This window comes from Haliotis asinina, chromosome 4 (assembly GCF_037392515.1).
Source record: "Haliotis asinina isolate JCU_RB_2024 chromosome 4, JCU_Hal_asi_v2, whole genome shotgun sequence".
NCBI lineage: Eukaryota > Metazoa > Mollusca > Gastropoda > Lepetellida > Haliotidae > Haliotis > Haliotis asinina.
Genome location: NC_090283.1, coordinates 59,864,771 through 59,936,859, shown reverse-complemented (window position 1 = coordinate 59,936,859; position 72,089 = coordinate 59,864,771). Strand labels below are relative to the sequence as shown.

General features: G+C 40.1%; 2 protein-coding genes across 4 annotated transcripts in view; one reads left to right on the top strand and one right to left on the bottom strand.

Moving 5' to 3' along the window:
• The first annotated feature begins 28,155 nt into the window (after window positions 1-28,155).
• On the top strand, window positions 28,156-50,338 carry LOC137281741 (uncharacterized). The gene is made up of 14 exons (XM_067813327.1): window positions 28,156-28,532; window positions 30,136-30,144; window positions 32,396-32,428; window positions 35,739-35,816; window positions 37,172-37,285; window positions 38,004-38,042; window positions 38,806-38,844; window positions 40,339-40,362; window positions 41,052-41,159; window positions 42,008-42,031; window positions 43,342-43,407; window positions 48,293-48,397; window positions 49,321-49,422; window positions 50,219-50,338. The coding sequence occupies exons 1-14, from the start codon at window positions 28,175-28,177 to the stop codon at window positions 50,224-50,226; spliced, it is 1,107 nt and encodes a 368-aa protein (XP_067669428.1). The 5' UTR covers window positions 28,156-28,174; the 3' UTR covers window positions 50,227-50,338.
• A 10,879-nt stretch (window positions 50,339-61,217) lies between these two features.
• The window catches only part of LOC137282629 (polyamine-modulated factor 1-binding protein 1-like), a 13,129-nt gene continuing 2,257 nt past the window's right edge, over window positions 61,218-72,089 (bottom strand). Inside the window, exons 3-13 of one of the 3 annotated variants that reach the window (XM_067814412.1) lie at window positions 70,712-70,809; window positions 69,512-69,641; window positions 69,154-69,224; window positions 67,615-67,714; window positions 66,347-67,438; window positions 66,154-66,227; window positions 64,569-64,629; window positions 63,754-63,881; window positions 63,132-63,189; window positions 62,945-63,001; window positions 61,218-62,368 (exon numbers count right to left, since the gene is read on the bottom strand). In XM_067814412.1, the coding sequence (XP_067670513.1) occupies window positions 61,662-62,368; window positions 62,945-63,001; window positions 63,132-63,189; window positions 63,754-63,881; window positions 64,569-64,629; window positions 66,154-66,227; window positions 66,347-67,438; window positions 67,615-67,714; window positions 69,154-69,224; window positions 69,512-69,641; window positions 70,712-70,809 (2,576 nt within the window). In that variant the 3' untranslated portion in view covers window positions 61,218-61,661. The remainder of the gene's footprint in view (window positions 62,369-62,944; window positions 63,002-63,131; window positions 63,190-63,753; window positions 63,882-64,568; window positions 64,630-66,153; window positions 66,228-66,346; window positions 67,439-67,614; window positions 67,715-69,153; window positions 69,225-69,511; window positions 69,642-70,711; window positions 70,810-72,089) is intronic. The other 2 variants (XM_067814413.1, XM_067814414.1) reach the window with 2 other exon arrangements.

Genomic DNA, 72,089 nt, shown 5'->3' with positions numbered 1-72,089 from the left:
CTTTGTTAAACGCCTTTTTTATATTAAGGAAAAATAATCTGCAAAACCCTCACAGAGGTGGTGTGAAAATAATTTATATACTACACATTTCCGATGCCTCAATAATACAGACTGACTTCATGTTATGATCAGAAATAACAATCTATCCTACTGTTCAATTCTGACCTGGGTGCGAGGCCCATTGCATAATTAAAGTCTGCTTCTTATTATTAAGAAACCGGTAGTTTTCCGACTTTCCCATTTGTAAAGGATGGTGCTCGATCGTTGATTTCATTAAAGCTTGAAATCTCAACTAGGTAGTTGTTACCTTAGTTGATATTTTATATCCTTTATAAACACAAGACAATACTCATTTTTGTAGCCTTGTTTACAGTGCCTTAGAAGGGAAAGCAGATTAGTTAGGGGCTTCGGTGACATGCAGGTTGGTTCCAAGCTTTGGCGCCTTGTTTTAGGAGGGAAAGCAGATTGGTTGTGTGCTTAAAGGACCTCCTGGTCATCATACGTCACCGCTAGTCAACCGTCGTGCCCAATGGCTGGCACTGGAAACTGGAAATAACTCCGTTTAAAGGTTTCATCATTTTTTTATTGTCTGCCTAAAGTTAAAGGTCAAACAGCTTATCGCATATCCTCCAATGATTCGTGAATGGACGCACCGTGAGACAGTGACAATTAGCACTTCTGCCAAAGGTGAAATGATTGTACCGGTGATTGGAAGAGCTTCAAAGATATTTTTCTGATTCAATGCATCCATGACACCGGGGCAAATGAATATGGGTAAACTTCTTGTGAAAGATTATTTCAATCATTTAGCTATCCGTATGCTTGAGTGCATGTGTGGGATTATTTGAACGAATGGAGACTTATGACTGTTTCTGTTACCTACGAGGGCGAAAATATCGGGATTCATATTATTCATAAGAAGCCCAAAGGCTAAATATCACTTTGTCATGGTGACGTGACGTCATGAATGGATGCTTTGAAAGCACGTTTCTTACATAACGTTGCGTTCTACATCCAGCGAGGGCGGCTAGTCAGCTCATGTTAGAAAGCAGATTTGGGTTTATTGTCCTCAGTTTAAACACTCCGATAATAAACGGAATATATCATACTACGTTGACAACACTCGTGTATAAATATCGGTATATGGATATCCCAAAGTGAGCTGAATTCGACGTTCTAGTGATTTCGATGAATGCATTGTTGGCGTTATATCGGGGAAGTACGTGCTCGATTGGAGTGCACATACTGATTCATCGTAGGGCGGATGTCCAGTTCCTGTCGTGAGGCGTTTTATTGACAGTTGACATCAGGAAGTTACGTTATGTAAAGAGCAAATAGACATCAATATTATTTACCCGAGATCGTTAATGCCACTTCACATGCAAAATAAATCGATTGCCTGTATAACTAAACATAGCGATCGAAATTCAACAGTATCATGAGTCTGCTAGTGAGAGTTTATGTATAAAAATAGGGGCCAACTGTTCAAAGCACTCTCTCGCAGTGCGGGGGGGGAAAGTATGGCTCATCGTCGAAAACACATACAAAATACCCGGATGTAGCAAGCGGCTACAGTTTCGCCGATACGATGTCATCACTGTATTTTTCTAGGAAACACATGGTATTTTTGTGTGACATAGATGAATATATTTTTAACACCCAGGAATAGCAAAATCAAAATTTTAGATTATATTAACGATAAAATTTACGTTTTTGTCTTACATCATCGAAAACCCCTAACACGGAGATATGATATCCTCTATTAGTATGGATGCTGGTGTAGAGAAATAAAATACTACTGTTGAACATTTGTACCACTCTCAGACACAGTACATGTCTGAGTTGCGCAGACGCACACCTTTAGAAAACGTGGTTACTGCGTTGCCAGGTAAGCCATTGGAATGCTACTACAGTGTGCGAAGCTCATTTCTCGTGTATTGTGCTTGAATAATGCTTACAGTAGCGTAAAACCTTACTCTCTCTACTGTAAAACCACTTTTTACTTACGCTCGTAGCCACAGAATTCTGTCAATTCTAAAGAAATATATCTTTACGACAAGATATAGATTTTAACGAAGATGGTTTAGTGGTCTGTGTCCCCCTCCACAAAGTGTCCGTAACGTTACGGTCTGTCGTAACTCTATAGAGGTAGATCATTGGAATGGTGCTCTTCATTAAATAATAGGAAGTGTATTTTTTGTAATGTTCGTCCCAGTGATGATGCTCTTTCTTTCCGCTTTGTTACTACCTTTTTGCCTTTCACATAACAGAGCTCTGAGTAGAGAGGTCACAGAGGACCACCGAAAATTGATACATGAGGAGTTGCACAAGCTTGGACGGTTCACTGACGGTTCGCATGATTGCGAGTTCAAATTGGTGTATTGTTGTTCATAATTATGTTTATTAAGTATGAAGTTATTTCATAATTGTTAAATTGTTGTAGTTGTGCAAACAGTATGCAATACTGAAATCTATACCTCAAACATAAGCCTTTTGTGAGTTATTATCAAGTCACACCAACATTTTACTTCTGGTTTCAACAATTTATATTGATATCGTTATCAAGCTGATTATAATTTTAAAAAAATAACACAAGATGACAAGTATTTTGTAACAAATCGTGTTGTTTATATTTTCTAGACAAATGAGTTTCCTTTGTATTAAAAGTTCCAAATGAACACGTGTTCGATAAATGTCTCCATAATGAGTAGAAGAAATGCTGGTACATTAGATATTCTCAACATGACCAAGCTGCAATTAACATGTATTTATTTCTACAAATAATGAACAGTGTATACTACAAAATATGTTAAGTACTAATTTCATAGTCATTGCTATACAAGTCACTTACACACCAGGATCTTTATACATTAGATATTCTCGACATGCCGAAGATGTAATTAACATGTATTTATTTCTACAAAAATTGAAAAACATAATGTATTCTACACAATATGTTTATGTATTCAACCATTGCAATACAAGTCACTTACACGCCACAACCACAAGTTCAAGCACCGATCACTTCATCTCATACTCTACCAGAGATATTTGGAAGCACCTTGTAAGCGCGCTTGGCTGAGCAGGGCACTCCTCCTGTCACCATCAAGCTTTCATGTATCGCAAAGAAGACTACAGGACAAAGGACGAATACTCTTCGGTGCATAGAGTGGAAACAGAGCATCCCTACATCCAACTTCGGTGCTGTGTTGGGTTGTCTGAGTGACTGAGTGAGTTTAGTTTTACGCTGCACTCAGCAATATTCCAGCTATATGGCGGCGGTCTGGACCAGACAATCCAATGATCAACAACATGAGCATAGATCTGCGCAATTGGGAACCGATGACATGTGTCAACCAAGTCAGCGAGCCTGACCACTCGATCCCATTAGTCGTCTCTCATGACAAGCATAGTCGCCTTTTGTGGCAGGCATGGGTTGCTGAAGGCCTATTCTACCCCGGGACCTTCACGGGCCGTGTGTTGGGTTGTGATTACACAATGTCATTTAGAAATGTAATATATGTCATATTTGGGATTACACTTTCTTAGTAAAGTACAAATTCTAGCACTTTTTTTTGATTGAGTCCCATACGGGATTCGGACCTGTGCCCTCAGCCAGGCACCTAATCGCCAGCACACAAAGTCAGCCCCCTAACCCGCTCAGCCACCGCAACTTCAAGAGAAACAGGTTAAACGTACAACTTTGATAGTAGACGTGAGAGGTTCCTTTACTACTGTGAGTAAAGCAGACTGTTCTAGCCTGTTAGGTCTCCCCAGTTTCAACGTTGTATGTTTACTCGCTCATAAGCTTAGGTCATTGTATATTGTTAGACGAACAATTACTCTCTGAAATGATCATAAGTTACTGAAAAAAAAGTTCAAAGTAAAAGAATAAAAAGATAAAGAAATGGAGAACTGAGACTTAATTTTCCAGACTTGCTAGATTTACTACGCTTGCTTTCTTCGTTACATTTGCTTCAGGGTCTGTACGATGGACGAGCACATTGTCTAATGTTCTTTATTTGTGTGTTCAATATTTTCAAGGTATCCACCATCAGTTATGAAGTGGTTGTTCTCAGCATACATTCTGGAAGCAGTCAACAGTGTGAAAGTTGGGGGATGTGGGGTAAATCACGAGGCAGTTGCACTCAGGGCCTATGAAGATATATTATCAAAGTAAATAATGAGTTGTAAAAGCATCATAAAGTGAGAAAATGCACAAAATTTTTACAATACTAAACACAGCTGAAGAAAATGAATTATTTTGTTTCGTTTCCGCAGTAAGCACGCTCCAGATACTACAACCTTTTCAAGGAAGGATCCTCCAACTGGAAAAGCTTGTCCTCATTGTGAGGAAAGAGGCTAGGATCCTCCAACTGGAAAAGCCTGCCCTCACTGTGAGGAAAGAGGCTAGGATCCTCCAACTGGAAAAGCTTGTCCTCACTGTGAGGAAAGAGGCTAGGATCCTCCAACTGGAAAAGCCTGCCCTCATTGTGAGGAAAGAGGCTAGGATCCTCCAACTGGAAAAGCTTGTCCTCATTGTGAGGAAAGAGGCTAGGATCCTCCAACTGGAAAAGCTTGTCCTCATTGTGAGGAAAGAGGCTAGGATCCTCCAACTGGAAAAGCCTGCCCTCATTGTGAGGAAAGAGGCTACCTAGGATTCTCCAACTGGAAATGCTTGCCCTCATTGTGAGGAAAGAGGCTAGGATCCTCCAACTGTAAAAGCTTGCCCTCATTGTGAGGAAAGAGGCTAGGACCCTCCAACTGGAAAAGCTTGTCCTCATTGTGAGGAAAGAGGCTAGGATCCTCCAACTGGAAAAGCCTGCCCTCATTGTGAGGAAAGAGGCTACCTCGGATTTTCCAACTGGAAAAGCTTGCCCTCATTGTGAGGAAAGAGGCTACCTAGGATCCTCCAACTGTAAAAGCCTGCCCTCATTGTGAGGAAAGAGGCTAGGATCCTCCAACTGGAAAAGCCTGCCCTCATTGTGAGGAAAGAGGCTACCTAGGATTCTCCAACTGGAAATGCTTGCCCTCATTGTGAGGAAAGAGGCTAGGATCCTCCAACTGGAAAAGCTTGTCCTCACTGTGAGGAAAGAGGCTATGATCCTCGAACTGGAAAAGCTTGTCCTCACTGTGAGGAAAGAGGCTAGGATCCTCCAACTGGAAAAACATGCCCTCATTGTGAGGAAAGAGCCTAGGATCCTCCAACTAGGAAAGTTTGTCCTCATTGTGAGGAAAGAGGCTAGGAAGCTCCAACTGGAAAAGCCTGCCCTCATTGTGAGGAAAGAGGCTAGCTAGGATTCTCCAACTGAAAAAGCTTGTCCTCATTGTGAGGAAAGAGGCTAGGATCCTCCAACTGGGAAAGCCTGCCCTGACTGTGAGGAAAGATGCTAGGATCCTCCAACTGGGAAAGCTTGCCCTCATTGTGAGGAAAGAGGCTAGGATCCTCCAACTGGGAAAGCTTGCCCTCATTGTGAGGTAAGAGGCTAGGATCCTCCAACTGGAAAAGCTTGTCCTCACTGTGAGGAAAGAGGCTAGGATCCTCCAACTGTAAAAGCCTGCCCTCATTGTGAGGAAAGAGGCTACCTAGGATTCTCCAACTGGAAAAGCTTGCCCTCATTGTGAGGAAAGAGGCTAGGACCCTCCAACTGGAAAAGCTTGTCCTCATTGTGAGGAAAGAGGCTAGGATCCTCCAACTAGAAAAGCTTGCCCTCGTTGTGAGGAAAGAGGCTAGGATCCTCCAACTGGAAATGCTTGTCCTCACTGTGAAGAAAGATGCTAGGATCCTCCAACTGTAAAAGCTTGCCCTCATTGTGAGGAAAGAGGCTAGGACCCTCCAACTGGAAAAGCTTGTCCTCATTGTGAGGAAAGAGGCTAGGATCCTCCAACTAGAAAAGCTTGCCCTCATTGTGAGGAAAGAGGCTAGGATCCTCCAACTGGAAATGCTTGTCCTCACTGTGAAGAAAGATGCTAGGATCCTCCAACTGTAAAAGCTTGCCCTCATTGTGAGGAAAGAGGCTAAAGTTGCTACGTTTCTTACCTTTCTGAAAATTTTCAGATGAGGGACGCCTGCCATGACTTGACTTTAGGCTTTACTGCTAGTGTTGAAGTTTATTTAAAAACACCAACGAATGACAAGAGATACCATTATATCCATATTCACGCACACTCACACAAACACACACACACACACACACACACACACACACACATCGCTTATTTAAGCAGTGCGTAATCTAGTAAACTTAACCATAAGATGTAGTGTTTAGACTTACTAACATACCTGTATTGTGAGAGGGAGTTTACTTTGTGCACTGAGAACAGGGGCTAGGTAATGATGGAAGTAGTTTAAACACATATCATAAACGGCACTTACGGTACTCTTGTTACTATATTTTGATTTAATTAACTATATATTGATAAACGTCCCCGTATACGTCTCTTTTCATTGGGAAACCGATTAAAATTACATGATTCATGACCACTTTGGTGCAGCCAAACACGAAACATATAACGATGTTTGCTAAACCTCAAACGGATGTCAAATCGAGAGACTAAGATGTCGTCTATAGTATCATTTGAGTCGCACAGCTAGCTGCGCATTGAGGTACAGTAACTGGATTAGGCTACCGGAAGTACCGCAGAACGAGACTTAAGGGGACTTTTATTCAAAATTAATAAAAATATGTTACCAGTTGGTAACTAAATTATCTCCAATTAAAACAGCATACCTAAACAGCATACCCAAAATATGAAGTATGATTAACAACCAGATAAAGGGAAATAACTGTTTACCTCCTACTGTCACATCCCGTCGCATGCGGTATGCGCACAAACCACGGTATCCAACCTCTTTTACATCAGTTGAGGCAAGCAGCAGTCAGCAAACATTCCAGATATAGCTCAGCGCTCTGTAAATAGTGGAGACTGGGCCACACAATCCAGCGATCAACTCTATGAGTACTGACCGACGTAATTGCGATGCGGTTTTATGAGTAAACCAGGTCTGACCACCCGATCTCGTTCGTCGCTTCCTGTGGGGCAGGACCCTTTCGTTTGTTAGTCTTCCTCTACAATCTTGGTGCGGACATGACAAGCATGGGTTGCTGACGACCAGTTCTGCGCGAGTCATGTGCATTACCGTTCAAACCGTCGTTAACTGGGTCACGTTTACTCACTTTACGAATAATTATTCAGGAAGAGATTCTGGAACATTTTCTGCCGTTCAGAAATGAGCACGATGTCCTCATCGTCTTGCAGGTGTAGGTTTTTCGTCCTTCGCTTTGCGTTTCTTGAGAAGAAAGCTACTACTTACACCCATTGTTATACACACATGGTATGCACAATCACTATTCTAAGCATATTCGCTAAAGTATTTACATATACAGTCTTCAGAAAAAGTAGGGGAACTGTGCTTTCAATATACGATTGTGGAAATTGGGAGATACTGGTATATGGGATTGAAGCAATGTTGATACAATAATAAAGGATGTTTTGACAATGCATCACCACATGGATTTCATTCAAAGCAACGCTGATCGTTCAGTTATCTCCCTTTTTAGGTGACTGGAATATTACATGAAAATTTCAGGTTTACAATTTTCAGTCAGCAGTGTGTGATTTGACCCTGAAAACCCTGACCATGCACAGATGCAAGAAAAGTATCGGTAAAATGGTCTAGAGTGATTTATCGACATGCCTGAAAAACGTCAAGATTCACAATGACACCCCATGCACGTGCAGGAGGCTCCCACGTTGTGTACGTGCTTCCCATGCATTGTGTTTGAGAGTGTTGATAATGATGCTGCATACACAAGATGAATGTCATTGTAACGTTCCTCAATGGATTTTCTTTCTACCAGACTTCAAAGTTTATGTCCCCCTACTTTTTGTATATAATATAAACAAGAGATAAGTTTCTGGGCAGATACTCTACATACAATTAGTGAAGAGCAAGAGATTCAGAGACGGATATTCTGCACGTCGACCATATTTTCACTTTAAAGGCTATGATACAAAAATACTTAAATAGTTTTCGTTGTTGACGTTGTCAAGGCGACCCGTGAAGGTCCCGGGGTAGAATAGGCCTTCAGCAACCCATGCGTGTCATTAAAGACGACTATGCTTGTCGTAAGAAGTGACTAACGGGTTCGGGTGGTCAGGCTCGCTGACTTGGTTGACACGTGTCATCGGTTCCCAGTTGCGCAGATCGATGATCATGCTGTTGGACACTGGATTGTCTGGTTCATACTCGATTATTTTATTTACAGACCCCCGCCATATAGCCGGAATATTGCTGATCGCGGTAAAACTAAACTCACTCACTCACTCACTTTGCTAAAGTTTTACTATCCGTTTGGGAGGTTAGATGAGGTTGCGTGCTGAGTTCCTTTTTGTTCTAAATCTTCATAAATGAAATGACCACCCAAATTAGGGAGAACTGCACCCATGGTATACAACATCACCCAGACGTACATGAGATATTTCTGTTATTTGCAGATGATAGTATCCTATTATCGTCGGCTGTAAAGGGTCTGCAAAACACAAGTCAGCGAACTAGAAACGTATTCTAATGAATGGGAATTGACAGTGAACAGATCAACGTCAAACGTCATGGTGTTTAAAATGGGGACCACTATCAAAAGCAGAAAAAATGCTATTATAAAGAGGAGCTTTTGGAGACAACTTCATTTTATAAATATTTAGGAGTATATTTCAGTAGAAATCTTCCATGTCACAAATTTAAACATTCAATTCAGACAGCAACGCAAGCTAAAAAGGTGTTCGTAGGTATTTGTAAACAGACGCATTCATTAGCCGACCTCTCGCTCCAGACCTTCTTTAAAATATTTGATATCAAATTTACTGTTGTACGGCTCTAAGTGAGTGAGTGAGTGAGTTTGGTTTTACGCCGCTTTTAGCAATATTCCAGCGATATGGGCCTCACACATTGTACCCATGTGGGGAATCGAACCCGGGTCTTCGGCGTGACGAGCGAACGTTTTACCCACTAGGCTACCCCACCGCCCCTGTACGGCTCTGAAGTATGGGGACTACAAAATACGGACTTAATAGAGACAATACACTAGTATGCATGTAAGAAATTTCTTGGAGTAGAATTAAATACACACATTATTATGGTTTATAGCCGGGGGTTTCCGTTGTCTATTTACTCTTCCATAAATGGTGTCAAATACTGGTTAAAACTTCTAGATATGCCTTCATATAGACTACCGAAAAAATGTTATAATATGATGATCATGCAAATATGACAGTAATGGAAAGCAAAACTGGGTTACGGGGTGAGGCTGTTGCTCTCTAAAATCGGATTTGGTAATGTACGGTATACAAATAATCAAAACGTTTACTCACGATGCAACTTCATCATGTCACTGACACAAAGATTGACAGATGTCCGTAGCGAATCGTTGAGCGAATCCATATCATCATCAAGCAAGTTCTATTATGATAAAATGTTCAAAAATTCATTTCACTACAGAAGACTATAAAACTAACATATCTGTTGAAAATTTAGGATTGCGATGTCTCGTACCCGTCGCTCATTCCATGATCTCGTTTTGGACACTTGCCGTTATACAAGCATCAACCGATATAAAAGAATTTGCAAACAATGTAGCGTAGGACTGATTGCGGATGAATACCACTTTTCACTTGTTTTGTCCGTTATACTTATCACTGAGGGAAATATATATACCATCATGTTCTTATAACTACCCAAACTCCATTACATTTTCACTTTTGTTTACAAACCCAAATGTATGAATACTGAAGGATTTTTCAATGTTTGTATATTATGCCTTTTCTTACAAGAAAAACTGGATAAATGAAAAGAAAATAGCAGCAACTACACATGGTATGGCTAAATGTAAGAATGTGTATGTCCCATGAAGTTTTACTTTGTATTGATATTAGGTGTACCATATGGCTATGGCCTTGCGTGTACTGAAATAAAGAAATATTTTACGCTGTGACACATAAAATATTGTTATGAATCAGATAGATTGCATTCGTGAGAATGATACAATCGGAGGTATGCTTTCCTTGAAGATCAGTTTGAGAGACATTTATGGAACTAAAATGTGTGATAAGAAACATCGACAGCAAACATATGTGTTTTCCTAGGACTAAATAAGAAGCAACCTGAAAGCATTCACATCCGCTCGTCACGCAGACGAGGGGGTTTGAAACACATGCACCCCACCCCTTTGAAAATGACTAAAGACCACATTTAACATAATGTTCTGTATTGGTGGGGCCTAAGCTGGGTTCGAGTGCAACCACACATACACACAAACCACCAACACCCACCCTCTTTGAAAATTCCTGTATCCATCCATGTCTTGGGTTAAGTGTATGGGTGTGTGAAGTCCCTCGCCCGTTGGGATATTCAACATTGTTTAGCCTTTATGTTTTTAAAACTCAAAACATCATGATTATAAACATCATTTATAAAGTTGGCAAAGCTTGTTTTAGAGGCCGGTTTTTCTAATCCATTTTGGCAGCCACTTCCAGCTGGGGTGTGCGAGGCTCTGCGCAAAGGTTTTACATGGTGTTGTGGTACGAACTGTTGTGCTTTACTTTTTTTAAACAGAATATATCATTGTTGCAATATATAGGGAAAACGCTCCGATATTTTCCGCAAACATTCCGCGTATCCCTCTTTTTGTGTGTACTCCTCAGGGGTAGGACCCTTACTGTTTTGAGTCTTCCTTCCAAACCGAAACATGAGTCTCGTTAAACCAGTTCAGACAATGACATAATTTTCACCGGATCCGAATTTTCTCGAGTGAAAAGAGACACCACAAACCACTACGTTTGCAGTGAATTCGAATTCCTACTTTCATGAAACATAGTATTTGCAAATGAATCTTCATTTTCAATTTTAACTCATTTAATATTTTACGTCGAGGTTTAACCAGAGACCATCTATTATATGGTCTCTGGTTTAACTAAGGCGTCACAGACTGACCCCGTTTGAAGAGGTCGTACAATCATTCTAAATCCCTTTGGCTCACTTGTTACACATGTTATGTGTTCTTTGCGCTCGTTGTGACTGATACAGTGTGACTGATAAAATATCATAGCCGTAAAGGACCTCCAAACTTTTCTGGTGGTCAAGCCTCGTTTCCGCAGTATCCAGAAGGAGCTTAGTGTTGCAATATACAAGTGATTAGATGTATCAGATAATACTGGTTAATATCTTCATATCCTGTTGAATGAGATGGTCTCAAAACCTGGACTGGTTATTGCACTAAGTTGCGCAATAGGACGGAACACAGTCAGCAAGCAACGAGACAGCTGTGTAATCAATGTTTTGACTTGCACTCTTGGTGTGTGAACTTGAAATCGAGTCTGGGTACCATCCCTCCGCAACATAACAAAGTTACCAGTGTGGCGACCACCCATGTGAACATCATGGCAGACTGTTAGTATCTATATTCTAAACCATGTCATCTCAGCAGTAAATCGTCTCATTTCACTTTCTCATTGTACTGTTTCTTCCTACTTTGTAATGGCGAATTCCATTTTTTTAAAAATAAATGTTGTCTTCTCACCATTTAAATTCTTTAATTCATGAATTTTGGGGGGATCTCACTGGTCCCTTTCAGGCTTTGTTTTGTTTGGGGTTCTTTTTTGTTTGTTTGTTTGTTTGTTTTTGTACAATTCAGCAGTGTATCCAATGGACAGTACTGACGTTTTACAATATGGGAGACGGCATCAGCGTTTCGTTCCGTAGCCTGTCTTTCAAGTTGCCGAGTCTTTTCTGGCCTGGGTCATGGTACTTCTTTTTTCTTGTGTGGGAGGCGTTGACCGGCATCATACTGGACCAGATGGATCTATCAGGTCGGGGGAACTAAAAAGTGTTTGTTTTAATAGATTAGCACGGTCTGCCTGCTGGCAACTGATGATTTCAGGATTCTGGTTGCAGTTAACCTGGGCGCCAACGCATCAGGCCGGGAAAGTCACATTGTAAACATGATTATTGCCGGGAAGGCCACATTTCAGTTACATGGCCGTAGTCCGTAAAGCCACATTTCCAGTAGCTTAATTAATTAATGGATTACCGTACCCGGTAAAATAACGTCCCCACTTTAAGTGACACTGAATCAATCTTGTTTGTCTATAACATGTGTAAATGACTTCTTGCACCTCACAAAATGCAAAACTTTACTCAAAGTTACGAATATTACTAATCCGGCAGCCATATGAACAACGTTCGAAATCTACATATCATCTGACTGCCAGATTTACATACATTTATAGCGGTGTTAAAATAAACGAACAATCATCTCTGCATTTACATGTATTTCACAGGTGTGTAAATCTGGCCATTGTTATCATTTGGTTTCCAGCATGTGTAGCGTATGTAAATGTTATTAATTTAGGACAAGTATTTCAAAACATTTGAAATCTCGTATAACCAGGGTGAGGTTTGTTATATATTTAGGTACAATGAACAATGATTTTGTAATAAAACTGTCACATAGGGCTCGTTAGCGCGTCCGACTATGTCTTAATGTAATGAGATAATTAGGAACACTGGTAAAGTGATACCCATGATTGAGCACCGCTGTTAACGTCCGTGTCCTCCTTGACATACACATGTCTGTTTAACAGGTTCTGATATTGTTTGTTTTGGTCAGAGCGATATGTATGGTAGAGAGCGTGCGTATGCTGGTGTGTGAGGCAGAGGGTGTGGGGTGGGGTAGGCCATGAGTGGGGTGGTGGCGATGTGTCGGTGTTAGGATAATGATAAACCTTTCTGATCAGTAGGTTATATCATTTATACTTTCTGCTAATGGAAATTGCATTACAGTTTGAATAACTGACCTTTGGTAGACTTCTTATATGTGAGGAGACACTACTTGTGTGCTTATCATCATGTGTTATTAATGTATATAATATACCTATAAGTATATAATGTGGTGCTAATTATCGGACAAAACATGTTGTAATCTGAATATAGTTATGAGGAAACATGTCTTGCTTTGTTAAATACGGTAACGGGTTTGAATCACTAAGCATGTTTTGACAGCATAACCGGGAGAGCCACATTCCATGTTCACGCAACTATTGTCGGGAGAGCCACATCAGTTGGGGCTATCTGTTTCGGAAATGTGACTTTCCCGGCCTGCAACCGAGGTCAAAGTGCTGGGCTTTACTCCACACCCGCTATGTAAAATGGGAGAAAAAGTCCTTTCATGTGGTACCTGGTTAGACGGTCATCGCTGCATTCTTTGCTGCTCCCTCAAAGTCCATCTGAAAGAGGAAAATGACACACATTACAAAACAATAGTCAGTGTATCAACCTTATATCAATAGTCAATTTGCGATTACCCACTGACAGCTGTCCTTTGTTAGTCCCCTGTTATAACAACATCAAACACCAAAGACAAACCAGAGGTCCCCTTTCTGTGAATGGAAAATTTCGTGGATGTTCCCAGGGGGTATTGCCTGGAAGTTGTCAGAGTATAGTCTTCTTGATGTTGTTCCAGTGTTGGTTTAAAGGTCACATGCAACCAAAAAATAAATCAAACATAATTAAAACACACTTATTCAAGCCATATAATATACATTGCTGCTTTTACAAAACCAAATAAACACAATTATAAGCGTACAATCGCGATTCAAAAGTGCAATATTTTGTACTTGAACTTACTTCCCCCGAAACGAAGCCCACGGGAGACCGAACCCAGTCACAGCGGGTGGATGTGCACTCAAGTGTAACGACGGCTTCCGATTGGCTGTTTCATATGCTGATATGCTGAGGGTTCATTGTGTGTACAGAAAGATCATCTGTTTGATGGGCATTTTAGAAGTATAGCCAGTCACAAGAAAGTAAGATTCTTTATGGATAACAACTTCTTTTTGTGTACTGGATGCGTCGTTTCAGTATGGATTCATATACTGTTGTCAAACAAAATCATATACACGAAAAGAAGTCGTTATCTATGAAGAATGTATATAGAGATGTTGGGTTTGGAAAATACATGTTCTCTGAATTTGCGCTCGATCCAATAAAAAATCATGTCAGTAGAGATGGTAAACTACAACGTGGCTGGAATCTGTCATTCGTCCAAGTACAAAGCAGGACTTGAAACTGACAAGAGTTTGCACCAGTTTCCGTCAGATCCAGTCATCCGAAAAAAATGAATGTAGTTTGTTTGCAACCCACAGAGATAAAAACATGTCATGTGTATCACACGTGTCTAATTACATAATGTGGCAGACACGGGACTCGGGTGCACAAGTCATAAATCAACTTATTTTCTTTATGTCGTATAGTCTGATAGGTGTTAAAGGGGCACTGATGCGGAGCATTTTCCGTGGACTGGTGTAAACTTTTGTTATTGTTTTTCTCCCGTGAGTACCCGGATGATATCCCAGAATTCGTGACTGGTTCGTGACCTCTGCTGCGCAGTCCGTAAGCGCAATTGATAGTTTAATTATAGACATATAAACTGAGGTGAAGTCAATTGTACTTCATTACAAATGTATTATGAAAACAAATGAAACACTTTGAAGGTTAATCATCTGCCAGTGGTAGAAATGGTAAAAACCTATTAGGACGGAAAAATAACGAAGCCAATGTACGTCTCTATATTTTGTCTCATAACCCTAATTAGTTTATTGTCATATTTGTATGATTCTGAAAATTAATAAAAGAACACACGATCTGCTTATACTCATAGTAAATTTCTAACATAACAGCAATATTTATACATTGTATAGATTGCCAATGTGGATCCTATTTCACACACATACGCGATCTAGTGTGTGTTTTCTGTCATACAGATTCTGCTGAATGCTACAACAAATAAATTAAAACAAAATGCAAATAATGAACGTAAAACAGACTAATTTTATAGCAACAGTGTCAGGCTACTACCTTGTTCAGGAATGTATCCATCAATATCCACGTAAAAGAAATCGTATTCCATTCATCTGCAGCTGGTAAATAATCCTGCTCTGTGTCGCGTGTCTTACAACTGTCTCATTTGCGAAAAAGTAACACATCGTTTCACGTCTTTCGTTGGTGAAAACTAGATAAACCTCTCATTGGTCTCCCAAGATAGCACACCTGGCAACTAATTGTATGATGTCCACTATTCTAAGTAATTTAGTTGACCAATATTGAGCAATCAATCAATCAACGCAAGGGTGGTTAATTCTTTGAAGGGAGGATGTTGTTTTTGCACTCACACTTTACGACAGGGTGTAGTCATCTACACACACTGCCTTTTGACAAATCCGCAGAACAAAAGTAATTAATCAATCAGTGTGTTATCGGTTAATCCTTTGATCGATGTTTGTTTTTGTAACTCAGGTGATAAACCCTCTTGCATCACTTACATGCACATATTACATAACATACAATACATTTGCCATTACAGACCTTAATTTATAATGTTGAGTATTTACTCCAGACAGGAGAAATGCCAAATGGGAACCTTTGTTGAGTAACCGAAGTGGTGTTGCTACTAATTATACCTGTTATAAATTCATGAATTGACCATCAAGAGAATGATGACAAATAACACGTGTAGGTTTACACCATCAAACGCGAGTTACAGCAAGGAACATGTAATCTCTGTGTCGCATGCAGCCTGAAAACACTTATGGGCCGAAACTGTTTTGAGGATACCAACGGAATTTCGTTACATAAGGAATACACACAGGCATTTGCTGTGTACTTTGGTAAATAAGTGAAATACGTTTTTTTTTACGTAAGACAATTTTCAGATTTCTCTACCAAAGCCAAGGTCATCGTTTTTTTGTTTACGAATTCAAATAAATCAACTGTGTGTTTTATTATCATAAATAATAAACCATTGTAGCTACCATAGCTACCCAAATTTACGTATGCTATTTGCTATCACAGCTCAACCAACACTCAAAACTACCTAAATATACAGCTTTGCAATCTTCCGTACTGAAACAAATGGCTTGCTACGTGCCTGTAAACATCATATTTTCATGTAACATGATTAAATATCGAGGTTAAAAACACAGAAATAGGATCAAATTGGATCAGTAAGTATACCATCCACGCATCTGAAAAGAACTACACTGCTGGGATATATGGTTACGATCAGACAAGGAATACCATGGATATTTTTAAACAAATGGCATGTGATGGGCATCCGGCCTCCTGACTGTTTAAGTGAAGAAATTTTGCTAATATGGACAGGAGCCCAGTTCCTTTGTCCGTCACGGTCGAAGGAGTGGGCGCTGACCAATTTGCGGTCTGCTTTCGTAATTAGACCGTTAGCGAGAAGCATTATTCGCTCCGCATCAGTGCCCCTTTAAGTTCAAATTGCACGTGGTCAATGATTGAAGCTGTGTATTGCATGTTGTCTTTAGCAGACAGACAGACAGACATATAGGTGTGAATAAACCAGACACTGAGCTTTCTCTGTGACAGAGACTGCTTACCACAATCAACAAGTTGTTTTACGTAACGAGTAGATTATTTACTTGTTTGTGTACACAACCAAGACTAGACTACTGCTCACGATCTCAGACGCTGGGCATGCATACTGTTTCAAGCTCCGCAAACCTATTCACTACGCATGCGTTATGGACGCAGCGCAGCACAGCTGCTGAAACCAGTTTTCTCCCCTGCGCTGGGGGGAATTTAGTGAAACGTTTGAGCTCCGATTTCGCGGGCTTTTTTTCATCGCGTTTTTTTTCAACTTTATAGGTTGAATTGGCATTTTTATGATTTGTTTCGGTAAGTGCATACCGAAAGGTTCCAGAATCTGCAAAGTTGTGTTTTACGTTGCATGTGGCCTTTAAGTGAGTCTAATTAAAGAGAGCAATATTTCAGAATGGTAAAAATCTATCAACGAAGGACAGTAAAACAACTAGACGATCACAGATAGACATGTAAGATTAGCAATTAATTCTAAAACAACTATAGAGGGCGTGTACGATACAATATAAAAACGGGCTATAGATTGGCAGCAACTGAAGATAGAACACCAGAGCGCAGAGAGAGAGAGAGGGGGAGAGAGAGAGAGAGGGAGAGAGAGAGAGAGAGACTCCAGATGGGGCTAACTTGGATCGAATACAACGCTCGTTGTTTCTTGTGACTGTCAGCTTGTCTTCACTGGCTAGGAAAGGGTTGTAAAAGAATTAGGCTGGATTTACACTACAACCGTTTTTGGATGCGATGCGTCATGCGTTGCGTACAAAAAACGCACATCATGTAATTTCATTTATTGCAATACACTACGACAGACTTTTCAATGCGTTGCGTTGCGTCGCGTTGCGTTGCGTCGCGTCGCGTCGCGTTGGAAATAGGTGCTGCACCTATTTTTGACGCAACGCTAGGGAAATCGCATGGGAATTCCTATCGATGACGTCATATTTTGCACGAGCAACAGGGACTTTCCCGAAGGCCCACGTGGATGAAAAAAGTACTGTTGAAACATATATATCATCGTCCAGTTCTAATTCCCTCACCAATCGGTGGTATGTACCATAGGCTGCTCGATTGTCAGTCACTGGGTGCACCCACCACCTTCTCTTGACTTAAGCGTGCTCTTTTTCAAGAGCATGATAAAGTAAAAGCTCAATTTCCTCCTCCTCCTCTTCTTCTTCCTCGATGATAAACAAAAGACTTGCCTTGAACTTGTCAACCATGTTGTGTTGCATTGCTTTCTGAATCAATCAACAAAGTTAACTGAAATTGCAAGTACAAATGCAGTGATTAAATAGAAAGCAGCCAGTTGGCATATATTTTGGTACAAATCGTAGGCGTTGGGCAAAGCGATTTCGCATGTAGTGTGAATGAACAATCGCCGTTCATAACTCAAAGCAACGCAATACAACGCGACACATGAAAAAAAAAACGGTCGTAGTGTAAACCCAGCCTTACGGAATAAAAAACCCCAAAGGATTGTCACTCTAGTTATTTATTAACCGCTGTAAAATTTGATTAGTTAGAATAAAAGCAGTTTTCTGAGTATTGCTTGTGTTCATAAAATCCGGGCAAAGTCTAAACCAGTTATTAATAACATCTTTTCGATGGACACTCTACTGAAAAATCAAGTAAAACGTGGCATTCATCCTCAGTTAAATTTACACAATAAACCATCTGACGAAATAAAATGTGTATTTAAAACAGTTATTCACTGGGATAAAATGGGCTAGTCCCAACTCCGACAAGATAATATGTACGCGGAAGATTAAATTACACTAACGCCGGATCGCCCATCTATCGCGCCATAAAAGTATTTCTTTGGTAATACGACTAAAAATGCAGGTTACAAGAACGTTTTGTATATCTTATAGGACTGCTTGCAAGATGTCAGTGACAGATAACGTAGCCCCGTTAACATTGTCAATGTGTAGATTGTCAAAGTTTGCATGTCGGTGTGAGTAACATTGTACATCCCCACCCGATTTTGAAATTATGATTATTCTGCGACACATAGACATTAATAAGCAGATTCAAAGCAGTGAATGTATTTCCAACATCACGGTTTATCAGTGTGGTACATAATTTTGATTTGTATACACGTGGGGGCGATCTACCTGTCGCGATATGGGTAGAGTGAAAGTTAGGAACAGGTCTGTCGAAGGCATGAAAAACAGCAGACACGCAAAGATTTTGGAGTTACCTCCCTTAGCCCACGCCACATCGAACACGATGGTTGACCGTTTCACCGACAGGGCGCCGGGATAGTAAGAAATGTTCCTGTCCGTTGACTAGTAAAATATTCCCAGCGAAAAACGGCAGCTGTCGAGGATTCTGCGGCGAAATAATGTGTCTCCTTTTCAAACACTGATGTAAAATTTCCCGGAGGCGAAAAGGATTTATTTTGGTGCAGTGTGCCAGAAGACAAAAGAAAATATTCACTTTTGCCGTCACTGCTTGCAGACGACGTATCCGTAGTTTTTGTGCAATCAGAGCAGTGTTGTAAGGAACAACTCACTAGAATGAAAGGTCCATGCTCTATTCTAACGTTAATTTTTAATATTTTAGCCCTTGAGTCTTACAAGAGCCTTCAAACATTACAATGAAAGGAAGGTTATGACCAGTTCCTCAGCTATCATCCATTCGAGCTGCCGACTAGCAGTGAACAGAGATAACTCATGCATTTTCAACCAGCTTCACATATGGCGTCGCGCGGGCCTAACTGAACTGCATTGTATTCAGCTTTAGGTTACTCTACTTACAATACTAACAATAATGTGTAAATATTAATTATATTCTATTTTACTTTGTAATATTTTTCAAATATATAGAAGCTATACAGTTATAATAATATTGTGGTTTATTTTATGCTTAATATATCTCCATATGCACATACGAATACACACATATATATATGTGTTGCTAATTTGTTCCATATCCGTAAATAATCATGCTTAGATTTACATAAATTTATCCTGGCCAAAATTTATTTCCGTAAACTGTTGCAGGAATGCCTAAATACGCAGAATCGGTATGTAATGAAAGCTCTCTCCACTTAGAAATAATCATCCTACTGTGCATTTAGTGACTCGAGTCAGCCGGACATGTGACCTTCCAGCGCAGTGAACCTCTGACCGCGTTTTCGCTTGCCCGAAACGTACCTGTTTGAAGGTCTCGTTTACACCCGCGAGATCAAACGTGACCACAACTTTCTAAACATTTGATATAAGAAATTTCTCCTTTCTGTACTGTATGATTTTCTCTTCATCACACCCACCGGATGAATGTGCATCTTTAGTAACTAAAATGCATTGTACTGAGATCTTACTCATAAATATTAGAATGTAATAGAAAATGTTTTAATTTTAAATGAAATACATATCGTAAATTCCACAAAATGGTGTTTTTCAAAAATCCACAATTACATATAAATTGTGGTTTACTTGCACTTTTACTCGCTTGAAACTGTAAGATAATTTCAAGGCAGTATGTATTTACGAAGGTGTTCACACGAGTTACCTCCCTTTGGTGTTCCACGCCTGTGTTTGACCTGACTTAGACCGGGGAGGCACAGACGCGCGCTGCTCACGACAAGTTTCAAGTCTAATCGGCTTTTATCGCAGAACAGCCAAACTATATGTTAAAATCTACGCCTTGTGGTCACCCTATTACATTCGCGTGCTTACTGTCACGAACTTGGGAACACTTTGGATATGCTCGTCACTTTTCACTTTGCAAGCACGGCCGTTTCTTCTGAAAGTTTATTAAATGACCGTTGAGAACGAGTGAAAAGGAAACGAGCAATCCTCTTTACTGAAAAAGCTGTATCAGCCCCTGTCAAAGTACTCAAAACTGTCCTCCTTATTTTTTCCTCAAAATATTGGAAAGGTAGAAACATTTTGAAATTACTGAAATCATCAATCGTCAAACGATAACTCTTAGGGTCTCATAATGAAAATGAATGTTGGGCAAGCCCTCGATACTGTCTAAATCAAAAGCCTTACAACCAGTCGGGCTTGGACGAAAACACTGGCTTGATACGTGCCTTCCCAACGATGGCTGAGGAGTGTGATATCTGGACCCATGCAACTTGTAACGACAACCGTGTTTAATTGTTACCAGTCGATGCATTCGCCTTTGCAATACAAATACAAATACAAATTTCCAGCTCAGTGACGTATTGTTCGCATGTTGAATGGCGAGTGCATGGTGTCGGAGTAAACGTAACAGCCGTTGCTCTCTAGCTGATTAGAACAGCGAATGACGGATCCCCTAACTCTCTATGCATATAATCTTGTCAGAAACAAACACTTCGTTTTCAAACAGAAAAACAGCCCCAGTGAGGTAGGAGATTCAGAACCTGGGGAAATCTAGACTTGCTACATTTGGGGCTTCAGCGTTGCAGAAAGGGTCAGACAAAAGTGAAAACAATGCTGTTCACTGATTGTGAAAGGATGGGATGCTATATGGACAGGCTCTAAAGGAGCAGCCTGACGAATTCACCTCCCATCCCATGAAGATGCGGGTTGGATGTTGTCATGGCTCCGTATCCGGGTAAGTATTGAGCTTCACATCAGTATCCCATTCTTGTCGTACGAGGCCGCTGACGTGATCGGGTGGTCAGGCTCGTTGACGTCGTTGACACGTCATCATATCACAATTGCGTAGGTCGAATAATGTGATTCCCTGGGGTGTCTTTTCACCGTATTTATATACAAACCTTCGGAATAAAACTGAGTGTGGTGTTAAACATCCAACACATTAGAAAGGAAATTTTATGTGGAAGAAATCATGGGAAATGATTTTACAAACGCTTCCTGGAATCTGAAATTTCAAGGGTTGTTTGTTTCGTTTGTTGAGAGGACATAGAGTCGTACACTAATCGCATGAATATTGTGTCTTGTCTTCAAATAGCTTCAAATAGTTCCCGACATCCTCTGCTATTACGTTTGGACGGACGCGTTGAGGGGGGTTCTAAAATGCATTTCGTCCGTCCGTGCACATTTATCCTTTCCGGAGCAGAACTCTAAAACCGTTCAATATTTCTTCACCAAACTTGACACATAGATTGGTCTAGTGGTGTACTGGTGCATTTTGACAGTTTGGAATTCTGAATAAAATATTTTTGGCGTTTCCATGGCAACAAGTGTGACATAGACTGAAATTGGAGGTAATGCGGGGGATATTGATGACTGCGTCTTCTTGTTTATATTTCAGTTGATTCAGTTCCGACCTGACCTAACCAAAACCACGACTAAGTGAGAGGTCGTTGATGTATTACCTCCCTTTGTGAGCGTCTTTCGGATTATTTTCGAATCAGTCGAGGGCATCGTTTTACACCCATGCAACTGTATGGCGAAACTTTCTGCACACTGTTTTGTTTTCATTCTCTCTTTGTATATTACTTTCTCATAAGTGAGATGTTTGTCTGTTGATGTCTTTTTTTAAAATTTTACTGAAAATATATTTTAAGTTACAACAAATCGCAGGTTCTAAATGGTGGTTTCTGGATCGATGTGCATAAGGTTAATCACTAGATTGTTTGGTCCAGGCTCGAATATTTAAAGACCACCGTCTTGGTTGGACTATTGCTGAATGCGCCGTTAAACACCATAAAACTTGCGTGCTAACTCGTTTTGATCATTCTATTTTACGATGTTCACGATGGAGTCAGTCTAAGTAAACTTCACTCCAGTGTTATTCGATACACTCTTACACTGGGTCGAACCAAACCTGGTAGGGGGTCGCGTCAGGTAACCTTTGAGACTGACCAATCAGAGCACAGCTTCCCAAATCGCGAAAGTGGACACTCGCACATACCTTTTGAACTTTTACCCGCTAAAAGGTTTGTACCCGAACAATTCCGAATGCTATTACCCTTACGATCGCCTCCGGATTATGCACATGGAGCACGCCGCAACAGTGAGTAAACAGTCGCTGAAAATAGCGTTTTTGACATTATTGAAGGATGTAAGTTTGCTGAAATTTTAGCTATTGGTAACCATGTCAAAAAGAGTAAATACTGCAGGTCAAATATCAGACTGAGTGATATATGTAGATTTTCATTTGTTGAGAGATCGGTGTATTTGGTAAGTCACGCCGAACCTTATCAAGTAGCCGTTGTATGATTGGTTATATCACTTTAGCCGTCTTGTTTTTGATTGGATGACCGTAGGTCGCTCAACGGTTACCCGATGCGACCTCCTACTAGTGAGTGAGTTAAAATTTAAAGTCACATCGGCAATATTTCGGCCATATCGTGACTAGAACAAGTTGTAAATCCACCATAAATACATGTAAATTATATAAATCTGTCGACAAGGACTGTAAAATCAACTAGCATATCACAGTAATGTATAAGTAAAACTAACGTCTATCTCTAAAACTTGAGTTCAAATGCGGACAAAACAATGTAAAAATGGGCTATAGATCACCAACAACTGAAGGTAGATCACCATACTAAGGACCATCGGGACTTACAGTACCATTGCTTCTTTACTTCGACACATCTAGACCTCCTACTAGGTTTTGTAAGACCCAATGTAGGAATGTAACGAATAATATTGGCGCTAAGTTTACTTTGACGGAGTTTACTTTCACCTGAAGACCTCCATGATTCGCCAGGACAGCGGAAGGTCGCGGGTTCGATCCTCGACCGCGTCATACCAAATGACATGAAACTATGGTCCTTGTTGGTCCCCGCCTGGCGTACGGCATGAATGAGTTCATGATCCTTGTCGACTCAAGCACGTCGTCATTAGTGGTGGGAATTTAGGATTTGGTTGAAATCTTACAGTTGATGAATGCTTCACTGCCAACGAACATTCATTAAAATAAATTAAAATGAAAAAAAAAAAAATTGGTTGGTGTTATTTTTCAGATTTTCCTATCCAGGCTGTTATTGCAGATATGTTTAACATGATGCAACTTGCTACTTTATAGTGATGACTGATATATCATGAACATAAACATCCTGGAGTCTTCAAGAAATGTTCAATCATAACTTATCAGTTTGTAAAGTGAAAATTCTACCAAATAAACACGTTTTCAGGCTCTGACAACGCCGAGGATGTGTTCCATCGTCAAGTGTTTCAAACACTCACACAGTAGTTCCCCGGGTTCTAGTATGAGAAAATGTGATCGATTGCTTGGTAGTTTTTTTCACTACGACCAATCTTCGATTATTTCATTTAAAATAGTCGTCACATGAGCGAAATATCCGTAACTGCGATTTCACCTCAACTGTTTTCCGTGAGGTAGACCTGTTATAACTGTCTCATACATTTCGTTTGTTTTTATATTTTACGAACGCTTAGCTCGCTTACTGTTAAAAAGTGCATAATATATTCCAAACAAGATCTGCACCCAGTTAACCACTGTGCACCGGTTAAATAGCTGTATAACTGTATTACAGGCCACTAGGTCGATATTACGCAAATAGACTGTCTGTCTATCGAATACGATCATCACTGATTATGAAGCATCACTGACACATCAACGTAAGTTATCATTGGTCGTGAGTGAGTGAGTTTATTTTTTACACCGATGTCATGCATGGGTGCAAAACAAACAAATGTAGCCGGAAAAAATGCACCTGATGATTCATTTGTTAGCGTAACGGGCGTTTTGTGCTGAGTTTACACCAGTAAGTACAAAGGGGCGGCGGGGTAGCCTAGAGGTTAAAGAGTCCGCTCGTGAGGCCGAAGACCCGGGTTCCATTCCCTATATGGATACTTTGTGTGAAGCCTGATTTTGGTGTCCCCATTGGTCATATTGCTGGCATACTGCTATTTTTGTGTCATATCAGTTGAAGTTAAGCAATGTTCTGTGCGGTGTGGTACTGGGTGGGTGAGCGTGCTTGACTCCTGAGAATTTCTAGTTTCCTGACCCACATCGCAGCGCATAGGGTACGGGTGGTCCCAAAACTGCATAAAAATTGCCTCTGTGCGCCAGGCAGTAAAATTGGTACCTGGTATGATACGATGGTAGTCTGATTTTGAAACTTAAGGCGACCAGTTGTATTTTCCACAGGGAGTGTTCTGTACTTGACCAAGGGTAATATGTCAAAATATTTGAATTTTTAATTTGCGTGGATAAATGCGCTATTGTTATTACATGTTCCAGCCTAATTGCGATAGTAGTTTGAGCATCTCTCCGAAGAATGTTTGTAGTTCGTTTAAGTGTTGCCTCATGAATAGTAATGGATTCATATTATCAAACAGTAAATTTAAAAGATGACATCAAGGTAAATATGTCCGCGTATTACTGAGAGTTTCAGTGGTTAAAAAATCCCATCGCCCGACGCTCGGGACAAGTCAGTTTTCATTTCGGGCAAACAAATAATGGTACATTTCCAGAGGCTACTAGATAATACCCGCTTCCGGTTACAAACTGCAAATAAACTTGGATTTTATTTCAAGTCTACTGAAATGTAACTATTAAATTTCGCAGGGTTACCTTTCTTTGCTATTTATCACTTTTCCAAAAAACATTATAACATCAAATCCCATGTTTATTTATTCCTTCATTATGTCACCATCATTATAATGTCATAAAAATACGTCCACGTGGAAATTAGTCACGACAAGTTACTTTCTTAAAGACACTTGCCCTGTGGCAGTGTTTTGAACCCCTGCGGGTTGTTTGCAGTAATATTGTTTAAATTGTAAACAATATTGTAACGTTGAAGTGCGTATATCAAGATCATACAGATTCACATGATGTATTGTTGTATGCTGTTTAACGCCGCACTCAGCAATATTCCAATGACGGCGGTATGAAAATAACCGAGTCTGGACCAGACAACCATGTGATCCACACAATGAGCATCGATGCGGTTACTTGTATCAACCAAGGCAGCGAGCTTGACCTCCCGATGGCGTTAGTCATCTATTACGACAAGCATGGGTTGCCGGAGACAAGTTCTTACCCGGATCACCCCGGGTGGAGTGAGAATGAGATACTGAACTCAAGGAAGAAGAAGACCTACTGCTGTAATGAGATACTGAACTCAAGGAAGAAGGAGACCTATTGCTGTAATGAGATACTGAACTCAAGGAAGAAGAAGACCTACTGCTGTAATGAGATACTGAACTCAAGGAAGAAGAAGACCTACTGCTGTAATGAGATATTGAACTCATGGAAGTAGAAGACCTACTGCTGTAATGAGATACTGAACTCAAGGAAGAAGAAGACCTACTGCTGTAATGAGATATTGATGTCACATTTAGATGAAGACATGTGAGTTTCTGCTGAGTTGAGTTGGATTTTACGTCTCTTGGGCATTATTCTAGCTATGTAGTGACGAGATCAAGTTTGCATTCATTACCATTTTAAGTGCATGGTCCAAAAGATTTTGGCTTTCATTTCGCCACCATTCGAAACCAGAAGATATCATAGCATCGGATATAAAAGCAAGCAATTTGGAGTTCCTGATCCCAACGGGTGATCCCACCATGTTTCAACCCGTGTAGGTCCGGGGTAGAACAGGTCTTCAGCAACCCATGTTTGCCGTAAAAGGCGACTATGCTTGTCGTAAGAGGCGACTAACGGTATCGGGTTGTCAGGCTCGCTGATTTGGTTGACACATGTCATCGGTTCCCAATTGCGCAGATCGATGCTCGTGCTTTTGATTACTGGATTGTCTGGTCCAGACTCGATGATTTACAAACCGTCACCATATAGCTGGAACATTGCTGAGTGGGGAGTAAACCTAAACTCACTCCTATCATGTTTCAGTGTAATCTAGCGAGGTGCTGGAGGTATCTCATGATTTCAATGTAATCTAGCGAGGTGCTGGAGGCATCTTATGATTTCAGTGTAATCTGAGTAAACCTAAACTCACTCCTATCATGTTTCTACACAATGGAAAATGGAAAATACTGCGACTGATTGTAATCTAGCGAGGTGCTGGAGGTATCTCATGGTTTCAGTGTAATCTAGCGAGGTGCTGGAGGTATCTCATGATTTCAATGTAATCTAGCGAGGTGCTGGAGGTATCTCATGATTTCAGTGTAATCTAGCGAGGTGCTGGAGGTATCTCATGGTTTCAGTGTAATCTAGCGAGGTGCTGGAGGTATCTCATGGTTTCAGTGTAATCTAGCGAGGTGCTGGAGGTATCTCATGGTTTCAGTGTAATCTAGCGAGGTGCTGGAGGTATCTCATGGTTTCAGTGTAATCTAGCGAGGTGCTGGAGTTATCTCATGGTTTCAGTGTAATCTAGCGAGGTGCTGGAGGTATCTCATGGTTTCAGTGTAATCTAGCGAGGTGCTGGAGGTATCTCATGATTTCAGTGTAATCTAGCGAGGTGCTGGAGGCATCTTATGATTTCAGTGTAATCTAGCGAGGTGCTGGAGGTATCTCATGGTTTCAATGTAATCTAGCGAGGTGCTGGAGGTATCTCATGGTTTCAGTGTAATCTAGCGAGGTGCTGGAGTTATCTCATGGTTTCAGTGTAATCTAGCGAGGTGCTGGAGGTATCTCATGGTTTCAGTGTAATCTAGCGAGGTGCTGGAGGTATCTCATGATTTCAGTGTAATCTAGCGAGGTGCTGGAGGCATCTTATGATTTCAGTGTAATCTAGCGAGGTGCTGGAGGTATCTCATGGTTTCAATGTAATCTAGCGAGGTGCTGGAGGTATCTCATGGTTTCAGTGTAATCTAGCGAGGTGCTGGAGGTATCTCAGGGACGTGTCATCATCAGCTTCCACGTTCACAATGCTCACAGGCGAGATCTAATTACCCAAGAGCCGCATGTTGTTAATGGTAATTCTACCATGACTTCAGTAAATACTGGTTCGTGATTGGTTAATGAAAGTCATTCGGAGATAGATCATCACGTTATATATTTTCCAACACTGTGTATTTTCGCGGTAATAACGCGGTTGTGATAGAATCGAGATAAACGTACTGTGTTGGAAAATTAGAAGTATGTATCGAAACTATAATTTTCCATTAAAAAAACCCCGAACGCCTAGAGTGAGAGTTTAAATGAAAACTTTAAAGTTATTATAATTTCGTTATATACCTCTGACTTTACAAAAGAGGGTGCATTGTTTTTAAAAAAAATCTTAATAACGCGGTTATGGTAAGAGATAAACGCACAGTGATGGAAAATCAGAGGTATATAACGAAGGTATTTTTAATTTAAAACCGAAAGCGTAGCGTGAGAGTTTAAATGAAGAATTTAAAGGTATTATTGTTTCTTTATATACCTCTGATTTCCAACACAGTATGTTTATCTCCTACATGAAAAGATTTCAATCAGCAGTACTGGCCATATTTACGTCTTGTGTCAAATAACAAATCAAATAATCAGGATTTAACAAGGGAAAATAGCAACAACATTCTGTGATGAAACTCAATTACATATGAAATAAATTTCAACCCAAAATACATGAAAACAAATAATGCCTACATAGGTTCCCGGAACCTGTAACACCCCGATGTTAAGCGTACAATTTGACGTGTCAAAAGATTCTTTCTTCCCTGACAGTTCTGAACCCTCACGTGGCAGTTATTCGCAGGCCTCCCGGGCCGGTGGACGTTTCGTTATATCAAGTACGTTGTTAAATCGAAGCATGAACGAGATAAATGTATTATTTTATATACCCCTTATCTCTTCATTTCGCCCCTAGGGAAATATCGGATGATAACGCCCCGATCACGAGGCCTCTATTTCAAGGTTTTAACACTTGATCCTTCTGTTTAGTTTTGGCAAACAGATGTCATGGCACCATCTCTGATCCTCGTTCTGCTGGTCATAGCGGCAGCAAGGGCTGCGATTAACACACCTAAAGATGTCGTGAGGTTTGTTAAGTCAAACTGTGTGTCTATCGGTATCGTCGCCCAAGAAACATGCACTTACTGTGAACGTGCCTGCCGCCCAGTTCTAGAACTTGGGGAATTTTGTGAAGACTTCTGCGAAGGTGGCCGAACTGCCCAGTGTGACATCCTGGGAAAATTCCGGCCTGGGGATGCTGCACGCTACAACAACACTGCTGAAAGCTACTGCAAGACGAACGAGATTACCGATGTTTGTAGGATTCTCCGGTCGCTCCGTGATGCAGCTCTTCTTCTTGAGAGTGGTATGTACCAAAGCGCTGACCACCGTGTTAAAGAGATGATTTTGAGTAATGTGTTAATTTGCATGTCTTAAATCAAAGCTTGTCAGCAATTTGTTGTTAAAATACACTGATAGGCATGGTTAACCTCTTTGTTTTAAACATATTTTATTTACAAAGAGAAGGATTAGGAGCACTGCAACTTAGAAAACCCGCTTTGGCGTGCACATGGGTATTGTAGATTCCCACAAGTATAGATGACAGATCGTGGACAAGAAAGTAGTATAAGAAAAAAAGAGAATTTATGCAGAAGAGTACAACAAACAGGTCTTAACGACTTTGGTTAATTCACATCGTGGTTTTGGTATTAACTAGGACTCCTAATCTTTGCGAATCCAAAATTCGGACCACACAGCTCTGGTCTGAACATGTATGTGTATGAGTAGGTGAAAGTATTTATTTTTTATAATTATTATATTTTTTTATTGTTATATTTAACTAAACACCGAACATGCTTATCACGAAGTTACAGATATAAACGGATACTACACGGCCTTCAGTGTAATACCGCGTAACTTGCTTCCGCTCGTTTTAATACCAAATCATTAACTCGTTCAATAAACTTGGTATTTCACTTAAGCTAGTTTAAAAACATGTTTATACTCTCCTACCCAAAAATGATAAAAACTGCCTAGAGTGTGATAATTCTCGGCTTTCCGGGAGTCAAGCAAGGTCTAACATTATTGTGACAGGGGTATTAGTGTTGTGACGTTATAATTATAAACCATTATGACGTCATACGTCCAACTGTATGACAGTAGTGTACTAATGTATTACACTGTGGTAGCTTCCTCTGTCGAAGAATAAAACTTATATCATAAATGGGATCACAGAGAATAAGCATTAGTGGTCATACTGTGCTCGTGGCAGCCATAGCACACTTTGTCCACTTTCTTGTATCATTAGTGTTCACTTTCTTGTATCATTAGTTTCCACTTTCTTGTATCATTAGTTTCCACTTTCTTATATCGTTAAGGAATTGACGTCATCTGGCTTGCATATGGCTCACGCTTCACCGCTGAATACGCGATAACGAACGCCTTAAGCCCGTTATCAATTTATACATGTATTACTATAACACTCTTTAAAGCCGGATACCCTTAACAAGTCGTAATTTAAGCCGAAATCATATGCAGCATCATCTATACCTAGATGGTTGGGCCTTCTGACCACGATGAACCGTTAATAGAGCTGGAAAAGTTAGAAAACATATTAAGAAAAAGGAAAATGTATTTTCTCTGTCCTACCATTTTCAAGTACATTTTCTCTGGTTAAGCTTCCTTTTAGTTGGTATGATATCACTGTAACTGCTATATCATGATTAAACATGTTAATGTAGATGTGAATACCATTATTTTGGTGGCATACGATGAACTCAAATGTGTACAGTATTTTGAAGGATATCTTCATGAATATGCTTGCTCGATCTTAAAATATTCCTCAAAACGTTTTTGATCCCAGACGTACTTTACATACTTCGCGTAATTTAGACATTTCATGTAGATGACTGTTATAGTCTCACATGTCTAAAAGAACGATATTTTAATATTGGTTTTATTTGTTTCAGGCAATCCCTGTAAGTATGGCCTTTGTTCGTCATCACTAACACACAAGTTTTTAATATCAGGATTATTTTACTTCAAAGGGGAAAAGATCTGTTATATACTTCATGATCTCATGCCCAGTGGTGAGACTTTTGATGAAATGATCAAGGATGGGGATCTCAGGAACAGACTGTGATGTCAGTCTTCATGGACTTTGAATATGCGTTTACCTGATTTGACGGGCGGTGGGCTAACCTAATGGTTTCAGCGTCCGCTCGCCACACCGAGAACCCAGGTTCGATTCTCCACATAGGGACAATGCATGAAGTCCATTTCTGGTGTGCCTCGTCGTGATATTGCTGAAATATTGCTAAAAGCGGCGTAAAACTGTACTCACTCAATCATCTGATTTTAATACGCGATGTCCATACCTTAGAGACTTCAGGCATTGTTCAAAACAATGTGTGGAATCTATGGACAACAGACCTTGAACAGAAGGAAACTGATGTTTTCGTTTGTAGCTTGGGTAAGCGCGCCCGAATGCACCCGTCGCTATGTGTACATGCACGTGGGTTCACATATCCCGTGCATTTCGTGGCTATAGCTGGCGACAGCTTTAATGAGTTGAAGGCTGACAGTTGGTTAGATGACTGTTGCGGGACGTAGACTTCCGTATAGAGTACCAGCCTGGGGGTTACAGTTAAATTAGAATTAAGAAATAGCTTCCATTATCGGGAAGACATTTATAAAGAAGTCTTAGCATTCACATTATCGGTGAATGTGTGTGTAGGGATTATTCAATGGTTTTACTACTTTGTTTCAGTTTGGGTGCATTAAATGCTCGGACATAATTCTTTTGACTTTTCGTTTACTTTATAAATGGGGAATAACAACTGCCTCATTCCCAGACCTAACATATAATAGGTTTCTAGGCAGAGATTCTAATGCTATAAGGTTACTATACATCGATCCACCCTGTGATGTGGTGAACATACCTTAGCATTATTTGTTTGTTTATGTGGGTACGTTATATCTGACATTGATTTGATCTTGTACTTCTCCAAGTTCACAAAGGATCACACTTTACAAGGTATTACGTCAAAACATGCTTAATTTATTAAGTTTTTATCATGTGCAACACAATGCCAGCATCTATATCCGACGCAAAAATGTACAGTTCCTATGTGTTTCCTGTTCTATACCTCCTCCACAACATTCATAACCTGAAAACAAATACCACATTTGCTTCCCCTATCTATAACGGAAACCCGTAATAAGGGCATTAACACTGTAAGGAATCGTAACACTCTTTCCATTTTCGAAGTCTTTCAAGACTGAGTGTCCTGAAAATAAGACCACATAGGCCTGCGACAATCTCAAAGTCTCATTGAAACAGTTAAGCTCTCCCTGGGTAGAACCATATATGCCCCCTGCACCCTACAAAGTTTACATGGAGACAGATAGAACCATATATGCCCTCCCGCACCCTAAAAAGGGTACAGTCTGAAAGTCTCATGGACACAGTTATGCTCTGTCTGAATAGACGCATTCCCGCTAAGGGCTTCCCGCTGGTTAAATGAGACACCAGTCATAAAGTGGTGGCGTCATACTGCAGTCCGGAAGGGCCAGGGTGGAATGATGTCGACCACCAGCTTGCCGCTAGGTAGCTGATAACACTACAGCTGACGCAAGATGTCTCCAGCATATCGGTTTAGTAGTGTTTGTGCATCGTGCCCAAGACTGCATGCCCCTATCCGCTCATGTGCTGACGTCCTATTAAGGTTTACATATGTTTATTGGAAAACTGTTCATATTATCAAAGCCTCTATAAAATAATAGTATATTATTAGACCTCTTGGTCTAAGCTTTTTTTGTTTCATGAAAAGCATAATCCTACCTATTTTCCACTGTTAAGGGCATTCTATCATAGATATGACCTATATTATCGTTTTCTAGTCTAGGTCTAGTTTTCTTTTAGTTAGTGTAAGTGTTAAACTTTGCAGCAGATGTTTCACAATCCCAGTGGAGGTATGTATGTTACCATTCTTTTCACGCTGTATTGTCAACGGGAATAGTCTAGAAATTTACAGCCCGTTGTTGATAATGAACCTCGCTTATGAGAAATATAAAAGGTTTTGACTGTGAAATAAGCCGAGCAGTGGACCCCTATACATATACTGTTGTACAGGGGTTGTGACTTGGTACAGATTTACTATTGCCAAATGTTTCAATTTTACTGTCCGATATTCTTTATATATATGTACATTCTGTGTTCTGTACTAGGTATAACCGGCAGTGCTGCTTCTGCTGAGAGAGGTAAAGTATTCTGTGCGTTTTTGGTACAAGCAAATATTTATTCACTTCTCGTGTAAATGTTGTAAGGACCGTGTAAATGCGACGAGACTTCACTCTTCGCTTCACTTTGCCATTCAATGCAAGCTTTCTTGTACTTTTCACTCAACGATTTATTGTATCTTCAACAGTACGCATCACTGTACCGTGCCTGCTCTGTACCTATCTCAGTACATTCTTCCTTCACTGTACGCTTCACTGTAAACCTGTACACCGTGCCTTCTCTGTACACATCACTGTAAGCATCGCTGTACTCTTTGCCTTCTCTGTACGCAACACTATGTTCTCTGACTTCAATGTATGTATGACTGTACTCTTCACTGTATGCATGACTATACTCTCTGCCATCACTATACCCTCTGCCTTCTGTACGCATCACTGCACACTGTTCATTCATGTACACACCGCACTGTACTCTCTTCTCTGTATGCATGGCTGTACCCTGTGCCTTCTCTGTACACACCACACTGTACCCTCTTCTCTGTATGCATGGCTGTACCCTGTGCCTTCTCTGTACACACCGCACGGTACTCTCTTCTCTGTATGCATGGCTGTACCCTGTGCCTTCTCTGTACACACCACACTGTGCTCTCTTCTCTGTATGCATGGCTGTACCCTGTGCCTTCTCTGTACGCGTCACTGTACTCTCTGCCTTCTCTATGCACATCACAGTACTCTCTGCCATCACTATACCCTCTGCCTTCTCTGTACGTATCACTGCACATTGTGCCTTCTCTGTACACATCACATTACTCTCTGACTTCTCTGTACGCATCACTGTGCCCTCTGCCTTCACTGTACGCATGACTACTCCCTGTCAACACTGTACACTGTGGCTTCTCTGTAGACATCATTGTACACTGTCTTTACTGAATGCATCACTGTACTCTGTCTTCACTGTGCACATCATTGTACATTTTTCCGTCACTGTAAACATCGCTGTACTCTCTGCATTCTCTGTTCACAACACTATAATCTGTCTTCTTTGTACGCATGACAGTACTCTTTTCCTTCACTGTACGCATGACTGTACCCTCTGCTTTCTCTGTATGCATGACTGTACTCTCTGCTTTCTCTATACACAACCTAGTATTCTCTGTCTTCACTGTATGCATGACTGTACTCTGCTGTCACTATAAACTCTGCCTTCTCTGTACGCATCAATGCACACTGTGCCTTCTCTTCACACATCACAATATTCTTTGCCTTCACTGTACTCATCGTTGTACACTGTGCCTTTACTGAATGCATCACTGTACTCTGCCTTCACTGTTACCATCACTGTACACTCTGTCTTCACTGTACACATCACCGTACATCGTGCGTTCACAGTAGACATCACTGTGCACCCTACATTCTCATTTATCATCACTGTACTATCTCTTAACTTTACGCATCCCTGTACATTCTGCCATCACTATACATGTCACTGTACCTATGCCTTCACTGTACGCACCACTGTACACTCTGCCATCACTTTACACATCACTATAAACTCTACTTTCACAGTACGCACCACTCTTCACTTGGCCTTTTCTCTACGCATCACTGTGCTCTTTGCCTTCACTATACGCATCACAGTACTCTGCCTTCACTGTACGCATGACTGTATCATTGGTCTTCACACATGACTGCACTCTCTGCCTTTACTGTCCATATCGCTGTACCCTTTGCCTTCACTGTACGCATCACTATAAACTCTGTCTTTACTGTACACTTTGTCTTCTCTGTACTCATTACTGTACGTCTCCCTTCACATCACTGTATTCTCTGCCCTCTCTGTACGCATCACTGTACTTTCTGCTGCGTTTGTGCACGTCATTGTACATTCTGTCTTCATAGTACGGATCACTGTACACTTTGCCTTCTCACATGCATCACTGTACAGTCTCCCCTTACTGTACGCATTGCTGAAAACTCTGTCATTACTGAATGCCTGACTGTACACTCAGCTTTTACACATCACTATACTCTCTGCCTTCACTGTTCACATCGTTGTACCCTCTGCCTTCAGTGTACTCATCACTGTACTCTGCATGCATCACTGTACACTTTGCCTCAGCCTTACTCTGTCATCACAGTATGTATCGACCCGTGAAGGTCCCGTGGTAGAATAGGCCTTCAGCAACCCATGCTTGCCATAAAAGGCGACTATGCTTGTCGTAAGAGGCGACTAACGGGATCAGGTGGTCAGGATCGCTGACTTGGTTGACACATGTCATCGGTTCCCAATTGCGCAGATCGATGTTCATGTTGTTGATCACTGGATTGTCTGGTCCAGACTCGATTATTTACAGACCGCCGCCAAATAGCTGTAATATTGCTGAGTGCGGCGTAAAACTAAACTCATTCCACTCCACAGTATGTATCACAGTAATGTGTCTTCACTGTACGCACCACTTTATTCTTTCTTCACTTCACACGATACGGTGCATCATACCTTCTGTTTTCACTATACTATGTGTCTTCACTGTATACATCACTGCGCACGCTACTTTCCCTGTCACCATCACTGTACGCTGTCTTCACCGTACGCATCACTCTACACTCTGTCGTCACTGTACGCATCACTGTACTGTTTCTTCACTGTACGCTGTCTTGACCGTACGCATCAGTCTACACTCTGTCGTCACTGTACACATCACTGTACTGTTTCTTCACTGTACGCATCACTGTACTTCTTCACCGTACGCATCACTCTACACTCTGTCGTCACTGTACACATCACTGTACTGTTTCTTCACTGTACGCATCACTGTACGCCTCACTGTACGCTGTCTTGACCGTACGCATCAGTCTACACTCTGTCGTCACTGTACACATCACTGTACTGTTTCTTCACTGTACGCATCACTGTACTTCTTCACCGTACGCATCACTCTACACTCTGTCGTCACTGTACACATCACTGTACTGTTTCTTCACTGTACGCATCACTGTACATTCTGTCGTCACTACTCATCATTGTGCACCCTTGCTTCTGTCACCATCACCATAATCTGTTTTCAATGTACGCATCAGCGTAGACTATACCCATCACAGTGCACCTTCCCTTGTCTGTTACCATCACTGTTCTCTCTTTCTTCACTGTACGCATCACTGTACTCTCTGTCTTCAATCTACGCATCACTGTGCATCCTGCCGTTCCTGTACGCGTCATTGTACACTTTGTCTCCTCAGGACATGGAATATATTTTTATATATCGTCTTTCAAAACGAGATTATGTCTGCTGATTTTGATGTATGCGGTAAAGGTTAAACAATCCATTTGCAGATGACACCTCAAAGGACAAGGACGTATGCGCCAAGTTACTTAAAGACAGTAAAGATCTGATCCTTTGCCATCCATCAGGTATGAAGTAAAACTCAAAAACTGAAAATGATCTTTGTTGAAGTTATGAGCAATTAAATTAAATTTAATTAAATTTAAGATAAGGTTCAGGAACAAGAGCTTATTTACCGATTGAATAATAAAATCCTTTTGATGACTAAGTAATACTTGAATTCCAAGATTGCAGAAACCGGTCTAAAATGGCTCCTTTTCACATTATTCTTGAACAAAATAACGTTATTAACATATTGAGAGACCCAAACATATGACATCTCATCTAAAATTTCTTAAACATTATTTAACAAAACGAAATAGACGTGTTGATGTTAACTGTCACAGTGCTTTAGAATCGTTCTTAAAAACACTGAAAGTGAACATTAATCGTGCCTGCCACCTTCTGTGTCTTCTGTTTTGAGGCTTTGTTCCCTTTGCAAATATTCATTTACGTTTAAAGAATGGGACAATCGGCTTCTAATTTCTCGATAAATGAATCACGGACCATAAAGTTTGATAGGCGTGTAATGATTCTTAAACAAGTGGCATAACCCCACTACTTGAAGGATAGTACACTGTATGAATCTGAACCATGACCGTATGAATCACAATTGATAATGATGACACCATGACATCAAGCTAAAACGGCGACATCCGTTACATTCAATGGATGCCAGTTATTCACCTTATGAAAGTAACGCATCGTCTAAATTTGAACATTGTTTGATGCGACGATTCCATTACCTTGAAAGCGTTTCCAGACTCCAAACCTATATTAATCTTTGGAAAATTGTGGTATCTTCATCATATTCAGGTCAAGCTGTTGACGCCAATAACGTTCCTCATTTGGGCTTTTGTTTCTTATTGAACAACTGGTATTGAACGCCTATTGTACTTTGTGACTTACCTTAAATACTGTTCAAACCGGCGATAAAATCCCGAATCTGATCCCGCATGAAGCTGACACGTACTGACGAGAGTGAGCGGCCTTACACCTTCCTCATCCCTACCCGGGAAGGTCCGGGTTAGAATACTGGCCTTCAGTAATCCATGCTTGTCCGTAGAGACGAATAACGGGAACAGGTGATCAGGCTCGCTGACTTGGTTGACACATGCCATCGGTTCTCAGATGCGTAGATCGAGGCTCATGTTGTTGACCAGATTGTCCAGACTCAATTACTTACAGACCGGCGCCATATACGTGTGATATTGCTGAGTAACACTAAAGACAAACATCCCCCCACCCCCCACGTGTTAAAATATGGAATTCTTGTGTATTGCTGGAATATTCTAACAACTGGCGAAAAGCTCACTCTCTCACAAGCCTCATCCACACAGAACCCTATGACAGTGTTTTATATACATTTATGATTTAAATTCAGATACCGCAAATGCGAAGAGTAACACCGGAAATACCAAGGATAACACCAAGGATAACACTGCAAATACGAAAGATAACACCGCAAATACGAATGGTAAAGCCCCTCGTGTCAATGGTATGTCATCTGGAATCACATTCTATTAAACTATATGACAAGTATTCATTAGTGTAGTTGGAACTGTACCATCAAAGTGTCTGAAAAAGTGAAAATCAAAGCTAATGTAATTACAGCAAATACTTTCAGTGGACAAGTCATACTCAAATGATCTAGTTATAATTTGCATCTGACTGCATATAGGTTCTATATAGTGGTGGGCTAACCTCGAGGAGAAAGTGCTCGCTCGTCACACCAAAGGCTCGAGATTGATTCCACTTCACATGAGGAAATGTGAAAAACTTCCCACTGGAATTTCCTGCTCCGTGAAAACATGCTTACTCATTAACTGTGTCTACAGACACTAAAATATAATGAAGCACATTCTGAAAAGCACAATCTGAAAAGCTCAATCTGAGAAGCACAGTTTTTAAAGCACAATATGAAAGCACATTCTTAAAAGCAGAATTCGGAAAGCACAATCTGAAAAGCAGTTATTAGGGCATATTTGAAAAGCACAATTTGTTTTTTTTTTTGATAGGGCTTAATGATAAATTATGCACACTACAGACATGACCTCGTGTACTTTAAAGCTTCTCACAGTGCTCTAGTGAGATACTATTTCTCAACAACACAATGCGATAGCTGGAAGACTGATTTACATTACCAGTATATAATGTGCTGACAACTTCAGTGTATCTCTGAATACTTTCACAGACTTAGACCACTCTTGTTCCAGGTCGCGTGCCTCTTGGAGGTGGCCCACGTGGAAGGGCAGGTACAGTTCTACAAGAGCTTGGACAGACAAGTATTGAGAAAACAGCTAAACTGCAAGCCCAAAACGTGAAACCAAAAATGCTGCCAAGCGGTGCAATGACACATGTCCGGCATTTGGCAAACACAAGACGATATGTTTCGGACATTACTGCTATCAAAATGGGCATTATCAATTAATTTTGGAATATACGAACTTGGGAATTGTATATGCGGCAGATTAATCCAGATGCATGCGATTATCGTTTAACAGGTTCTTGCCAATAGTTCTTGAGTAATATGTAACTATTTCTACAATAATCATGATAGTATTGGAACCCATATAATACATATGCATAGCAATGTTCTTCTTACATGTTTACATATTTTTTCGTATCGTGCTCAGAACCATTATTAAGCCGGAGAACAGATTAGTTTCGAATGCTTACCCTCGTCTATTTTGTAATTAAATCGCCCAAATGTCGACATTATTACCCTTTCGCTTCTAGATGAACAGAGACCCCTTTGTCATGATCAGGAACTATAGAAATAGCATCTTGTATGCAAGATTTCAGTCGTTAATTTTGAGATCAATAGAATCACGTATACACGTAAGCTTGGGTTTTGACGAGAACTGAATTTCAATGGACTTTTCATGTATGCTAGATTGCAATGATATTACAGAAGCACGTTTTGTTTAGTCAGTGAGGCTCCGAGTGGAACAATCTCTTCCATAATTTAGAACGTGTTTTCAATATTGTGTTCACAAAGCGTCTTTTGTGCTTTAGGTGGAGTCCTACGCCGGCGAAGAGAGGCCCCAGCACGAGGTTAAGTTAATTGCTTGTATCCTGTCATAATATGCTTTAGTGAAACATAATGTCATGTCATAATACACTTTAGTGAAAGATAATGTCGTATCATAATACACTTTAGTGAATAATAATGTCGTATCATAATACACTTTAGTGAATAATAATGTCGTATCATAATACACTTTAGTGAATAATAATGTCGTATCATAATACACTTTAGTGAATAATAATGTCGTATCATAATACACTTTAGTGAATAATAATGCCGTATCATAATACACTTCAGTGAATAATAATGTCGTATCATAATACACTTCAGTGAAACATCATGGCATTAACATCTGAAGTAGCAGCATAATCTTTTCCTGTACAGAGATCAAAGACTAGCATCAATCTTCAGAAACCCATGCTTGTCGTAGGAGGGATCGGGTGGTCAGCGACTTTGTTCACTAGTCATCGTATCCCAATTGCTTAGATCGATGCTCTGGAGATTGATCACAGGTTTCTCTGGTCCAGGCTCGATTATTTATAGACCGCTACAATATAGCGCGAATATTGCTTTACGCAACAACACAGAAATCGTACTGTACAGACCGATGGCGCAAATGTTTGTTTGTTTATATTTGAACACCGTTGTCAGTATTGTTCCAGCCATGTGATCGCTACCTTTAAAAAAACGAATCTGAAACGGATAGGCTAGTTGTAGGCATCATCAGCATCAATGAATAGGGATGTGCTGTTTTCACTGATAAACACATTAGCAATACTGTTTAACATATTCACATTGAGGCGGTGTAGAATCCCATTGGTTTGTGCGTTGTGTTTAGAATTTTCAAGCGGCTACTGACGTAATAATGCCCCGGACCAGTGTTAAAAAGCGTCTTTACTCGATCCCTCCATCAGATGTCATTCATCGAAAATCGTCCACAGTGAAACAAATAAAAATGAACCCTCCACAAATCTTTCTTCATAAATGTGGTTATAACTGACCACAAGCAGCGAACGCTTGCCATACGATGGGGTCGCACGGATGCGATTATATCTTCAGTCACAATGACAAACTGAACACCCGTGAAGACCTGGGTTAGAATTGGACAGGAAGCCATGCTTGTCGTAAGAGGCGACTAACGGGATCGAGTGGTCAGGCTCAATGACTTGGTTGACACATGTCATCACATCCCAGTTATACAGATCGATGTCCATGATATTGATCACGGTATTGTCTGGTTCGGATCCGATTATTTACAAAAGGCCGCCATATAGCTGAAATATTGCAGAGTACGGTGTAAAACAACACACCAACCAAACAGTCATAAACTGAACAACTTGGTTGTTCTCTCGAGTTTCAACAACTGGTTGGTCTGGCAAAGATGTGGCTATTTGCTGGTCGTCATGATATGTCTGAAATGTTTATGACAGCGATATTAAACAGCTAACAATGCAGAAAACTATCTGAAGAAACAATGCTTTTAACACGTCAAACCTCAGCATCAATGTTTGTCTTTGCAGTTCCTGTTTCGGGAATCCAGACAGGTTTGTAAATGACATTTCAATATAAACTTGTAAACATGATACTAAATCATATTTTATTTTCCTTCTACGTTAAAAATGTCACCTAGAACTTACTTTAACCACCGAAAATATATTGTTGATCTCTACAGAAAATTTTACAGCTGTAAAATTAAAATATTTTCATTTGATGTCCATTTTTGGATATTTTTGTATAGGTTGATCCCAGCATAGTAATTGTTCTGTTACGGCGTTTAATCAGTGCTTCTTCTCAGTTGGTTACGCTCGTTATTAACATTAGCAGCGCGGATAAATGTGGATGAATGAAGGATACTTGAAGAATGATTCCTCACTGTGCTTACACATTGTCTGCAATTTATAGAATTTTATAGATTGAAAAATGTTAAACCTGATTAACAATCACGCCTAGCATATGCTTGTAAAATATTATTAAGTTTGGATTTACAATACACACGAGCGCGCGATCCACATGTGCTATATATCAAAATACGAACCTAGAAATTATGCCTGTTGTGTCATTATTACTAAAATTCCTAAGAATTGTATTATTTAATAGTAATGACACTACACAAATTGTTCGCGCTTGATTGGATGGCTTGATTTTAACACGCAGTTCTGTATATATTAATCAACTGATAAGAATCAAGTGTTACTAGTGGAGAAAGTGAAGTGTCTTGTAAACCCTTTTCTAGAAAGCACCTGTCAGGAAAGTGGTGGAACGTGTAAGGAACTCTGTGCTAACTTAACAGAAGCGAGGACATTTCACACTTGTCAGTCGGGAACGTCCTGCTGTTTTGGAAGTGAGTATTTAATACACGTCAGTATGTTACTGCCTTTGCTCTTCTGCCTCGTTGTCTTGCACTCACAGGATACTGACCGACTTCCAGAACGTAGGAGAGATCCAGATCCATGGTTCCATATCACTGCCGCATCATAGGTCAAAGATGTGAAAAGATGGTACCTCTTGTAACATGTTTTTACTGTGGCATTCAAGTCCACACTCGGCCTCTTGTGTGCTGAAAAACGTGTGGTGGTGAACGGCTCTGAGAGTGTGGGTTTGAATCCTGGATGGGACTCAAACCAACCAGACTGCTAGAATCTGTACTTCAATGAGAAAGTGTGAACCATTCTCTACATTTTAATGTGGATTCTTGGTATTTCTTCTTCGGTGATATGGGGATAAGAATGGAATTTGAGTAATTTGTCTGAGTGAGTTATTATTTTTTTAAAGTCCATTTAACCTGCGCATTACTCCATGCACAATGCATGCTCGAAGCGCCCAATCAAATCTGATTTAACCTATGCAGCCTGCTATGCGCTAGAAGGTTAGTGGTTACATGACGTATTCCGTCGGGTACCCATTTTCTACTGTGTGAACAGAGGCAGTTTTGAACAAACTCACTTGCCTAAGGTGAGATGACATGCGATATGTGCTTCGTTGTTCATTTATTGTAGAGTCCGCACTCTCAAACTGACATGGGTACGGATGTGTTCACGCAGATGTGTAAAATAGCGTTTTATGTGATGTCATTTCCAAACTGAACACATCTTACATTCAGAAAATTTAATATGGGTAGGCATAGAACTGAAAACATCGTTAAGTCCATGAAGTGTACATTGAGTTAACAACTGTGTGATCCACTTTCAGTGTTGGGAGCGTCACGGCTGCAAGGTAAATATACTGCCTTAGTGTTCTTTACACATATCATATCGTCTCACCATTAATGTGAACAATACTGTTGAACGTAGGAAACTATAATTATATAGTTATGTAGTTACATATATACATTTTGATGATGAAATGAAATGATGTGGTTGGCAGATTCCCGGCCTTAAGGATTTGTTGTTAAATTCTGACGATTGTCAAACACAGACGGGCAACGTTAATAAATTTGGTGTTTGTGACAATGTGTGCAGTTGATTCCTGTCAAAAGTAAAGCTCCGTGGAATACAAAACCTTTGCAACTAAATTGTGACATCTGATTGCAAGTCGTTCTTTCGCCAATGCAACGACTCTTCCATACCAAAGAGAACAACTTCTCCAGCGGTCTTACCGATAGGTTGCCAAGGTGTTGTATTTTCAGAATCTCCACTTTGAAAGACTACGGGTACACAATCTAAGTGCTATCTGTTAAAAATTTAGGCCTACAATTTAAAATGCACTACTTTCCTTTAGTTTAAAGACGGATTAGAGACAATTTTATGAGGATGTGAACTTCTTCTTTATAAAATGAAAGATGACATTCATAAAACATTTTGTCTAATTCCTGAATGCCAACTTCTACATGCCTCTCAAGAGTCATTTAGACGAAGTATCCGTCAAACAATACTTTTCACGGACTCACGAATAACAGCAATAAATAACAATTTCTGTAAAAAAGCTCGCTGACCATTTGTTAAATACTTGTGTGCCGTTCAGTGTCACAGTTCTGACAGTTTGTTTGAGTAACACTTAGAAGCTGATCTGATGGAGAGGGACATTTTTAAGAATCCACAATTTCTTTGTTGCAAAGGATCCGACGTTTAGGAGTTGATGCCAAATCCGTTATCAAGCAAAGTGAAAATGGCGTTGGCATCTACACCGAAACATCGGATCTAATGAAATAAAGAAATTGTCTATCCATAAATTATTGTTCTTAGTTTGTTTCGTCAGTATTTACATGTTTTCGCATGGAACTATAATCACGAGTCATATTTTAAATATATCGATATTTTGCCAAATGATCGAGGCTAAATTCAGCTACTATTTATCAATGATGGGAATTCAGTTCAGGTTCAGTGCAACGCTGAGCTAATTATCAGTTGGTAGATTCTTCTATTTGTATAATATTCCTTGGGAACACATAAAGCATGTCTTCCGTTTGATGAGACAACGTTGCAGACCGTCGTCATGTAGCTGCCCGTGTTTCGATATTTCTTAACGATCATATTTGTTGTAATGTGAACTATTGCTTGTTTAACAATAGCTCTCTCTTTTTCCAGAACTGGGAGAAAACCGTATACCCAATATAGACACCGACATACCAATGAGAAACCCCTTTCCAAAAGGTGTGTTACTTGTTATTTTTCTATCTGTGAAGACTCAGAATTCCCATGATTTAGTACATTCCTGGTGACATGGTTCTAATAATCCATTGCGCACAAATAATTTCTTTATTACCCTAATCTGTTACACACACACACACATATGCATACCAGACACCAGATGGACATTCTTGCACCGTTTGCAAGCTAAGAGTGACTACAAGCAAGTATTGAGAAGAATATATAGCTAGAATGTTGTGACAAGCACAAGATTAACATTAACAGAATGTGTATATGTATATATACACGCACAAACGTCTCTGTCTCTCTCTCTCTCTTTCTCTCTCTCTCTGCGTAAAATATTCGTACCGAACCATTCTATAGAATTATATAAACGTTATATACCATCCATGTAAGCATCAATAAACGCAAAAGCAAAACTTCTCTATATCAGACAGTAAGTAAGTAAATAAATAAGTAAGTAAGTTTCAATGAAAATAATGATAAGAATGCACATGCATGTCGTCAAATTCTGCACAGAGGATACTTAAGTCGTAGCGATTGTGTCCAGTTGTAAGATGTCATAATGTATTCGTACTTAATTCTTAGAATAAATAATAAAAAAAATAAACAAAAAACAAAAAAACCCCCAAAACATGTACTGATGTGCAATATCGGAACATTAAGAGCGGTGTGATATGAGAAAACAAGGGAATATACGTACTGTGTGTGTTGGCGATTAGGTGCCTGACCCCAAGCGTCTGTGTTGGAATCCCTGATCGACCTCAACCCAACGAAAGTAAAAGTTAAAGGGCTGCACCGATTCAGTTCGATTCTTCGAAAACTGAATCTGACACCTAAGTTTCGAATTTCGATAACCATTATCACAATTTCGATAACCATTATCACAATTTTGATTCGACATTTTGAATATCTATTTAAATCATTTCCACGCAACCATAAATTAATTTTGTTACTTAATTTTTGCGAGTCTCATGGGGGTTCATTCTCACGGCACATGCTTCTTAATAACAATCATTATGGGACCACAGTCTGCTCAAACGGATCTTAATCAGTCGAAAATCAAGCACGTGACTTAGGCAGCCAATCAATGGATGCGCCCGTAGACGAACATTATTCGTTAGATGCAGAAAATCTCTACATATATTTATCCTTCAAAATAAGGAACTTCGCAGACGTATAACGACTGGTTTCATATAGATGGCATAATGCATATACGTTCGCATTAGACAGCAAGCTCGAACATATTGCAATTTGTATTCTCAATTACAAATTCCATTGTGAGAAAATCGCGTTGTCATGGCTTAAGTCAATAGTGGTTTAAACGAAAGTATATTTAAATAAGACATCGAAATAGGTCCTACTTATCGCTAATTACACCTAGGATAGCCGCTTATTTAGCGGATAATAGACAGTGTGTAATTTAAGCTTAAACTGCATAGCGACCCGTGAAGGTCCGGGTAGAATAGGCCTTCAGCAACACATGCTTGCCTTAAAATGTGACTATGCTTGTGATAACGGGATCGGATGGTCAGACACGGTGACTTGGTTGACACGTCATCGGTTCCCAAATGCGCAGACCGATGTTCATGTTGTTGATCACTGGATTGACTGGTTCAAACTCGATTATTTATGGCCGTCATATAGCTGTAATATTGATGTTTGCGGCGTAAAACTGAACTCACTCACTGAAACTACACTGCAGGTGCTGGTAACATTAACATGAAGTGTGCTTCTCATTTTATATTTGGTCGTCTCTTTCTTCCCGGAAAAACCGCAAGGTTTGTGTTTTGTAAGTAAGACCTCTTTCCAGGTTTTACTTTTTGTAATTATCTTTTCCTCACTTTATATGAACTTTAAAATGATATAGCAGTGTTTGAAATCAATTGAAAATTGTCGTTTAAGAACAAGTTCAAAGTGCAAATCTTTTCCCACGCAAGACTGGACCTGCTACTATCAGATTTCAAGTCAGACGCGTTTCTGTGGGTATCAGGTATCACACTCTTTTACATATTTTAACATAAACTTCATGAGAGAAAGACGCTAAGATAATAATCAATAGATGAGACATATTTAACACACGAAAAAACACAAAACGTGTTTGAGATGACCCCTTGAGCCAGTCATCAACGCATACATTTCATGCCAGGTGAGTCAACCTTCCGTTCTCATGCATGGCTCAGCGACCTAGTTGCCACCTATACTCTGATCTGTTGTCTTTATCAGCTATTCGTATTTTTGCCTGATTTTACATGTAACCATGCTTTTCTGGATAACCTTCTACGCATCCAACTGAATGCTCAATTAGGCCCAAGTGAGTTGTCTCGACATATCCTATTTGCGGATCCTATTTGCGTAATTTTATCTAAAGTAATGTAACTATACATGACGGTTCCCAGATATGGATCGCCAATAACTGAAGGTAGATCACCATATTAGGGACCATGGGACATGCACAAAGAACTTAGTTAAGCAGTTAATGACATATCTCGCGATTGAAAGAGCGCTGGTCTGAATCCCTTGGAGCATATTTGGGACATGATTCATCGTTGTATGCAACATAAAGATCCTCCTGTACAGAACCCGTCCCAGTTGGAAACTACTGCACCCGAGGAATGGTGTAGACTGCTCCTTCGGAGGGTCAGGAGTCCGACAGCGGGTACAGGGAGGCGAGTGATGTCTGTATGTCACACAGTAACATAGATAACAGAAAAGTATAATACTTCGCTCAGAAAGAGAAGTATAATACTTTATTTCTCCGATGCAACATTTCGGTACAGCGTCTCATACCGTTTTCAAGCAAGAGTGTAAACGGTATAAGAAGCTATACCGAAACGTCGCTCAGAAAGAGGGTAGAGAAGTATAATACTTTATTCCTCTGATGCAACATTTCGGTACAGCGTCTCATACCGTTTTCAAGCAAGAGTGTAAACGGTATAAGAAGCTATACCGAAACGTCGCTCAGAAAGAGGGTAGAGAAGTATAATACTTTATTCCTCTGATGCAACATTTCGGTACAGCGTCTCATACCGTTTTCAAGCAAGAGTGTAAACGGTATAAGAAGCTATACCGAAACGTCGCTCAGAAAGAGGGTAGAGAAGTATAATACTTTATTCCTCTGATGCAACATTTCGGTACAGCGTCTCATACCGTTTTCAAGCAAGAGTGTAAACGGTATAAGAAGCTATACCGAAACGTCGCTCAGAAAGAGGGTAGAGAAGTATAATACTTTATTCCTCTGATGCAACATTTCGGTACAGCGTCTCATACCGTTTTCAAGCAAGAGTGTAAACGGTATAAGAAGCTATACCGAAACGTCGCTCAGAAAGAGGGTAGAGAAGTATAATACTTTATTCCTCTGATGCAACATTTCGGTACAGCATCTCATACCGTTTTCAAGCAAGAGTGTAAACGGTATAAGAAGCTATACCGAAACGTCGCTCAGAAAGAGGGTAGAGAAGTATAATACTTTATTCCTCTGATGCAACATTTCGGTACAGCGTCTCATACCGTTTTCAAGCAAGAGTGTAAACGGTATAAGAAGCTATACCGAAACGTCGCTCAGAAAGAGGGTAGAGAAGTATAATACTTTATTCCTCTGATGCAACATTTCGGTACAGCGTCTCATACCGTTTTCAAGCAAGAGTGTAAACGGTATAAGAAGCTATACCGAAACGTCGCTCAGAAAGAGGGTAGAGAAGTATAATACTTTATTCCTCTGATGCAACATTTCGGTACAGCGTCTCATACCGTTTTCAAGCAAGAGTGTAAACGGTATAAGAAGCTATACCGAAACGTCGCTCAGAAAGAGGGTAGAGAAGTATAATACTTTATTCCTCTGATGCAACATTTCGGTACAGCGTCTCATACCGTTTTCAAGCAAGAGTGTAAACGGTATAAGAAGCTATACCGAAACGTCGCTCAGAAAGAGGGTAGAGAAGTATAATACTTTATTCCTCTGATGCAACATTTCGGTACAGCGTCTCATACCGTTTTCAAGCAAGAGTGTAAACGGTATAAGAAGCTATACCGAAACGTCGCTCAGAAAGAGGGTAGAGAAGTATAATACTTTATTTCTCTGATGCAACATTTCGGTACAGCGTCTCATACCGTTTTCAAGCAAGAGTGTAAACGGTATAAGAAGCTATACCGAAACGTCGCTCAGAAAGAGGGTAGAGAAGTATAATACTTTATTCCTCTGATGCAACATTTCGGTACAGCGTCTCATACCGTTTTCAAGCAAGAGTGTAAACGGTATAAGAAGCTATACCGAAACGTCGCTCAGAAAGAGGGTAGAGAAGTATAATACTTTATGGATAACAAATTCTTTAGTTCTCTGATGTGACGTTTCGGTACAGCTTCTTGTACCGTTTTCAGGTAAGAGTGAAAACGGTAACGGTATAAGAAGCTATACCTACCTATCTAGATATCTATCTAAGAAACCATCAACTTCTAAAATGCCATTCGAATAGATCAGTAACATGGATGTTGCTTGAATCGTGTAGAACACCTAAAATCACATTTGAAATGTTTACATTCACTAATATATTCAACATTAAACATTCCAGGGGTATACTTGTACATACATGGTTTTGTAAAATCAGTGAGGTACCTTCATACGTTTATAATGAGCATTTTGCATCCTTAAAATCAACATGGATTGCAGTCATTTTGTCTTTTTCATGTATCAAAGAATCATACATGTCAGGAGAACACATGCTTTACGATCGTGGTCACCAGGAGAAGTTTAATGCATGTCTTGAAAACCACTCATTCCACAAATACAGGGTTTTTAATTAAGTTCTTTGTGTATTGTTACCAGCCGATATTGCTATTTACTGAAACATCAGAATTACAGGTTATATGTTCAGATTTAATCTGTTGACAGTTGGCAGTGAGTGTGATGGCAGATGCAGTTCTAGCTGTCGCGATGAAGAAATGGAGGTTCCCATGTATACCTGTGATGGACCAGGACTGAAATGTTGTTATGAGGGTTTGTATTTTTTATGTGAGCGAGCGAATTTAGTTTTAGACCGCACTCAGCGATATTCTAGCTATATGGTGGTGGTTTGTAAATAATTGAGCCTGGACCAGATAGTCCAGTGATGATCATCGAACCGATGATATTTGTCAACCAAGTCAGCGAGTCTGACCAAACGGTTCCGTTAGTCGTCTCTTACGACAAGCATGGGGTTCTTAAAATTTGTTCTACACCGTGTATTTGTTAACGTTTAGTTATATATATTGGTAGAATTGTTTTCTCCCATGGGGCGGTAGAGTAACCAAGAGGTTAACATAGTTATTTGTCACGTTAAAGACCAGGGTTCAACCCCCCCTTGCTCTTATAACATCAGATGTAAATTAATCAATGGTACCCACACAGTCACATTTTACAGCGGCAGTCGTGTTTCCAAGCAGGAAGAGGAAAAGGACACTGACAGAAATACAAATGCAATATTATATTTCGATTTGGCCTCAAGAGTGACATTTGCATTTCAAGTTCTCTAATCCCGACAAAGATACCTTAAATGTCTAGTGCATGAAATCGCAGGAACCATAACTACTTGGCATTCCGAGTGCAATGTTAATAATGTAAATATCTACACAATAACCTGATGGTTCACGATAGTTGACGTGACCATCCATAATAAGCCGTTCATGCGAAACAGACGCCGAGCCGTTCCACCCTGCTGTGTGAGTTACACATGTAAAGTCTAGGGCGTAGCTACCATTGTGAAGAAAGCCCGGGCGTACATGTAATTGTTGCAGGGCTGGTTGGGCAAGCCCTCAATACAATCTAATATAAAGCTTTACAACCTATAGGGGTTACACGAGAAAATGGGTTGCTATACGCCTTAAAGTTTCAGTGCAACGAAGGGAGTGTTTATGTGAAGTGTCTTGTAAACCTTGTTCTAGTGCTCCACTGCAATGGATCGTGCAAGGAAAGTTGTACTCCCGGCACAGAAGTGGTTTCATGGCTCCATTGTAAATCGGGACAGCAGTGTTGTTTACAAAATAGTGAGTATTCCGTACACGTTAGTATGTTTCCCAACTGTTTCTGTCTTTGGTCAGCTGCCTGGTTGTTTTGCACTGACAGGATACTGAACACTATAGTGGTTTGGAGACATGAACTTCCAGAACGTAAGGAGGATCTAGATCAGCGGGTCCATACCAACGCCGCATCATAGGTCAAAGATGTCAAAAGATGGTGACTTCCTGTAACACATGTTTTAGTGGGTGAAAACTTTATTTTCTCAGTAATGTACACACAATAGTACAGTTTATGAGTTGAGTCCTACTCGCGATCCAACCCATACTCTCACGCTAGTATGCTGGCGATACGGTGAATGACTCAACCTATCAAAAGTACTAGCGTCTATACCTTACTGAGAAAGTGTAATTCCAAATAAATCATTTGATACATTTGATCACATACCTGGTATTTCTTTTTTTAAAACTTGACGTTAGGTGTTGAAGGAACAAAACATGGATTCCGTGTAATGTTTCCAAATAGGTTAATCATTTCACAGTGCAGTGCGACATTTTGTCTCAATGGGCTAGTTTCTTCAAGCTGACATGGGCACAGACGTGTACAACTGTACAAATTCTACCCGTGGCATTCCTTACCTTCCCCATTCACATATATGTCGAGGCGTTAGGGCAGCATTGTTGCAAAAGCATTTGCTCTTATTCACCACATGGATGCAATGTGTGAAGTCCGTTTTGGTGTCCCTTACAGTCGCACAGCTAGTATAAAAGCGGCTTAAAGGTACACTCACTCAGATTTTTGTCTATTATCCTTTTGTCGTTTCAGTTCTTTAATACCTGCGTCCACCTTACATCCAGGATGACCTCCATGGGAGGAACTTTGAGAAAGGGTCAAGATTCTGGTGCATCCAGAAAATACTTGCTTTAATTAAAAAAGTACTGCATTGTTTAGTGTTCATTTTTTTAGGTTGCCATGACATTTGGTGTGTGAGCATGCGCGTTCACGGACTGCGATGTAGGTGCAGCCGAAACACTTCTCATTTGAACATCTAACTAAATGATCACACAAGATATATACTCTTCATAAACAGAAACTATACATGCCTTTTTGGAGTTTACCTACTGAATTCATATAACACAGTCTAAATAAACATTGCCTCTCTCCTTTTCGTCACACTCCACTACTGAGTCTAACAAAACCTTATGGCAGGTCGCGTCAGGTAACCTTTGAGACTGACAAATCAGCTTACCAAATCGTGAAAGTGGACATTCGCACATACCTTATGAACTTTTTATCACGAAAAGGTCCGTACCCGAAAGATTCCGTTCGCTATTTAGCGTATGGGCGTTTCCGGGGGATGGACACTTTACAACCATGACAGCGGCGAGTAAACTGTCTCTGAAAATAGTGTTTTTGGCAATATTCAAGAATGTCAGCCTATATACAATATATACAATAATTGTGTTATGTGCAGATTGTTGTTTGTGGAGAGATCTGTGTCAGTTACCTGAATATTTTGTTCGTCTCTCCGATCCCTAAGTAGTGGCCGTTGTCTGATTGGTTAAATTTATTTAACTGTCTCCTGTTTGATTGGACGGTCATAGGTCGCTCAAAGATTACTTGACGCGATCTTCTACTAGTTTTTGTTGGACTCGGTGGTGCAGTTACAACGAAGAACACAGAGTCTAAGTTTACTTAGACTGCATATAACTGATTCGAACATGACATCATTGCTCAATTACTGTAAAGTCACCACTTTACAAATTTCCAAAACACGTTTATCCCAAAAGTGTTTGGTAAAACCACAGAGAGCTAATAAAGCCACTTGGTCAGAGTAAAGTGTCGGTATCCGGTGTGACCCCCATGGGCATCGATAACAGCTTGGCAGCGGTGACCCACGAAAGAAAGGAGATAGCGAATGCTACCTTCAGGAATGCGTTGGTACTCTTGCTAAAGTGCTGTGAGCAGTTCTTGTGGTGTCCGAGGTGGCAGATTACGCTGGCGCAAGCTTCGATCAAGGATAACCATGGATGTTCAATGTAGGACAGACTTGGTGATCAAGACCAAGGTAACACCAGATCATTGTTTTGCCGGAGGAAGTCCCGTCAAACGCGTACAAAATGGGGTTGAGCGTTCTCAAGAACAAAAGTTGACTTTGATGAAGGGTGACTCATCGAACTGGTCCTCTGGCCCCCCATACATCAGTCAGGGTCTAGACACAAAATTTCATGGCAAGACATACTCTTTAATACATGTATAGATTCTCGATATTATACATGTTATCTTACACATGTAATCTGATGAAGCACCCCGTAATATATTTCACCATAGTCATGTTGTTATTGATGATGATGCGTCAGTGATGCCATTGCTTATTATCAGATAATGAAAGACAAATTTCAGTTTGAAAGAGTTTGCACAAATGATGCCCAGATCCACTAAAGGTTCTTGGTCTGAGGTTCATCATGACTCTGAGTCATGAATATCGAGAGCAAAGAGATGTTTTACTCAAAAACGCTGGGGTCTTTAGATCTGGAGACGGAAGCTGGACGAAAGTATGTTCCTGCTTCGTGTTACGTATTGTCTGAGAATTTGGAGGCACATTCACACTGCATATGTGGTCAGGAACATTCATCCTGGTGTTTCTTTTAGCGATGGCTCATTTACGGTGTGAGCATGTATACTCAAAGCCATTAAAAACAAAGCTTCTTTAAACCAACAAATTTCATAAAAAAATTCGTAACATTTGATAGGAACGATGCAATCATTTATGGGTAATTTCATGAATAAATTCATTTCAAATGGGCGAAATTCGAAGGTCCGAGATTGTTGAAACACATAAGGGGTCAGTTTCGTGTATGTCCACCTTGAGCTCTGACACATACCTGAAGAAGCCTTGGTATGCACTGGCACAGATGTCGCACTACACGCTGTGGGATAGCTTGTCAATGATTCCGGAGTGCCTGGGTCAACTCTGCTAGAGTTGGTGGTGGCACAGCTTGGGTTCGAACCCGTCGTCCAGGTTCTTCCCACAGGTGCTCTATTGGGTTCATGTCAGGCGACATAGCGGGCCAATCCATAAGACGGACATTTTCATTGTTCAGAAAGTCCCTCGTTAACCTGGCAGCATGAGGTCGGGCGTTGTCATGCTGAAAAACGAGTCGTCTACGGACACCATGTTGAGCCAGCAGTGGAAGCAACACTGGGCGGAGGATGTTATCAACATAACGTTCAGCATTGAGGTTGAATTGGACCTCCACTAATTGTGACCTGAAGTTGTCATTGATGTAGCCCCAAACCATGACGCTACCATCCCCGAAACGATCCCTTTCCTGCACACAGTTACGGGCAAACAGTTCACGTCGACATCGGTAGATACGCTGACGTCCATCAGCAACACTGAGGCTGAATCGGGATTCATCAGAGAAGAGGACATTCCCCAACGGGGTGTTACCCAGATACCCCCGATTTGTGGCCTATCGTTGTCTGGCAAGTCGATGACGGTACAACAGGATCTGGCCAATGTACGGTCGACGACAGTGTATTCCTTGTGCAACCAGACGTCTTCGGACTGTTTGGGGACTGATCTGATGTTGCCGTGTCCCACATGTTCCCCTTGCGGTGGCAGCGGCTGTCTGGAACCTGTTGCACAAGTGCTGTAACCGGATGTGACGATCCTGAGCAGCTGTTGGGGTCGGGGTCGGTCTGCAACTCTTCCAGTGGCGTTGTAACGTTGTCTCAGATGAGCCATAGTGGGATGAGATATGAGAATAGTGGATGGATGGACATGAAAGTGTCTGGCGACGTCTGCCTGTGTAGCACCCTGATCCAACATGCCTAGGGTTCTGTTCCTGTTCTCTTGTGTAAGGCGTGGCATTTTTGCAGCGGTATTTAAAGGGCCATAGTGCATGAATTCCACGTGCAAAAAGTGGGACACGAGTTTGCTCATTTTCCTGCAATAAGACAATTGCTGCGTTTGCACCACTTAAGTTCATTTCCGAGAACTGATGTTGGGTTCAAAACCCAAACTCCACAAAAAGAGACCCAGCATAAGGGGTATCTATGCGCCATTAGTAAAAGAAATCCACGGAAATCTTAACTATAAATATTTCCCAAATTAGGCATTGCCTTTTTAATGGCTTTGAGTATATGTCCCACAACTGACAGCTGACACAGACGACTGTACGGGGAACTCTTGATGTCCAGTGGGACATGGCGGACCTTTTTGTATCCTGCAGACCTATTTTGATACCCGTCCCTGTAATCATGGACGACAACGCAAGGACCCAGAGACCCCATTCTCGATGTCTCCAGGATATTACGTTCCGGTAAGTCTCCCCTATACTCTGGATGCATCTACGGCTCGAATATTACCCCCCATTGGTGGCTCCGCATTCTGAAGATACAAAGACAAAATCTTCACTCACCTTGAAGTGGATGGCCCTCTCAAAAACTTCCAGACTGACTTTGGAGCAACCTGCAACGTTATCTCAAAGTCTGACTTACATGCGAGTAAAGAGCTTGAAGACTCCAACATCAAGCTACGCATCTATAACAAGACTATCATTCCTGCAGAAGGCGTGACTACTTTGAAACTCACAAACAGTAATGAACTCTAGATCTTGCTTGTGAGGTAAAGTTTGTGGCTGTAGCAGACCCTAGTGAGCGACCTAATATTTAACGTCACATCGACAATACCTCAGACATATCGTCACGAGAACATTTAACATTTGAATGGAATATATGCATATTTATAAAAAAGTCTGTCGACAAAGGACAGTAATTAACTAAAAATACCACAGATGTACATGTACAACTAGCAATTAAATCAAAAACATTTTAGCTATAAGGTACAACACAATATGAAAAATAAGCTATAGAACGCCAGCTGAAGGTAGATTACCATACTAGGGACCATGGGGACTGACAGCACCTTTGCTACATAAATGGACCCTTGCTGGATTTACACTATCCCCTCAGCCACAGGCGATTGTAAGAAAGTTTAGCCAAAATTAAAACAGCAAAAATACTAAGTTTAAAAATCCTGGTAAGTTTACTTTGACTTTGAACATTTTGGGTCTTACGTACCCTCTCAGGAGGACAATGATTCTACAACACTTCAACCCCCATTGAGGGTACAGCCACTAACAATTCAAATTCCTAATTTAAACTACAAATAATAAAAATACATCTTTTTACAGAACATATTAATCATCCATGAACTCAATTTCTTTGACTAAATGAGAACTAACAGTGGTAAAAAGATCCTTAACAGTTTTGACATTGAAATATTTATTCCTTGTGATGGGGAATTCAAAAGGATATGCTTGACCGTGACTCTCTCATCATAGGGGATACAAAACGGAGGATCTTCACCTTTTAATAGGTATCCATGCGTATATATCTTGTATGGCCAATGCGACATCGTCGCATAATGACCTCCTCAAATCTGGACTGACAACCCAAGTAGATGTAACCAATATACGGTTTTACTTCATGTAATTTATTGATACCAACGTGAGTGTCCCACTTTTTTGTGTGCATAAGATCACGGATATAAGATATAAAGTTAGCTTTGTAATCTGAATATGGAATTAGAAGTGGTGTCACAGATTTATTAAGAGCTGCCTTGGCAGCATGATCGGCCATTGTGTTACCAGAAATGTCGTACTGACCATTAGCAACAAGATCATTATACAATGCAATCATTTCAATTAAAAGTCGATGTTTGCAAGAAATATTTTGATAGCCTGAAGGCAAGAAGGGTACAGCCACTAACTAATAATTGCTATATTTACGTTATAATTCACTATATGCTTGTTTATATTGTAATTCATTTGTTTCTGAATTTTTAAATGTAGTTAATGTTAGGTCAACTTATGGCCTAACTAACTGCCAAGGAGGAGAAGAAAGAAGACAGGGAAGAGATATATTTTCCAGCTCAGTGCCGGCAGCAGTAATGAACGGCTTAATTCTCAGCCCAAGAGGCGGAACAAGAGAGGATTTCTTGTTGTACAGATCTTCATAAAGGGGATTAAAGACACAGTGGAATGCAGGATTAGACTTGTAAGAATAGAGTTTCGTAATATATTGTAAAGTTAGTTTTATACGGCGTTGAGTAAGAGAAGGCTCATCTGCTTCAAGGTAGAGGCTGTCAACAGTAGAGGTTCTGAAAGATCCAAGACAAAGTCTTAGGCCTTTGTGGTGGACAGAATCATGTAGTTTTAGGTTGCTTTTGCAGGATCCACCATATACGATTGAGCCGTATTCAAGTTTAGGTCGTACGAATGATCTATATAAATGAAGGAGGGTAGTTTGGATTGGAGACAACCTTTAACAAATCGAGGCATTTAGCGATGAGATATAATGTGTGGCAGGAATAAAAAATTAGACCCAAGAACTTGGCCTCCTTTACAACTTTGATGGGTGTGCCATTTAAAGATAGTTCTGAATCCTTTTGGGGCTTATATTTTCTACAAAAATATATACAATTAGTTTTGGATTTAGGAAATTTAAAGCCGTTTTCAAGACACCATTTATGTATTTAGTTTAAATATAACTGCAGTTGTCGTTCAATAGTGTGCATATTTTTACCACGTCAGGAAATATTAAAATCATCCACAAACAGTGATCCACCAAATGAATCACTTAAAACCTTGGATAAACTGTTTATCGTGATACTTGATGTCTTTAAAAGTGTTACAGACAAAATATTCCCTCGTGGGACGTCCTGATCCTGATTATAATGGTCAGACAGGGTGGAACCCACTCGGACTTGAAATTGCCTGTCTTTTAAAAACTGTGATATAAAACGATGTAAACGACCCCTTAAAGCGAAGTCATGTAAATCCTTTGAAATGCCATGTTTCCTGGTTGTATCGTATGCTTTCTCTCTCGAGATCAAAGAAGATCGATACCGCATGTTGTGTATTTACTTGAGCATTTTTAACAAAGGATTCTAATCATACCAGATGATCAATGGTACTATGTGGAAACCACATTGAATATTGGTTATAAGGCTTTTGGTTTCAAGATACCAAGTCAATCTGTTATTCACCATACGTGCCATGGTATTGGGATTACAATGGCATTACGCTATGAAGGAGGAAATTCGCCAGAAGTCCATATTTGATCAAATATACCTAAAAGTGTCATCAGACATGGTTCAGGTAAGTGTTTCAAAAGCTGGAAATGCTCAAGAGCAGTATGCAGCTCATGTAATGAAAACACATCATTATAATCTTCACAATTATTTGAGTCAAAACTAATATTTATCTTTTCCTCTTGTTTCAGAAGTCCCCGAAATTCAGGAACATAATTTGTCGATGATGAATTTCGCCAAGTTTATTTGCAAGCATAGAGTTATCAGTAATTAAATTGTCTTAAGATGGTGATCAGCAGATTTCGATCCTTTGCATTTAATTCTTTAAACAATGTTCCAGACCTTGGACATAAATTAAGTTTGCAGACATCATTTCTCCAAGATTGTCGTTTGTTTTGTTTGAAGGTACGACGCGCCTTTGCATTGAGTATTTTGAATTTATTTAAATTATTGACAGTTCGATGACGGCAGAAATAATGCTCTGCCCTTTTCCTAGCTTTTCTGTCTTATCTACAATCTATATCACAGCATGGTTTCTGTACGTGTGGAGACGTAGAGGATTTTGATATACACTCATCAGCGATTTCATTTAAAAAGTCCGCAAACTTTTGAATAGGATTAGTATATCATGAAAACATTCAGGTTTGCAGTTTTGATTTGCAAATAGTTTGATATAAAGACCATTTTGCATTTGAAAAGTTAAAGAGTTAAACCTGAAAGAACAGTTGGGAAATGATCACTTCCACAAAAGTCAATATGAACAGACCAATCAAATTCATTAAGGAGGTTAGAATCTGCAACAGACAAATCCAGAGATAAATATGTGCCAGCTGCAGGATGCAGATGGGTGCTTGAATCATCATTGTATGTACACAAATCATTACAGGAAATACAATCTTGCAGTATTTTGTCTTTAGTGTTAGTATTTGTACCACCCCAGAGTGGATTATGGCCACTGAGATCACCCATTATAATGTAGGGTTTTGGAAGTTGATCATAGAGAGCTTGAAGATCAGACAATTGAAGTGTTGGAGAAGGTGGAATATACAAAGAGCGTACTGTGAAGGCAACTGCAACGGCTTGAAGATTTGTTGTTAGTGTGACAGGGCTGTGAGTAATGTATCTGTCTGTTGAAGATAAGTCCATGGAAACAGAATGCTGATGGTGCTAGATCCTGGCCTAATAACTGTAACTCATTTAGATTAGTCCCTAACCCTATACAGTTTCATTGAACTATATTTGTAGAATGCATTATCTTTGTGGTGGGATCTACCCCACACTTTTCTTGTGGGCGACAGGCTATGTGCCATTGTTTGGATGCTTTCGGATACATCCATATCCGATAAAGATCCAAACATATGAAAAGGTTGGACTTTGTTGGACTAGATTCAGACTTGTTTTTTCCAGTTTCTTTCATATTTTGCTGAGACGAACGTTTTGCATTTGTCTGAGATAATTTCTCCTCTGCACAAGGTGCATCCTGAACACATATGGGCTCCGGAAGTACTTCAGCAGTTTCAGCGGATGTTTCGGGTAGCAAAGTCTGAGGAATGTCAGTATTAACTCATGTTAAGTTAGTTTGACAGCAGAAGACTTGATCACATTCAGGTAGGCAAAGGCGATGTTATTGTAGCAGAAGCGTAAGTTTCTGTTAAGTCTGATCTTTGGACAAGTTTGTTTGCATCTGCAAAACTAAAATTTGAGTATATTTAATTTTGTTGATTTCCATGTTCGGTTTCCAAACTGGACAGTCTTTTGAGAAAGACGAGTGACGTCCGGTGCAGTTAACGCATTGCTATCCACAGTGAGCACACTTGACAGACAATGTACAACTTTTCACTCCATGTCCAACTTTTTGGCACTTGAAGCACCTTAATGGGTTAGGAACATAGGTATCAGCAGCGATGTCACAGTATCCAGCTTTCACTGATTTTGGAGCAGTTGGAGATGAAAAAGAAAACAAATATGTGTTTGTTGGAACAGTTTCTTTATTTTTCCGGGTTGTAAACCGTTTGACATACATGACACCTTGATCTTTCATCTCTGTGACAATATCTAATTCCGTCATGTCCGCAAACAACTGATCACGGGACTGACACGGGAATTCCTACCAACAATTCGGTTATCATCAGGTTCGTAGCTTACTGTCGTATACTACATTTAATGAGAAGAGCTCTTGAAGGCAAGCGTTTAACATTTGTGACATCACCTGCAAAGTCTTGACATGCATAGCCTTTGATACTGCAAACGGGTTCAACTTTAGTGGTGTCTTATCATGAGTCTCAATCACTATAAAGCGTGGCCAGTAGTCAGTCGATTGGGTCGGTCTGTGTTCATATCTTCATCAATGTCAAATGGACGTTTTGCTTTTTACGAGGGTTTGGTAAGCCATAGCTGGTTTCAAATGGTTCATCATCCGAGCTCCCAACTCACAAGGACAATGCTAAAAACAAGCGAATCTCCAGCTTGTAGCGCCAAGGATACAAGGATGATATATTCCAGCAGAAAAAACTAAAAGATTAATAGTTCCACCAGATTGGCCCATGAGCCACCGTCCTCTGGGCATATGACCCTAGGCAAACACATACATAACATGATGCATTTGAAAGTATAGTATCAAAACAGTTTGGCCAAGCATGAAAAATCAAATTAACAGTTTCATAAATTTTGAGGATTTCATAGATACAGCTCAGGCTCGGCGTGACCAGCCAATTGATAAAACTTGGCCAGTCATGTATTCGAAAACCTTGGTTGAATGATGAATGCAAACAAGGTAGGGAGAATATTACTTTCGTCGTCACCCTATGGTACATAATTTAGATAAATTTTATATTTGAAACGCTAAAGCGCGGCGCACTTTTCAACAGAATAAACGCCAATCTTGGCAAAACTATGTCTCCGAAATAAATCCTCGAATGCATATGGAACATGGTCCAGAAAATTAAAGGTAAAGGTACTAAATCTAACATCCATCATCTTAAACATGGGGATCAGTTACTAACCGATAAATCACATATTGCGAAAAGACTGGGGGAAACCATTGCTGCTGCCGGCACTGGCAGTCCTTCCCGACATCTCTATTCTCCTCCTTGGCAGTTGGTTAGACCATAAGTTGACCTCACATTAACTACATTAAAAAATCAGAAACTAATTAATTACAATATAGACAAGAATATCATCAATTAAAAAACAAATATAACACTTACAAATCGTTGTTCACAGACAGGTCCAAGGACGGTGGCGAAGTGGTTTGTGTCACTGGATCTAGAAAAATATCTTCCCGATTACCGGATAACAGGTCTATGTTGTTCATTGTGATGAAAGAATCACGGTCAAGCATGTCTTACTTGACTGTGTTGATTATTCCATCACAAGGGATTCCTATTTTAAATCACTTACTTTGAAGGATCTTTTTACTAACATCAGTTCTCATTTAATTATTGCATTTTTAAAAGAATTGAATTTATTGACTGACATGTAGATAAATAAGTATAAATAAGTTTTATACCCATATCTGTGATACATGAGTATTTTCAGTCCACCGCGACAGGTTTCATTCTTCAAAATGCTTTCATTTTTCTCACATAAATTGTTTTCGTCACGATATAGCTGAGGTATTGCCGATGCGATCTTTCGTCGTTTCTTTACAAAAACAGATCAATTGGGTTCTTGATAGGAGTGCTGTTCCTTGACCTCATTACCTTGTCAGGATGGTAATTGTTTCTGATCAGCCAACTGACTGAGAGCAGCCGATCGCCGCGACTCAAGACAGCAAGTATCGAAGTGGCCGAGACACACCCGCGATTCTCTGGACACGTCACTTCAGTCACTATCCTTCGTTTAACGGAACTTATGCATTCTTGTCTTCGCAGTAATGTGGGGAAGCAGAAATAACTTAATTTGGTTTCATGTTTGTTAGCATGTTTGTTCCTAATATAGCGAGGAACCGAACAGTGCACTAGGTTCAATTCAACTGGATGCGTATTTGAGACGCTGAAATCAAACACTTTTACATATACTACATGAGGCGGTTACATACGCCTTGATAGCACACTCACTCCAGCTCCAGGTGGATATGGCGGAAATATTACCGATGTCACGTTGAATCTTAACTCACGCACTCGTTCCAGCCACAACTGATATGGCTGAAATATTGCCTACGTCACGTTAAATCTCCACTCACTTCATTTGACAAGCACCATCCCCTGTTCTAATGAGTTTGTCTTTTCCAACTTCAGATTCCAACAATGAGTATATAACAACGTGGTGTTATAATATTTTCGTTTTAATATATTATTATATTGTCATCTTGTGATGTTAAGACACCAGTTCTGTTGTCTCCAAGTACAATGAAATGATTCCTATTATAACGAAAATGTTTAAGTTGTCTATTTTTAAGCTTGTTTTAGCTCGAGTGGGTAATATTTTTTATTCCAGTTGATACCCTTTTTGGAGGGGTGACACGGAAACTTGAAACCATAGAAGCTGAAGTATTTTACATAGAGGTGAGAGGTGAGATAATAAAAGTTGTATGCTTCCCTCCAGGGGAATATGATCTGATGTATGCCTCTTCGTAGGAGAGTTACCCCTCACCTACATTCACATGAAGGGGATCTCTCTCTCTCCCCCCCCCTTCTCTCTCTCTCGATGTTTATACCTGAGCTAATTGCAAACTTTTTCAAAATAATAGTCTAAAGTGTGTCTTTCATAATATAGCCACAGTGTTGTAAAAGTGATATTTAATCAAACAGATAATGAATTGCATAAGAACAATGTACAGAATGATATGTGGGTCACACATGGCAACTTTCATGTATGTCTCAACTCATTAACACGAGACCCGTGAAGGTCCGGGGTAGAATACGCATCCAGTAACCCATGCTTGACACAGAATGCGAATATGCTTGTCGTAAGAGGCGACTAACGGGATCGGGTGGTAAGGCTCGCTGACTTGTTCACACATGTCATCGGTTTCCAATTGCGCAGATCGATGCTCATGCTGTTGATCACTGGAATGACTGTGCAGACGTGATTACTTACAGACTGTTGCCATATAGATGGAATATTGCTGAGTGCGGCGTAAACATCACTTCACTCACTCATTAACATGAAATCCTTTATGAGTTTCACTTCAGTGTCTTTAGTTTTCGAATTCAAATGGAAACCTTAATACATCTGAGCTCTTGGCGTCAGCACTTCATCAATGAGAGATTTCTTCTTAGCGGTCATGTTGATACCCTGCCCGCTGACAAGATTCATCTTCACAACACACTCACTTGACTTCGGTACCACACCAAACATAGGGTAGAGTGGTTCCCTTATCTCTACATCACACTTGGCTAGCACAATCTCTCTGTGCAGATCGATGAAACCGATTCTACCCCTCCAAACATCCAACACTACGCCAAAGCGGAGGGTTGCCTGTGTTTTTGGTGAAAGAGGAATAGCGTCGGTGAAGCATCTTCCCCGCTCACCTTCCTGGTACACGGCGGTGCAGATTCTCCCCTGGTGTCTGTCGCAGCTCCAAACACGGACGCTCCATGACCGGAACTGATTACAAGCCCTGTACCATTTGTCCATCTGTCCTTGTTCTGAAACGCCCATCTCGAAGATTGACAGATGCAAATCTTCACTCACAACACCAATGTCTGATTGCGTCTCCCAGTATTGAGGACTCTGGGTGTCCACGTTTGGTTTTGCAGATAGTTGTGGAGGGATGAATATTGGTGTGGAGGTACATGTGCCGAAATACATCTGAAAACCGCCCTTTGTCTGCCCTTGTGCTTCAAGAGGTGAATTGATAAGCTCTCCGTGTGCATTTACGTGGCAACACTTCTTATTGGCCCGAGCAACATCCAGGCGAAGTTCAGGACCTACAATTAATTAATATTAAAAAAAATATTTAAATATCACATACAGCTATTTTCAGAGGCCAGGCCTTCTATTTAACGTAAGAGAATGCTCATTCCATGTTGCATAATAATGACTGAATTTTTATTACCTGGTTATTTACACACCGCCGCCATATTGCTGTAATATTGCTGAGTGTAAACAAACAAAAATCAAATGTGTGAACATTTGGATGTATCAACCTTCGACCCGTGAAGGTCCGGGGTAGAATAGGCCTTCAGCAACCCATGCTTGCCATAAAAGACGACTATGCATGTCGTAAGAGGCGACTAACGGGATCGGATGGTCTGCCTCGGTTGACTTGGTTGACATATGTCATCGGTTCCCATTTGAGCAGATCGATGCTCATTCCGTTGATCACTGGACTATATGATCCTCGTTTATTTACAGACGGTCGCCATACTACCGGAATATTGCTGAATATTGCGGCGTAAAACTAAACTCACTCACTCACTGTATAAACTGTATGAACTAAACCCACTCACTGTATCAACCTTCAGAGTGTGTGTGGTATATGGAACGATATTCACTGTACTTACACACAAGTAGTCTGGGGCTGGTGTTTTGTCCTACAATGTCCATATTGGATGGGCAAACTGGAACATAATCCAGTGTTCAAAGCTTAAGCAAACGACGTGCCAGGAATCAAATTTGAATTATACAGATAGCAAACATAGCATAGGTACTTTATGTTTTGTAAAATGACATAGAGATGCCGTCACTAACCTTTCAGTTTGATACATGTTTGTTGTTCGCCAAGACGCCCCACTCCCTCAGTCAACATCTAGTCAAAGGAATAACGATAGTTTAGCTGCTGCCAGCTTTAACGAAAGATCTGATGATGTATGTCTTACAGGAAATGACTGAAATATATGTATGTGATATATATACATCTCTCTCTCACTTTCTCTCTCTCTTTCACTCTCTATATAGAAATATAAATACACACACACATATATGTATATATATACACACACATACATTTCACTCAGCTCAGAAAGTTTCAGTCAATACTATATTCTACAAAAGTGGATAACAATTTCAACATCACATATTGCCCCTAACAGTTAAAGCTATTTTGGCAACGACGGTTGCACATTTTTATTTTGAAGCATTTACACCTTAATAGACACTTGCTATGACCAGAGCAGCCACTCGTCACAACTGTCTCCTGTGACTGTGCGTCTCCTGTCCACAACATAAAGATGAAATGAAATTTCACCAAATGACTAGTATGATGCCGAATGGCTGATTTGACAATCTGACTGTAACTGATTTGTTATGTTTCAGTTAACAATCTGTAGGATTGTACATTCCCATGTTTTCACGAACATGCATTAGTACTTACTGTTTTTATCACTTCATACACATCAGCAGTGTTTAAGAGCCATTCTGAGTCAGCCCCTCTGTTGGCCTCTGTTATATGGGCTGGTGCGTATTCATGCAGGTTCACGCCTTCAAGGAGTCGAGATATTACTTCAGAATACAGGAAGATATAACCCATGAGAAATCAGGACAAAGCAACGCTTCAATCATCTTGTATATGCATATCAGGACAAAGCAATGCTTCCGTCATCTTGTATATGTATATCAGGACAAAACAAAGCTTCTGTCATCTTGTATATGTATATCAGGACAAAACAAAGCTTCTGTCATCTTGTATGTGTATATCAGGACAAAACAAGGTTTCTGTCATCTTGTATGTGTATATCAGGACAAAACAATGCTTCAATCATCTTGTATGTGTATATCAAGACAAAGCAATGCTTCAATCATCTTGTATGTGTATATCAAGACAAAGCAATGCTTCAATCATCTTGTACATGTATCCGCTCCGTTCATGTACTGTACATTCAGAATATACATCCAGGCTGTTTCTGAAATTAAGAGGTCTGGTTTTGGTGACTGGTGACTTGCCCATAGGTCGTATTTTAATGGTATTACATGTAATATTGATGTTTGTTTCCAATAAAGTCTTTTATCATTTGTAGTGTTTAGTTTTTAGATTCAAATTGTTATAACATGCTAATGTTTTACTGTCTTTTACGACTGATATTTCCAGAAGGTAAACCAAATAGTTCTAGTCACTACGTGATCGTAAAATTGTAACTCACTCACTCACTCACTGAAATTAGGAAGAATTGTCTAATAACTCGCTCATACCAATGTGTTGGGTTATGATCCGCTCCAAATTCACCCATCTCTGTTGATGGACAGCCAACGCCTGTTAAGTAAGAAAGTATCTCGTTAGGATGAGAGAGCCACAATAAATTCGGTGCGCCGAGTGGCAGCAAGAGTTGTATACTCCCCAGGGAGTTGAGATTGAAATACGATGTGCTGTTGAGATTGACATCCGGTGATCGAGGGAAAAATACCTAGCGCCTAGAGAAATTGCCTTGCAGTTTGATTTGTGCGCTATACAAGAACACTTATAATAATAATAATAATAATTCTTTGCAATGAATTTACAGAGTCTGTCCAACACCTTGTTATTGGATGCCGTTCCTTGGCACAAACTGCATATCTTAAAAGACATGATGGCATGGCTCGCAAGTTTTATTATCGTCACCGCCATGCCTGTGGCTTTGACTCCGAGGTCCATCCATGGTATGACCCTGAGCATGTCCAGGGCGTCCTGGAAAATGACAGCTATAAACTTCTCTGGAATAGGCCAATATACAGCCTGAGACGAATTCCAGCCAACAAACCTGATCTTGTCCTTTTTGATAAAGCCAATGAAATTATTTATATCATAGAATTTTCTGTCCCTATTGACAGCAATGTGATTGGCAAGATTCGGGAAAAGCATGATAAATATGCGGACCTCGCCTTTGAAATGTCTCGCTTACATCCCAAGTACACTGTCGTCAGGCTCCCCATTGTTCTCGGTGCCCTTGGTTTGGTACCTCCTGATCTCTTGGCGCAGATCAGAAGAGTGCCCGGGTTCTCCACCGGGAGCACAGCCCTTCTGACAATCTGGGTAATGCAGAAGGCTGCAGTGTTGGGGAGCCTCCATATTCTCCGGAAAGTTCTTGGTGGGTTCGACTAGGCAGTGTTTCCTGGGAGAAGTCCCATTCGCTGTCTGGGCTGCGTGTAGAGGGGGCGAGGGCCCTGAGCTGATGATGAGCTTGACCAGCCTGACTGTGCCAGGATCACCCAAACCCTCTCTGCTGCATTTCTATCTCAATCTGTAATACATAATAATAATAATAAACATATTTAAGTTGTGAAATGTATAAATAGTCCTATCACAATTCCGTTATATACCTCTCATTTTCCGTCAGAGAATGTTTATGTCCACTCTACCATAATCGCGTTAAGATTTTGATACAGTTCAAACTGTGTTGGAAAATGAGAATAATTGAATAATTAACCAATCAAAATCCTGTTTTTACAAACGTCTTGGTAGAATCATCTGAATTTAACTTTCCCTTGAGGTCATATTTTCACTACTTTCCATTTTGACCATTTTTCTTTCAGTTTGACTAGCTCTTGACTGTCTGATATTTCTCATAGTCAAACCAAATAATTCTTGTCAGTATATCCGCATGGGTATTATGTCTGAAGCCCATTTTCTTGTATCCCCCGCCGTTATATTGCTGGAATAATGTTGAAAGCGGTGTAAATATTATCTCACTCAGTCGTCAGAATGCAAGGAGACATTGCTCACTTGGAATCACAATAACGCAAAAAATGCAAATTCGATTTCATTTTAACGTATTTTTGTGTTTACTGGCATTATAGTTACCTTTAAACTTCCATCAAGTTTCATTTCTCTTTCAGAGGCATATTGTGCTAAGGTGTGTATTTCCGTTTGGAGGTCTGCAAAACAATTCAAGTCTTGAAATTTGTTATAAAGTCATAGTAACAAACTTGGGCTGGTTGATGCAATTATTTAATGAATTAAACGATGCTTCTTCAAGGAAACTAAACAATTGTACCTGCAATGCTAGGCTGTGTATCGGGGATGTCACCTTGCCTTATGTTGGTGGCCAAACAGCCAGAAGTGTCAATGAGCTTTTCTAAGGCCTTCTTTCCCTGGAAGGAGAATCTAACTTGTATGCTTCTTTCGTCTACTGTAGTTTCCACTACCTTCAGGTTTTCTTTTGAATTCTTGTTGATTGCTTCCGTTAGGCAGATGAGTTCCCAGTGTCTTGTTGACTTTAAAGCTCGCTGGATGTAGTCTATGGTTCTAACTGTTGATGCCTCAACATTACTGGCAAGGTCTATCTGTGCCTGAATTGATTCATTCTGGTCCCTCAGAGCCAGTGGAATATCTTGAAGAAGTTGTGCTTGTCGTCTTAGAAATTTTATTGCAACACTCCTATGCACTGTCATTATTTCGGTTTCAAGTATATTTTTTGTCTCGTGTAATTTATTTTGGTGATGGTTGGCACATTTGAGTGTATCTCTAATATTTTGAAGTTTACACTCTTGCTTCTTCAGGTCTTCTAAAAGATGATTCTTTGTTTCAGCATGAAGGTGTTTCAAATCAGAATTGCTGTGAAGTTTATGAGCTCCATGCAAACAGACAACGCACACTGGCTTTTTGCAATGGTGGTCATACAACTGTAGCTTATTGTGAGGGTGTTCTTCACAGTATGACTCTTTGAGCAAGCTGACGATGGATTTCATCTTTGTCTCGCTGATTTCTCGAACAGTGTGACTGCTGTGTTGCCTTATTGAATTGTGAATGTTGAGACAGTTTGGACAGAGATGATCATCGCATTCTGTACAGTAAACCACAGCAAGGGTATCATGATTTCTTTGAAGGTAGGTACATCGCTTGTCTTTTTCAGAACTAGATGCAAAATCAGCCTCATTACGCCTAACATAGTCAGGAACAGCATCCTCCATTGTGAAGTCCTGTCCACAAGGACACCTAAGCTTGTTGTGTCTTCCTTGGGTGTGCAGCTTGCCAATGCATGACTCACAAGCAGCATGCAGACACGGAAGGAGAAGCAATTCGCCTGTATCACAATGCCCATGTACCGACAGGACACAGGCCTGCTTCAGATCATAATATGACTTCGCTACAAACGGAAACAAAGAATTTTCAAACATGGGTTAAAGTTAAAGTACGATTTGATGGTAGACGTTACGTAGATGTTACGTTTAAGAAGACTAAACATTGAAGATAAATTATATAACTGAGTCATAGTATTTGATGTTTTTATTGGTACTGGTCTTTCTATATCTTATTCCGTACCTTCATCCAACTTCTTTCCTATGTGTCCGGAGTTGTCACGAATTGGTGATGCACTAAGCCCCACTAATGATTTATAGGCTTCTGTTTCTTCTTCAAGCATCTTAAAGGGAAATTCAATCATTATAGGATCTGCCACTTCTTGATGATTGAGTAGTGCATATTTAAAAATAACTTTCTCAGTAGAAACAATTATACAAGACCCAGAACAACCATCACAATTCACACAAAAAATATGATTTAAAAAATATTTGTAAAATGGATATGTCGCATTACCAAAAATTTCCAAAGCTGGAAAGATGATATTTACAAGGCTTGGCAATGTTTGGAAATTTAGGGAGTATTTTAATTTTGCCTCTTTCAGTTTCGCTTTTACCAAATGATCCCCATGAGCGTATAGCCTTAACTGTTTCCCGCATCTTTTGTTCTCTTAGAGTTCTTACTATTGATATGCATAGTGCATCTTGCATTTGACATAACTGCAGGAATAAGCCGTATTTTGACAGTATTCATCTGTGCTTTATATTGATATAACTACATCTGACGCGTGAAGAGATATAGTTTTGAAAGTTGGGATCATGTATAAAGTGTCTCACGTTCGTGGGTCGTGACGAACTAGGGACCAGTTTTATAAGTTAATGTTACTTCGTGCGGAATACATTTTGGAATACATATGCTGCGTAAAGGAATTTGCAATTGTTTACTTGGAGAACGGGTTGAACCGTTTGCTTACACAAGAAATAGTGACATTCAATTCCACGAGTACATATGTAGTCTAAAATCCCAACTCACAAAATGCTTTCGTAGATTGAGACTGAAGCTACTATACTGTCACATATTTTACTTTAAAGTGTTATGTCCTCCCAAAATGACATTACCATATAGAACACTACAACATAAAAACGGACTGTAGCTTATCAGCAACTGAAGGTAGATCTCTCTCGAAACATGACGACTTTAAGTGTTCTGCTACCTGCAGAGACCTTAGCTGACATTTACATCATTCCTTCAGTTGTCGGTGATTTTAGCTCAAACTAGCCATCCCACTGACAATCATTTATTCCACGATTAAAATCAAGGATAGTGAAATATAATCTGAATGGAGTAGGACCTACGACTAATGGATGTGAAACCCTTTAGCAGATATCGATTTTCTAATTTGCAGATGGGAGTTGTTATAATCTTGCTTATGGTGCGAAGTCGGGAACTGAAAGGTTTCCAAGTGCTATATCACACCAAAAGCTGTTAAAAGAAAGTACTTTATGTCACCCTGCCTTCTGTCGGACATTAAGGATGTAAAGGAGAGGGCCGACATAAAGTCAGGACAACTTTATACAGCCACACACAATACAGATCGATCCGCATCCATGCACTTCTCTATTGCAAAAGAATCTTGAATATTACACGCCTCTCCTTTATTGTGGAGGGTCCTTAGATATTGATCACTAGATTGTTTTATTACCTATCTTTATGTTTTATGTTTTATGACATGTGTCATGCTATGCACTCTACGTGCAGCCCGGTAAGATCTCTTCTGCTTACCTTCTTCAGTTCGTCACATTGTTCGTTTGACTTCTGGAGGTCTTCTTGTGATTGTGCCAAATGGGATTTCACTGAAAATGTAAGGCAAATGTATACTTATCAGTTTAACATATCCAGATATGTTTTATTTCAAATCAGCAAACATATTCACCACAGTTACCCATACCTAGTCTTAATATATAACTTGATATAATCGCGATATAGCTGAAATACTACCGATGTGACTTAAAATGTTAAGTCAGTCACTAATTCACCACAGTGACTAAAAAGATCAGCTGCTAAATTAATACACCATGTCTTTCTTCCTTCCTTCGTGATGATATCAAATTATTTTATCATTTGAGCATTTATAACATACACTCTTCTAAAAGCTGACTTTGTTCTTCTATGCGTGAGATATAACCCTCTTGCTCCTCTTGTCTTGTCCTCTCGACTGCGACCTGATTCCTTCTCAGCTGTTCCATCTCCAGCTTGAGATCATTATTTTCCTTGAAAGCAAAACAGAAGCATGGACCTGGACCTGAATAATTCCAAATTAATGTCATGACAAATGATGGGTTAAGGTCATTATATAAATGACTCATCAAAAGGCACGTTTTCAACAAAACTGCTGTTTCATTGTGCATTGTGTATTGTTACGAGTGTGTATTTTCTGTATATTTTGTTATTAAGTAATAATTATCAATTGGTCACAACGTTTAGTGTTTTGAATAATAATTATGATGGGTCACATTTTGTATAATAGATGGTGAGCACTTTTAGGAGTTTGGTAGCAGGCTTTCCGGAAGTTATCTGCCCTTGACTTTCTATTTGCTGACTTCCGGGACTATTCGAGGGCATTACACGTGAGTGGCGATGGTCGTATGTGCTCGAACTTTCGGGAAATATATAAAGGGTAGTTGCCGCGTTGAGAGGGTGGCACACACAATTACTGGAGTATATACATCATCTGCATCTGTCAGCTCCTCATCTACTGCTGTCAGACCGCTCCCTGTGATACATTCTGCATACCTGTTTCTCTCTCGCACTAAGACTTTGGTGACCCATTGCCTTAGATTTTTTCTCATTTGTATTGTATTGAAATCGGTATTGTGAAATTGACTTGTGACTTTGTATAACCTGCTCTCTTTGCCTTAATAAGAATGTTTTAAGCTTGTCTTTGTTCTGTTCTCCTTGTTCACAGGGGATTTCTTACACCTTTGTCACTGCAAAATTCTTAACTGTAACAGATTGCAGATAGTTAGTGAGGTGCAATGGTGTGATAAACTTAGCCATTGTTTCATTGTCCCTGGGTGGACTGAGAAACATAGTCACAGTACAGTTAACTGCTTGTTGCTGTACCCACAGCTAGGTGTATGCACGTATCCACGTGGAGACCATCTGGGCATTTCCCAACGGATTCGTGGATTTTTTAAGTACACACGATTGGGTACGGCACACTAGGGGTTGTGACAACATTGAAAGAGTCTTCACATGAAGTTGACGTCAAAGGTTTTACATCAGTCAAGCTCGCTTGATGACTACCCTGGCGGCTTAGCTCGCCCACCATGTGACTCACGGATTGTAACAGAGCGATCTGCTTCATCTTTTCTTCGATTTCCTTACGATGCCAAGCCTCCATTTTGATCTTATTGACAAAAATATTACTTGTTTGACCTGAAATAGAATAGATATGCCCTCATTTACTTCACTGAAGTATCATAATAATGTTAATATCTTCTGATAGCGCTTAGTAATAAAGTGCATTTTTGGGACGTTTTGTGGAATTTTGCACTGTTTATGCAAAGTAATTAATACGTAATTGCTAAGAAAATTATCTTTGTTCGATAATGTACATTTGAGACAAGAAGTGTATCTTCCTCTCTGCGTATTTTTGTAAAATAGGACAGAGAGGAGATAATTGATTTTCCATGATCATGAAGATGTGTCGTTCTAAGCATACAGAGCTGGTGGGTTCTTGGTTCTATGACCCACATGAATGGAATGTGTACATCCCAACTCACGAGTTCCTCGCCATGATAATGCATGATATCTTTGAACGCGGCTTATAATGATATCCACCGATTCTTAAAAGTGTTATCGTCCGTCGACACCATGGAATAAGCACCCGTGAGATGAATAATAACCCCCTTGTTGAAAAACGTCATAGAAATATAGTCTGGTTCATAATTATTGAGAATTTTTCTTCTTACTTTGAGCTATCCTAACACCTCAACTGATTCACTGATACTTAAAACTAAGTAATGGTATAAGGGAGGTAACTCATCTTGGCCTACTGAGTACAGTACAATTAGAGTTACCTCCCCTGAATTTGTAGCAGACGTCAATTTCCTCAGCACTGTCAACAATGTCTGCTGAAGATAAAAGAAGGTTGATTTTTGAGTTGTGTAATCAAGGAATTGATGATGTAAATATATTGGCAGAGAGAACAGGAACTCCTCTTTCTACTGTGTATAGGATTAGGAAGAATTTTAAAGAGGGAAAGGATTTTGGGCACCAGAAAGGAGCAGGGAGACCCAGAAAATTGGACTTCTCAGATCGCGTCCGGCTGGGAATTTTAGCGTCTAAATAGCAAAGGGCAAGCATCTCCAACATCAGGTATGAAATGATAGAAAGGGGATCAACAGTTGTATCAAAATCTACAGTTAGAAGAAATTTGATTGATCTTGGATGAGAGAAAAAGACTGGAATTCCTTCTCCTCTCATGAAACAAGAACATAAAGACAGGCGTGTTGAGTGGTGTTTGGCACATGAAAACTTTGACTGGGAAAATGTGATTTTTACTGATGAAAGCTCAATATGGGTATATCCCAATAATGTGAAAATATGGACAAAGTCTGCGTCAGCACCGTTGTATCGACGACCTAAATACAGCCCAAAGTTTCATGTATGGGGAGGGATATCCTTATTAGGAACGACCCCGCTGTGTGTGTTTG

Coding starts and splice junctions, on each gene's coding strand:
- LOC137281741 (XM_067813327.1), top strand. CDS start 28,175: ATGGCACCATCTCTGATCCTCGTTCTGCTGGTCATAGCGGCAGCAAGG. Junction 37,286..38,003: donor TAAAGCCCCTCGTGTCAATG/GTATGTCATCTG, acceptor CTCTTGTTCCAG/GTCGCGTGCCTCTTGGAGGT. Junction 41,160..42,007: donor AACGTCCTGCTGTTTTGGAA/GTGAGTATTTAA, acceptor ATCCACTTTCAG/TGTTGGGAGCGTCACGGCTG.